The sequence below is a fragment of the Henckelia pumila genome, chromosome 1, assembly GCF_033568475.1.
Source record: "Henckelia pumila isolate YLH828 chromosome 1, ASM3356847v2, whole genome shotgun sequence".
Lineage (NCBI taxonomy): Eukaryota > Viridiplantae > Streptophyta > Magnoliopsida > Lamiales > Gesneriaceae > Henckelia > Henckelia pumila.
The window spans coordinates 27,088,527-27,160,615 of record NC_133120.1 but is presented as its reverse complement, the minus strand read 5'-3'; the positions used below and the strand labels follow the sequence as shown (position 1 = coordinate 27,160,615).

At 41.2% G+C, this 72,089-nt stretch overlaps 1 long non-coding RNA gene across 5 annotated transcripts; it reads right to left on the bottom strand.

Moving 5' to 3' along the window:
* Positions 1 to 32,434: 32,434 nt before the first annotated feature.
* Positions 32,435 to 67,295, bottom strand: LOC140874794 (uncharacterized). 5 transcript variants are annotated; one of them, XR_012148219.1, is made up of 8 exons: positions 67,113 to 67,295; positions 65,435 to 67,013; positions 64,964 to 65,187; positions 64,607 to 64,788; positions 64,099 to 64,160; positions 63,498 to 63,754; positions 54,841 to 55,339; positions 32,435 to 32,492 (listed from the first exon to the last, which is right to left on the bottom strand). It is a non-coding gene; the product is annotated as an uncharacterized lncRNA (long non-coding RNA). The 5 variants fall into 5 exon arrangements; XR_012148220.1 differs by lacking the exon at positions 32,435 to 32,492 and having other exon boundaries at positions 54,624 to 55,339; positions 65,435 to 66,420; positions 66,911 to 67,013; XR_012148221.1 differs by lacking the exon at positions 32,435 to 32,492 and having other exon boundaries at positions 54,624 to 55,339; positions 65,435 to 65,530; positions 66,911 to 67,013.
* Between the last annotated feature and the right edge of the window lie 4,794 nt (positions 67,296 to 72,089).

Sequence of the window (72,089 nt, the reverse complement as noted above, 5' to 3'; positions counted from 1 at the left end):
TAAAAGTATTAAAGCACTTCGATCGGATCGAGGTGGAGAATACTTGAGTACCGAGTTTTTGGACTATCTAAAAGAGAATGGGATTCTCTCTCAGTGGACTCCTCCTATGACACCACAGCTTAATGGTGTATCGGAGCGCCGTAATCGAACTTTGTTGGACATGGTTCGATCCATGATGAGCTTCACTGAGCTTCCACCTTCGTTTTGGGGCTATGCGCTTGAAACGGCGGTATTGTTGTTGAATAACATCCACACTAAAGCAGTGGACAAAACACCATACGAGTTATGGAATGGCAAAGCTCCTAAGTATTCATACTTGAGGATTTGGGGATGTCCTGCTTACGTGAAGCGGACAGTGGGAGATAAGTTGGATAGTCGATCCAGCCTGTGTTATTTTGTGGGGTATCCGAAGAATTCAATCGGATATTATTTCTATTATCCTGCTGAAACAAAGGTGTTTGTTTCGCGGAATGACACCTTCTTGGAGAAGGAGTTCTTATTGGATAAGAAAGGCGAGATGATGGAACTCGAAGAAGTTCGAGAAGAACCCGAAATACAAAATAACGATCCCACACCTCAGGAACCATTGCTGGACACGCCTGCACCTAGAAGATCCGAGAGGACTTCTAGACCTCCAGTTCGATATGGTCTTCTTCTTGAAGAGGGTCAAGATGAACCCGACATTGGATGTGATCCAAGAAGCTTCAAGGAAGCAATTTCTGATGCGGATTCGAATTTATGGCTTGAAGCTATGCAGTCAGAATTGGATTCGATGCATACTAACCAAGTCTGGACTTTAGTGGATCCTCCCGATGGAATTGTTCCAATAGGGTGTAAATGGATCTAAAAAAGAAAGCTTGGGCCTGATGGTAAGGTATTGACCTACAAGGCGCGATTGGTGGCTAAAGGTTATACTCAAAGGCAAGGAGTTGACTATGACGAAACCTTTTCACCAGTTGCAATGTTCAAGTCCATAAGAATCCTTATTGCCATAGCTGCATGGTATGACTATGAGATATGGCAAATGGATGTGAAGACTGCTTTTCTTAATGGAGACATTAAGGAAGAAATCTATATGAAGCAGCCTGAGGGGTACACATCCATGGGAAGCGAGCATAAGGTATGCAAGCTTCAGAGATCAATTTATGGTCTAAAACAAGCATCAAGAAGTTGGAACCAGAAATTTGATGAAACAATTAAAGACTTTGGTTTCATCAAGAACCCGGAGGAACCTTGCGTGTACAAGAAAGTAGTTAAGGATGCGGTGACATTCTTAGTACTTTATGTTGATGACATCCTACTCATTGGGAATGATGTAGGGATGTTGCAGTCAACAAAGATATGGTTATCAGGTAGATTTTCGATGAAGGATTTGGGTGAGGCATCCTACATTCTTGGGATACAGATCTATAGGGATAGATCTAAGAGAATGATAGGACTCACTCAATCAACCTACATCGATACCATATTGAAACGTTTGTCAATGGATGGGTCCAAGAGAGGACATCTACCCATGTGTCATGGAGTTTCTCTATCCAAGTCTATGTGTCCCAAGACTGATGCAGAGATAGAGAATATGACACATGTACCATATGCGTCAGCTATAGGTAGTATCATGTATGGGATGATATCTACCAGACCGATGTAGCATTTGCTCTGAGTGTCACGAGCAGATATCAGTCTAATCCTGGTCAGATGCATTGGAAAGCCGTGAAGGACATTCTTAAGTACTTGCGAAGGACTAAGAATATGTTCATGGTTTATGGAGGACGAGAACTCAAACTGGAAGGCTATACCGACTCTAGCTTCCAAAGTGATGTGGATGACTCGAAGTCAACCTCTGGATTTGTGTTCATGCTCAATGGCGGTGCTGTCTCTTGGAAGAGTTCCAAGCAGGACACCACAGCGGATTCCACCACTGAGGCTGAATACATTGCAGCATCAGCTGCTGCTAAAGAGGCCGTTTGGATGAGGAATTTCGTCCAAGAGTTGGGCGTCATTCCTGAATTTGTTGGTCCAGTCCCGGTGTACTGCGACAACACGGGTGCCGTTGCTCAAGCAAAGGAACCAAGGTCTCATCAAAGATCCAAACACGTACTGAGGAAATACCACATAATCCGGGAGATTGTGGAAAGAGGAGACATCAGTGTCGAACGAGTGGCCTCTGCAGACAATATCGCTGATCCACTTACTAAGCCTTTGCCAGGACCATTGTTTGACAAACATCGCGAAGCAATGGGTCTACGTAGTATGACTAGTTGGCTATAGGGCAAGTGGGAGATTGTAAGAGTGGGTGCCCAGTGAGCCAACTGTGTGGCTATGGGCTTTGTTGACTCTTTGTATAAACAATCTTTTGTTTAATATTATTTACACTTTTATGGCAATGACTTTATATTACTTCATATTGTTATATTGTGATATACTATTGTTGTTTTGATAAAGACCTTGAATATACTATAGTGTATGTAAGATGTGGTAGAACATGGAGATGTCTATCATGAAATACATCTTATAGTCACTGTATATTCTAAAACCGTTCCTAGTCGATTGAGCCGTCCGATAATAAGGATAAGGATCGCTCGAGTTTGAGACTAGCATTTGCGATGCGGAGTACCACGTTTCATTGGTAGGGAACATGGAGATGTTCGAAGCATGCAAATGGATATTCATAGGATGAATAGTCGAACTACCCTATCCGGACTTTCCAAGTGGTTATCACTTATCGAGTGGATAAAGTTCGCGGTTTTGGTTGTACACCATTAGTCCTTACGACTTGAAACATCATGGAGACTCTATATGCTAGTACTGTGCTTTGACTCGTTTACCGACTCTGAGGGGTCATCAGGTGTCGAGATTGGGTACAGTTACGACACATATAGGAGTCAATGCATTGTTGTCAAGGATTCACCACATACTTGCGAGTGTGGATATCCTATGCGATCTGAGGAGATATTAGTGTGACAAATCTCTGGCCAGAGTACTTGATGTGATTTAAGAAATGGTTTCTTAGTAGCACATGCGATGTCACTAATTTGATCTTCAAGATGCATTGCATAGTTATCGAATCTTGAGCGACTCTCGATATACCAATGGTTGTTGATTCGATCGGGATATTTGGATGAAGGGACCGTACTGTACGCTAACCAAAATCTACTGGTTCTTGTAGGCACTATCAGTGATACCTAGGGAATCATGGGGCGATGTTGCTAGGCGCTTTACCATGATTCGTTGGGCAAGTCGGAAAGTGTTGTTCCGAGTCACAAGGAGTTGTGAGCCCACGGCTAGCTGTATCCCTGAACCATTGAGGGTCACACAGTGTAATGGAGTTTTAATCCCCGTTGAGATAGTTAAATTTAAAGAGTTAAATTTAATGAACTAAGGAGTTGGACTTCTTAATTAAGAGTAAGGGAGTAGGATTTCCTAAAATGACATAGGGATGGACATTTTTGGAAACCACTGAATTCGGATTCAGGAAAATTTATTTTGACTTTAAAACGTGCAGAAATGGTTTCTGTGCACATTGGTGAAATCGTTTCATCAATCGGAGTCACGATGAATTTTATATTAATTTCTGAACGAGCGGGCTTTGCTTGTCGGGCCCCAGCTTATGACTAATGGGCCCTAAGGTGTTAGTGGCCTGCATTATAAATAAGTTATTTCAGTACAGAAATTACACACAACAGGTCATAAATTTTGAGAGCAAATTTCGAAAACCCTAGACCCTCTCAAAAACCGATCGGCCGTCCCCTCCCTTTGCTCTGCCCGAGAAAATTCCGGTCTGTGATTTTGAATCGCAGTAAGGAATAACGAATCAAATTCGTGTATTCTCTTCGCAGAAAACTTCTGATAGATTTTCTAGTGCAATCTATCAGAGGGATTAAACCTCTGTTCGTGGACCTGATTGAAGGCGTTCATCGGTTCCAGGGAGAGACAACAAGAGCAGAATTGTTCTGTTGGTGTCCATTAATCTCGTTGCGAGATTTGAGGTAAAATTTATTTAATTGTTATTTAAATTTTACACACACGTAATTCAATCGTTGTATGGTTGATACCCACACCATGGAATCGTTCCATGAGAAAAATTTTAAACTTCCGCTGCACCGGGTATCAATCGTAATTGGTCTGGGAACTCGCCAGTTTTTCCAACAGTGGTATCAGAGCCAGGTTGCTCAGATCAATCGATTGAATAATCAATTGTACAAAATTTTTGAGTCTCGGTTTATGAAACAAAATAAATATTTTTAATAAAAAAAAAAAAAAAAATTTTCGGGGCAAAACCGGGCAGCGATTGGATCGCTGCCCGGTGGGGCAGCAATTGTTGCTGCCCCGGGCGGCGCACGGCGCCGCCCAAAGGGGGCGCACAGCGCCGCCCAAGGCGGCGACCGTCGCCGCCCAGGGCGGCGCACGGCGCCGCCCAGGGCAGCGCTCGGCGCTGCGCAGGGCGGCGCTCGCGCCGCCCAGGGCAGCGCACGGCGCCGCGCAGGGGCGGCGCAGGCGCTGCCCTAAGGGGGCAGCCGGGCTGCCCCCGGCCCGCGCCCCGGGTGCGGGCCAACCCGGAGTGTCCCGGGTGGCCCGCGGAAAAATTAATTTTTAATTTTTTTATTAATTTTAATATTTAAAATTTTATTTTTGGTCCGGTCAAAAATTGTTTTTGATTGGTTCACGAGATTTCGGATCGAATTGTTCGAGTCCGTAAATTTTAAAATTGATTTTGGATAAATTTGAATTTTTTGGAAAATTTTAATATTTTATCCGTAAATTGAATTTTGAAATCAATTATTTTGGTACAATTGATGATAAGATATGATCTTATGATATATTAGATAAAATATGATTTTATTTGTAAAATTGGATTTTATAGATAAAATATGATTTTATTTGATATGGAGATAAAATATGATTTTATATGTGAAATGTGATTTTATATATAAAATATGATTTTATCTTGTTTAAATTTGAATTGCCACAGCATGTTATCCAATAAATTAATTTTGAATTAAATGTTATTGGATAAGGATGATCGATTGCCATGACCAATTTTGTAGGTGTATGTTAGGAATTTACATTTTGTCTTTATTGTTGTTGGTTTTATTAATGGGCCTGGTTTATGGCCCGATATAAATGTCATATGTAATAAAAGTGGGCTTGGTTTATAGCCCGTTCCCACCCCCTAAAAATGTATCCCCTACTTGTCATTGTTATTTAATTGTAAATACATTAGATTTAGTGGGAGATCAAGATTTGAAGATGGTGGGCCCAGCAGACAATGAAGACTGAAGAAATGTAAATTGGAAGCATATGTAATAGGATTGCATTTGCATACTGCATATTACCTAGGATTGGACTAAGACCCGTGATTGGCAACCACGGGTCAATTAGAAATGGAATCGATCATCCTATATAATATGTGATATTATGATTGTATGCATGTTTAGACATAAATTGCGTGAATCCGGCAATGCATGCAATAAATTAAAAATGATGAGACAAATATTTTTTATAAATAAAATCCCTCATTTTAAATATGATTTAAAATTTATATCAAGATAAATAAAGGAAATTTAAATATTGTTTAAATGTTCCTACCTTCCATCAACGGTCAATGTATGTGATGCTACCCGCGGATACGGTCCGGCTCATATTATTGGGGGGGCCCGTTCGTCGGAAAGCTGTACATTGGATCGACAAATGTTGTAAGTTGGGTGGAACTCCCATGGGATCGGCTCATATTATTGGGGGATCCACATGGCGACCGTCCATCACAACTTAATATTGATGGGTCATCTTGACATGTCACTTTAAACGGCGTCATATTATTGGGCCCTTATTGGACATGAGGTAAATACATGGGGTTGCTTTGGAAGCAATTGGGCTCTACCTTTTGAGAATTATGGTTGGCTGATATTATTCGGGACCATAAGTTTGTCAATTGGACTCCATGTTCTCACTAAGGAAAAAGTTTCCCGTTTTCACTAGAGGGTGGTGAAATCGTTAAAATAGTGGGAGTGAGATTCATAAAATTAAATTCGCCTATTTTATGTCTTAGTAAATTGTTAAACAATCATTGATATATGTCTGTTTTTCCTTTTCAGTATTTCACACAATGAATTCGCGAAATCCTTTATTCTCGATCCTCGAACAAAACAAGCTGACTGGCGCCAACTATACGGAATGGTTCCGGAAGTTGAAGATTGTCTTAACTTCGGAGAAAATGCTCTACGTGTTAGAGAAAGCACCTCCGAAGGAAGCACCAGCTGACATAAGTCCGGAGGAATTGGCCAAACTTGATGCATGGTGTGACCATGACATCAAGACCAAATGCTATATGCAAGCCTCGATGTCTGATGAACTCCAGAGGCGATTTGAGGACACGGTGAATGCTGCTGACATTCACACGCAACTCAAGGAACTTTTTGGGGCTCAGTCGAGGGCTGAAAGGTTCTCTACTGTTAAGGAGTTGATGACGTGCCGCATGCGTGAAGGGACTTCGGTCCGTGATCATGGGGTACGAGTGATTTGGCTCATACAGAAGTTAGCGACCCTTGATTTGGTGTTGGAGCATGAACTCAATGTGGACTTGCTGCTTCTATCTCTTCCTTCTTCATTTGATGGATTCGTGATAAATTTTAATATGAACAAGATAGAGGCCACCCTTGAAGAGATGGTCAATATGCTCGTTACATATGAATCCACACTTAAGAAGGATAAGCCAGCTTTCTTGGTGGGCTCCTCATCTTCTGCTAAGAGGGGCCAAGTATGAAGGGCAAGAAACGTTCTGCCCCACCCAAGAAAGTGGAACCCGAGAAGAAGCAAAAGACAAAGGCTTCAAACGATGGAAAATCCAAGGATGTTTGCCATTACTGCAAGAAGCCGGGTCATTGGAAGCGCAACTGCAAGGAGTATCTTGAGCAGTTGGGAACTGCAAAGGGTATGTTCTATATCGAAATAAACATGTCACTTAATACAACTTATTGGGTATTGGATACCGGATGTGGTTCTCACATTTGCAATGATTTGCAGGTGATGACAAGAAGTCGCAGGCTTAGAATGGGTGAGACCCAGCTGAGGCTCGGAATGGTTCCAGAGTTGAAGCTACGGCCATTGGAGATGTTTGTTTGATTTTGCAGAATGGTTTTAAATTATTGTTGAGAGATGTTTTATTTGTGCCAGATTTAATTAAAAACATTATTTCTATTTCTATGCTTGATAGAGATGGTTATTCTTGTAATTTTGTGAATGGGATTTGCAGTATTTACAAGAATGAATGTTTAATTGGAAATGGACAACTTGAAAACGATCTATATAATTTAAAACTAAAAGACGTTCCAGTGAATTGTATTGACAAACCGGCAACAACAAACAAAAGGAAAATCGATAGTCAAAACCCGGCAAACCTTTGGCACGCTAGACTAGGTCATATTTCCTCAAGGAGGATGAACAAGCTAGTGGGAGAGGGCATGTTTGATATGTCTGATATTAACTCTCTACCTACTTGTGAATCCTGCCTAAAAGGGAAAATGACTAAATCTCCTTTTAAGGGGAAGCCTGAACGTAGTCAAAATCTGTTGGATTTGATCCATACAGATGTTTGTGGTCCATTTAGAGTAGGGACTCAACATGGCCACACCTACTTCATTACCTTTACTGATGATTATTCTAGGTATGGGTATTTATATTTAATGAAATATAAGTCTGAAGCATTTGAAAAGTTCAAAGAATTCAAGGCTGAAGTAGAAAACAAGCTAGGTAAAAGTATTAAAGCACTTCGATCGGATCGAGGTGGAGAATACTTGAGTACCGAGTTTTTGGACTATCTAAAAGAGAATGGGATTCTCTCTCAGTGGACTCCTCCTATGACACCACAGCTTAATGGTGTATCGGAGCGCCGTAATCGAACTTTGTTGGACATGGTTCGATCCATGATGAGCTTCACTGAGCTTCCACCTTCGTTTTGGGGCTATGCGCTTGAAACGGCGGTATTGTTGTTGAATAACATCCACACTAAAGCAGTGGACAAAACACCATACGAGTTATGGAATGGCAAAGCTCCTAAGTATTCATACTTGAGGATTTGGGGATGTCCTGCTTACGTGAAGCGGACAGTGGGAGATAAGTTGGATAGTCGATCCAGCCTGTGTTATTTTGTGGGGTATCCGAAGAATTCAATCGGATATTATTTCTATTATCCTGCTGAAACAAAGGTGTTTGTTTCGCGGAATGACACCTTCTTGGAGAAGAGTTCTTATTGGATAAGAAAGGCGAGATGATGGAACTCGAAGAAGTTCGAGAAGAACCCGAAATACAAAATAACGATCCCACACCTCAGGAACCATTGCTGGACACGCCTGCACCTAGAAGATCCGAGAGGACTTCTAGACCTCCAGTTCGATATGGTCTTCTTCTTGAAGAGGGTCAAGATGAACCCGACATTGGATGTGATCCAAGAAGCTTCAAGGAAGCAATTTCTGATGCGGATTCGAATTTATGGCTTGAAGCTATGCAGTCAGAATTGGATTCGATGCATACTAACCAAGTCTGGACTTTAGTGGATCCTCCCGATGGAATTGTTCCAATAGGGTGTAAATGGATCTAAAAAAGAAAGCTTGGGCCTGATGGTAAGGTATTGACCTACAAGGCGCGATTGGTGGCTAAAGGTTATACTCAAAGGCAAGGAGTTGACTATGACGAAACCTTTTCACCAGTTGCAATGTTCAAGTCCATAAGAATCCTTATTGCCATAGCTGCATGGTATGACTATGAGATATGGCAAATGGATGTGAAGACTGCTTTTCTTAATGGAGACATTAAGGAAGAAATCTATATGAAGCAGCCTGAGGGGTACACATCCATGGGAAGCGAGCATAAGGTATGCAAGCTTCAGAGATCAATTTATGGTCTAAAACAAGCATCAAGAAGTTGGAACCAGAAATTTGATGAAACAATTAAAGACTTTGGTTTCATCAAGAACCCGGAGGAACCTTGCGTGTACAAGAAAGTAGTTAAGGATGCGGTGACATTCTTAGTACTTTATGTTGATGACATCCTACTCATTGGGAATGATGTAGGGATGTTGCAGTCAACAAAGATATGGTTATCAGGTAGATTTTCGATGAAGGATTTGGGTGAGGCATCCTACATTCTTGGGATACAGATCTATAGGGATAGATCTAAGAGAATGATAGGACTCACTCAATCAACCTACATCGATACCATATTGAAACGGTTTTCAATGGATGGGTCCAAGAGAGGACATCTACCCATGTGTCATGGAGTTTCTCTATCCAAGTCTATGTGTCCCAAGACTGATGCAGAGATAGAGAATATGACACATGTACCATATGCGTCAGCTATAGGTAGTATCATGTATGGGATGATATCTACCAGACCGGATGTAGCATTTGCTCTGAGTGTCACGAGCAGATATCAGTCTAATCCTGGTCAGATGCATTGGAAAGCCGTGAAGGACATTCTTAAGTACTTGCGAAGGACTAAGAATATGTTCATGGTTTATGGAGGACGAGAACTCAAACTGGAAGGCTATACCGACTCTAGCTTCCAAAGTGATGTGGATGACTCGAAGTCAACCTCTGGATTTGTGTTCATGCTCAATGGCGGTGCTGTCTCTTGGAAGAGTTCCAAGCAGGACACCACAGCGGATTCCACCACTGAGGCTGAATACATTGCAGCATCAGCTGCTGCTAAAGAGGCCGTTTGGATGAGGAATTTCGTCCAAGAGTTGGGCGTCATTCCTGAATTTGTTGGTCCAGTCCCGGTGTACTGCGACAACACGGGTGCCGTTGCTCAAGCAAAGGAACCAAGGTCTCATCAAAGATCCAAACACGTACTGAGGAAATACCACATAATCCGGGAGATTGTGGAAAGAGGAGACATCAGTGTCGAACGAGTGGCCTCTGCAGACAATATCGCTGATCCACTTACTAAGCCTTTGCCAGGACCATTGTTTGACAAACATCGCGAAGCAATGGGTCTACGTAGTATGACTAGTTGGCTATAGGGCAAGTGGGAGATTGTAAGAGTGGGTGCCCAGTGAGCCAACTGTGTGGCTATGGGCTTTGTTGACTCTTTGTATAAACAATCTTTTGTTTAATATTATTTACACTTTTATGGCAATGACTTTATATTACTTCATATTGTTATATTGTGATATACTATTGTTGTTTTGATAAAGACCTTGAATATACTATAGTGTATGTAAGATGTGGTAGAACATGGAGATGTCTATCATGAAATACATCTTATAGTCACTGTATATTCTAAAACCGTTCCTAGTCGATTGAGCCGTCCGATAATAAGGATAAGGATCGCTCGAGTTTGAGACTAGCATTTGCGATGCGGAGTACCACGTTTCATTGGTAGGGAACATGGAGATGTTCGAAGCATGCAAATGGATATTCATAGGATGAATAGTCGAACTACCCTATCCGGACTTTCCAAGTGGTTATCACTTATCGAGTGGATAAAGTTCGCGGTTTTGGTTGTACACCATTAGTCCTTACGACTTGAAACATCATGGAGACTCTATATGCTAGTACTGTGCTTTGACTCGTTTACCGACTCTGAGGGGGTCATCAGGTGTCGAGATTGGGTACAGTTACGACACATATAGGAGTCAATGCATTGTTGTCAAGGATTCACCACATACTTGCGAGTGTGGATATCCTATGCGATCTGAGGAGATATTAGTGTGACAAATCTCTGGCCAGAGTACTTGATGTGATTTAAGAAATGGTTTCTTAGTAGCACATGCGATGTCACTAATTTGATCTTCAAGATGCATTGCATAGTTATCGAATCTTGAGCGACTCTCGATATACCAATGGTTGTTGATTCGATCGGGATATTTGGATGAAGGGACCGTACTGTACGCTAACCAAAATCTACTGGTTCTTGTAGGCACTATCAGTGATACCTAGGGAATCATGGGGCGATGTTGCTAGGCGCTTTACCATGATTCGTTGGGCAAGTCGGAAAGTGTTGTTCCGAGTCACAAGGAGTTGTGAGCCCACGGCTAGCTGTATCCCTGAACCATTGAGGGTCACACAGTGTAATGGAGTTTTAATCCCCGTTGAGATAGTTAAATTTAAAGAGTTAAATTTAATGAACTAAGGAGTTGGACTTCTTAATTAAGAGTAAGGGAGTAGGGTTTCCTAAAATGACATAGGGATGGACATTTTTGGAAACCACTGAATTCGGATTCAGGAAAATTTATTTTGACTTTAAAACGTGCAGAAATGGTTTCTGTGCACATTGGTGAAATCGTTTCATCAATCGGAGTCACGATGAATTTTATATTAATTTCTGAACGAGCGGGCTTTGCTTGTCGGGCCCCAGCTTATGACTAATGGGCCCTAAGGTGTTAGTGGCCTGCATTATAAATAAGTTATTTCAGTACAGAAATTACACACAACAGGTCATAAATTTTGAGAGCAAATTTCGAAAACCCTAGACCCTCTCAAACCGATCGGCCGTCCCCTCCCTTTGCTCTGCCCGAGAAAATTCCGGTCTGTGATTTTGAATCGCAGTAAGGAATAACGAATCAAATTCGTGTATTCTCTTCGCAGAAAACTTCTGATAGATTTTCTAGTGCAATCTATCAGAGGGATTAAACCTCTGTTCGTGGACCTGATTGAAGGCGTTCATCGGTTCCAGGGAGAGACAACAAGAGCAGAATTGTTCTGTTGGTGTCCATTAATCTCGTTGCGAGATTTGAGGTAAAATTTATTTAATTGTTATTTAAATTTTACACACACGTAATTCAATCGTTGTATGGTTGATACCCACACCATGGAATCGTTCCATGAGAAAAATTTTAAACTTCCGCTGCACCGGGTATCAATCGTAATTGGTCTGGGAACTCGCCAGTTTTTTCCAACACGAGTTCGATTGATTCTCGAGCCCCGAAAATCACATACTACATGTTTATTTGCTTGTGTGAACGTGTTTGAGTATCTTGTTACACTTGCATTCATATTGAGCCGATTATTCAATTCGTTTGAATTTAGACGATTTAGAGAGCTATATTGAAGTGGGCTTAGATTTCGAGTTTTTCTAAGTACCAGAATACTTCTTATAGTTGCTCTGAAGTCTAGGGGTTGAGTTGAGCGACATTCACCCCGAATGGGTATGTCGGTGAGTTGTTGTGAATACTTAGCCTCGGGATCCCAACCGAGTATCGATTGACATTTCGATTATCTGATTTGATAGTCCAGAGTTTTAAAGTCATGCATACATCCCTTTTCTTTGAAGTTGTTGATGTTTGTGGATTTTGATACGAGGTGTTTATTTGATATTGCATGTCTGTTTCTTTTACTTAGAAATTATATTTCTAACCGGATTATTCCGGCTGTTGTCTTTGTTTTGTATGTGTAACTTGGCAACAGGAGGATCAGGAGCTGGACCGAGTCGTCTTGGTTAGCTTGGGGTGAGATGGATAGAAGTGAGACTCCGCGTCGTAGGGTCGAGTCTTTTGAAATTGTATTAGTTTTGTTGAGTCGTTGGAACTCTGATTTTAGAACTCTACTTGTTTTGTATTGCGGGAAGGATTTAGAACTTGTGGTATGTTCTCATTTCGTGTTGTATTGTATGTTGGAGCTTGGATTTCATTTGATTCGTGTTTGGCTTGATTTTCTCCAGGTTCCCCTGTTTTCTGTCAGTTTGGCCTGCGCGCGGGCGAGGCTTGTCCTCGCGCGTGCGCGAGCTGCCTGGAGTGGTTCGGGTATTTTTGCCCGCGCGCACGCGAGGAAGGGGCTCGCGCGGGCGCGAGCTTCCCTCGAGGCCACTGGCCCTTTTGCCTGCGCACGCGCGAGGCGATAGCTCGCGCGGGCGCAAGGCTTGTCTTTTAAAAAAAAAAAAATATATTCTGATTTGTTCCCGCGACTTACCGTGTTCGATTATGTTTAATTATTTCGAGTTTAGAATCGGGGTCTCACAATCTGGGTCAACCTGATCGTGAGTCATAGCAAACACTCTTCCCCTAATAGGATCCTTTGACTGCAAGCAATCCTTGGCGAAATGCCCTGGCTTCTTGCAAAGAAAGCAAGTATTGTCTCAAGCATGCATTGACCTGAGTGTGGCTTCCCACACTTTTGACAGATAGGTGCATTCGCCGGCCTTGGAGCATTGGCGTTCGGCTAATTCTGTCCCTGAGGTCGTGCCTGATTGGGGTTTTGGAGCTGCTGCTGCTGCGGTCTCCTCTTAGCTGGGGCTTGGTATGGCCTCTTCTGACTAGACCCTTGTTGTTCTCTCCCTTGGTAACTGGCTCTTTTCGCTTGCGATTCCTTGATAATATCATTCCCATCTTTCTCTGATAAAATAGCCTCATCGACTGCTGCTCGGTACGTTTGTGCCCCACTCAATCTGACATCACGACGAATAGTGGCATCCAGTCCCTCTGTGAAATGCTTCAACTCCTCCGCAGCATTACCCGAAATCATGGGCACAAAATACCTCCCCCTTTCAAACTTTTTCACATACTCAGCAATGGACATACTCCCTTGGCGGAGCTCCAAGAATTCTCTAGCAAGTCTAGTCCTGGTATTGATAGTGAAATATTTTCCATAGAGCACATCTTTGAATCCATTCCAAGTCAACGTAGTCATATCCATAGCAGAACGGGCTCCCTGCCACCAAATTCGCGCATCATCACGAAACATAAAGATGGCACACCTCACACGGTCTGCATCAGTGAGCTGCATGTAGTCAAAAATGGTCTCCACTGACTGTACCCATTCCTCGGCTACAAGGGGATCAGCCCCTCCTCTGAACTCCTGCGGCCCTAGATCCTTAAACTGTTTAAAGATCGGATTAGCCAGTAATGGCTGATTGTTGTTCCGTCCTCCCGCCTGTGCTTGCATTAACTGTTGAATCTGCTCCCCTTAGGCTCTACTCTGCTCTTGCAACAGAGTCGCCAACCCAGCCAAAAACTGGTTATTCTGATTGTCCTCATTGTTCGGATTCCTACGGTTAGCCATAATCCTGCTGTCCATACAGTCCACATGCTTAATTACGTTATTTAAACATAACATCCTAATTAACATGAATAAATATTATTCGCAATAGCTATCATGCATCTTAAACAATCCAAAACATAGAAATTACAGACATGAAGACGAAGCATAGGGTCGTGGTGAGAATGCATGTGTGCGACAAACCCATAGCAAACTGCTCTGATACCATTTGTAACGACCCACTGTATCAAGACGGGTCTTTTCAGCGTACTTATGTCCTCACTCACACGCACCCTGGAAAACTTCCCATGCAATAAACATAACTTTAATATAGCCATATCATAAAAATATTTGGGGAGATGAAGTAAGAGTAGTGTGGTAATCGTCATAACGAGCCATTCATAGTTTCCTGTTGATCAGACAAGCATATGGCATTAAGCCCGCAACTTTCATTCTTTGGATAGCCGCTTCGGAGCTCAACCTGAAGTGCATACCCCGTATAACCATCCCGTGAGCCATGTTTGGATAGCCGCTCCGAAGCTCATCCCGAAGTGCATACCCCATATATTCACCACAAGACGCATAAATCATCAAAATATTTTCCATGCATCATATCATTCATCTTATCATGTCATTTTCATAAATCTCGTACATGCTCATAAAGTTTCTCGTGATGCTACATGCTTAAAATCCATCAAAACATTTCATGAGAAGTTAACTTTCATGAGAAAATCACATATTCATGCAATACATAACCTGACTGATCCACGCGAGGCATTCCATCTGTTTCGGACTTTGAAAACTTTAAAATTCTTCATGAACATTCTTAAAAATAATTAAAATACATTAAAGTATAAAAATCATGATTTTTAGGACTCAAAAACTCATAAAATGGGGTGGGAATTTTGAACCTGGGAGCGGCCGCGCACTCAACCAGCGAGGGCGCGCCGTCCGCTCGCAAAGTAGGCACGGGCGCGCTGCGTAACAGCACGGGTGCGCCTCCTGCTCGCAGATTTACGCGACACAGGAGCGGGCGCACTGCCTAGCAGCGCGGGCGCGCCTCCTGTTCGCTTATGAACGCAACGCAGGAGCGGGCGCACTGCCAGGCAGCGCGGGCGCCCCGTCGCGTCTCCCTTTTCCGAAAACTGATCTTTTCCGCATTTTCTCAAAACCCACAATGCTTTGGGACGATTTTTCCATCAAAATATCATTCTACAACATCATAAACTCAAAATAAATTATACCAATGCATCAAACATTTCAAAGATTTTGAAACAAAACCTTCAAAACTACTTTTACACAAAAATCTGATTTATTGCCTTCAAATCTTTCAAAACTCGATAAACATGAACCGAACACCTCAGGAATGCTTCACGTATCACAATCAAGCAACATACTCATAGAATTTTTCAATAAAACATTTATGGATCATCAATCAAACACCTAGGGTTTTACCTTGAAAATAACTATATTCTTGAATGGGTTTAAAAACAGTAAAAACTTGCCTGGATTGGTTCGATTGAAAATAACATGAGCGATAGGACAATCTAGCCTCGAGCCTCTGAAGAACCCTAGCCTTGATGCAGCGTTTGAGAGGGATTTTGAGGAAGAAAAGTGAGCGTTCAAATGAGAGTTCAGAATAAAATTTCTGAACGCTTTTCTTTTGTGACTAATGGGCTCCAACACGGCCCATTAGTTATATTTAAAAATCCTTTAAAATTTTACTCCCCCACTCAATAAAATACACTGCATCCCTTTAAACTTAATTTAACATATTTTTCTTAACTCGATTCAAGGCTAGACTCGTACCTACGACCCAAAATTAATACCCATCTGAAAACTTTTAAAAAAAATAATATAGCAGTCACATAATTCCAGGCATCCAATAATTCACATAATTCCACATAACAATTAAATATTCTAAATAACATGCATTAAATCATATAATTAAATCAATTAATCGTGATTAAGCTAGTGGACTTTTTGGACCTTACAAGCGCTACAAATGGTATCAAAGCCTGACCTCTCCCAGTACGGTGTGGTTCGGGGACGAACCAAGCGGAAGCTGGTGGGCATGTGACACCCGAAGCCAAAAAGTCCTAGGGCGGTACATGGTCCGCAATATGGGTGGTTAATACCTGAAAGATGAAAACCCCACCAAAGAATGGGCGACGGGTGACATGAATGAACCGATCCCACACCGGAATGAGAGGTACAAAAGATTTGATATGTACAACTCATATCATCAAGGTGCATCTTCTTTTCGGAAGCTCATCACATAAGAACTCCAAAGTTAAGCGTGCTTGACTTTGGGCAATTATAAGATGGGTGATCCCCTGGGAAGTTTTCTAGGGTGCGTGTGAGTGAGGACATAAGCACGCTGAAAAGACCCGTCTTGATACAGTGGGGCGCTACAAATCCTATCGAGAACTATTCAAAGTCCAAAAGATAAGACATCAAATGAATTAAAAAAAATATTATTTTTCTTGTGAACAGTACTGCGCTCGATCCGGAAAAAATCCAGGATCGAGCGCACCATATTCCTGAACTCTCTGCCGAGATCAAAATAAGTTTCGCGCTCGATCTGGCAAAAAGCCAGGATCGAGCGCACCAATTGAACAAAGTCACTGCCTCCTATTTTACAGGGGCTGCACTCGATCCCAGCATGTCATAGGATCGAGCGCACCCTGGGCAACCGAAAAATTAACAGAAACAGGGCAATGCTTCAAACTCCAATCCATAAATCATTCAACATGAGTAGCTCAACTTCATGCATTAATCCATAATCAAATCATACTTCATAATTCTATCCTGCTCGATTCCGAATCTAGTAACATGCAATCAATGAACTATCTTCGATAATCAATAATCATCAATCGAAATAGGTTTTAATATTCAATACTTCAAAATCAAATACAACCCATTCGAATTCTAACATGATTTCAAAACATAAACTAGATTGGCATGCATTTCCAATTCTATTTCGAAGTCTTACTTCTAATCTTCATTCTCGTTCTATCCCTATCGCCTCTGACTCGATCCTGTCCCACCTGTTGCTAAGTACACATACAAACAAAGACAACATCCGGATAATCCGGTGAGAATAATATCCCCAGTAAAAGAGACTATCATGCATATCAAATAAACACATCATTTCATGACATGTATCAACTTCCAAATATCTATCACATCAAGATCAAATCAAGTAATTCATCCAAGTACTGAATTGAAATGATATGCATGTCTTTAAAACTTCTGGATTATCAGACTCAGATAATCAAATGGAATTCTTCTTTCTTTCTTTCTTTCTTCGGTTTGGGATCCCCAGGTTAAAATATCCAACAATCAAACCTAACTCCCCTTTCGAGATGGACGAGGTATATTTTAATCCTCTAGACTCCAGAGCATTATAGTGAGCTACTCGACAAGGTAGTAAATCGCCTACCAAGCCACTCAACTACAATCCCTAGATCATCTAATTCAAACTGAATAAATCATTCGGATCAATATGAATGCATATGTCATCTCATGCATTCAATCATATTTTCAATCATCAATTCAAATAAACATTCAACCATGATTTCAAATAAGCATTCAATCATGATGTCAAATAAGCATTCAATCATGCAAGTATGTGAATTTCTTCGGAACACTCGAATCAAGTCGGATTCGAGTTAATCGTTCCATTCAAGTCTAAGTCATCTTTTACCTTATTCGCTTCGAAGGTACTTCAATCTGAAAATCAATAATAAGGATAATAATCAATATCCTAACAAATTCAATCAAAACTCAATCAAACTTCTTTGATCGATAAATACGAAAATCGATACTGTACCGACTTCAATATTCCAAACTGACCAAAGCTGCTATCTCGCAACTCTGTTGACTTCAATTCAATCTATCAGAAGAAGTCATAAGGATCAATATCGACATCAAAATCTCAATCAAACTCGATACGATCAAAACATCAAAACGATATCCAAAACTCAAACTGACGGCATAACGGCTATAAACTGATCAAACCGAAAACGCAGACAGCAATTCAACAATCCAATATACTCATAATCATCTCAATATCATCAAAACAATTCAAATCCTTCAAATCTAAAAGCTCCATTTTTGAAATTTCACAACAAAAATCATATCAATTCCAATCGTCGTTATTTCTTCGAACCATCTTAAATATACTATCATGGCTATCTCATAATAATCCTCTCCGAATATAAATCAATTCTAAAGACAACCAAAAATTCAAACCTCTCAGAAATAAGATAAACATACTTCCAAACGGAGCACTCGTCGTTGTGATCGCAGATATCAACTTCAGATCAAATTCCAACGGACGGATCAAGCTAAAATGAAAATCCCAAAGCTTGGAATTGAAATGGGGCGTCTTCAATGGTGAGAGGCGATGGAGGAGAAGGGATGGGAGTGAAAAGAAATCCAATTACATGCCTAAATATCTAATAAATCCATTTATTGCGTTTTAGTCCCTGAAGATTCCAAAAATTACATTCTAGTCCATGATCGAAATCAAATCGGCCCTCGACTTCTAAAATCTCTGATTATCTCAAATAACGTCCATTAAGATAATTTTGGGGCGTTACAGTGTCAGCTTACCCTTGCGGCCGAACCTCATCACCTTTTGAAAAGGTGACACACGTAAGAATACATGCTCTCCTACATCAAAGTGTAACGGCCTCCGGTGAGTGTTCGCGTAACTAGCCTGTCAATCCTGGGCCGCCTTAATCCTACAACGGATCAACTCCACTGCATCAGTCATCTGCTGAATCATTTGAGGTCCCTCAACCTAATGCTCGCCAACCTCGTCGCAAAACATAGGTGTATGACAACAAAGTCCATAAAGAGCCTCAAATGGTGTCATGCCAATGCTGCGATGGTAACTATTGTTGTAAGCGAACACTACCAACGGTAAATGATCATGCCACGCTCGACCAAAATCCTTCACCGTTGCGCGAAGCATATCCTCCAGAGTGCAAATAGTACGATCGGAATGTCTGTCTGTCTCTAGATGGCAAGCCGTACTCAAGCTCAAAGTTGTACCAAGGGCTAGCTGAAAACTACCCCAGAATCTCGAGGTGAATCTTGGATCTCTATCGATGACAATGCTCAACGAAATGCGATGCAATCGAACAATCTCCCGCACATACAATTGCTCCATCCTATCAAAGGTATAATCTCGGTTATAGGGAAGAAAATGCGTTGACTTATATAATCGATCCACGACAACCCAAATAGCATCACAATTCCTGGAAGACAAAGGCAAGTGGGTGACAAAATCCAAAGTCACATGATCCCACTTTCACTCAGGAATCTCTAAGCTGTGAAGTAACCCTCTGGGTCGTCTAAACTTTGCCTTGACCTGCTGACACACAAGGAATCGGGATACAAACTGATAGACGCTGCGCTTCATCCCTTTCCACCAAAATCAAGTGCGAAGATCCTTATACATCTTCATGTTTCCTGGATGTACAGAAAATCTACTGCGGTGAGCTCGATAAGATCTCCTCCCTCAAAGCCGAATCATCGGGTACCACTACTCGAACAAAAATACACAACAGACCGTCTCCCTGTAGATGGAAACCAGAATTGTTACCATCCTCAGCCAAACGGTCTAACTTCTGAGTCCTCAGATCAAAATTCTGAGCTTCCCGGATTCGTTGATACAATGCTGGCTCTGCAAGCACAGAAGAAACACGAATCCCTTGCTGTTCTTTCTTATGACGGAACGTGAATCCCAAAGAACAACACTCCTCCACTACCCTTGAAACTGAACTGGTACGAAGGGAACTCACATAGACACTGCGACTAAGCGCTTCAGCAATGGGGTTCGAAGAACCTGGATGGTACTTGATCTCATAATCATAATCCTTCAACAGATTCATATAACGACGTTGCCGCATGTTCAACTCATCCTGAGTGAACAGATACTTCAAACTCTTATGGTCGGTGAAGATCTTGAATCTTTCTCCGTACAGATAGTGACGCCATATTTTCATAGCAAAGACAATGGCTGCAAGCTCTAGATCATATACGGGATATTTCTCCTCGTGAGCCTTCAACTGTCTGGAAGCATAAGGGATCACATGGCCATTCTGAGTCAACACGCACCCCAAACCCTGGAGAGAAGCATCAGTGTAGACTACGAACCCACCTGATCTAGTCGGCAAAGCAAGAACTGGCGCTGTTGTCAGACGGCGTCTCAGCTCATGAAAACTGTCTTCACAAGCATCAGACCACACGAAAGAAGCATATTTCTTTGTCACCTATGTCAAAGGCCTAGCTATCTGAGAGAAGTTCTCCACAAAACGCCGGTAGTACCCTTCCAAACCAAGGAAACTACGGATCTCAGAAGCTGTAGTCGGACGCGACCAATTCAGAATAGCCTATGTCTTGCTAGGGTCAACAGATACGCCCTCCTGAGAACTTACATGACCAAGGGATACAACTCAGTCAATCCAGAAGTCACACTTGCTCAACTTCGCATACAACTCTCTCTCTCTCAAGACTTGGAGTAGAGTGTTTAGATGATTGACATGTTCATCCATGCTGCGAGAATAAACCAAGATATCATCAATGAACATCACCACAAACTTATCCAGAAAGTCGCGGAACACCTTGTTCATCAGATCCATAAAGACAGCTGGAGCATTCTTCAGACCAAACGAAATCACTAGAAACTCATAGTGTCCATACTGCATACAAAATGTTGTCTTAGGAACATCTTGCTGCCGAACTCGCAACTAATGATACTCATACCGAATATCAATCTTCGAGTAAACTGAAGTACCCTGAAGCTGATCAAAGAGATCATCTATCCGCGAAAAAGGATACTTATTCTTCATGGTCACTTGATTCAACTATTAGTAATCGATACACAACTGCATCGACCCGTATTTCTTCTTGACAAAGAGCACTAGGGCTCCCCATGGCAAAACACTAGGTCGAATATAGCCCTTATCAAGAAGATCTTGCAATTGCTCCTGCAGCTCTTTCATCTCTGATGGTGCCAAATGGTAAGGAACTCTGGAAATCGGTGCATTCCCTGGCAGTAGCTCAATGCCAAACTCGATCTCTCGTACTGGCGGCAAACCTGTAATATCCTCCAGAAACACATCTGGAAAATCACGAACCACTGGTATCTCTCGGATATCTGGTTCCCTTAAAGATGTGTCAATGGCATAGATAAGGTAGCATTTCCCGCCAAACTCTAAAGCACGCCGGGCTTTCAGAGCAGAAACCACTGGCATCGAGGATCACGCTCCCTCACCAAAAAAATACCAAGACTCGCCACCCTCCGGATGGAACTGAACAAATCTCTGATGGCTGAAAGAGTGGGTGCCCAGTGAGCCAACTTGTGGCTAAGGGCTTTGATGACTCTTTGTATAAACAATCTTTTGTTTAATATAATTTACACTTTTATTAATGGCAATGACTTTGTCTTTCTTCATATTGTGATATACTATTGTTGCTTTGATAAAGACCTTGAATATACTATAGTGTATGTAAGATGTGGTAGAACATGGAGATGTCTATCATGAAACACATCTTATAGTCACTGTATATTCTAAACTGTTCCTAGTCGATTGAGCCGTCCGATAATAAGGATAAGGATCGCTCGAGTTTGAGACTAGCATTTGCGATGCAGAGTACCACGTTTCATTGGTAAGGAACATAGAGATGTTCGAAGCATACAAATGGATATTCATATGATGAATGATCGAACTACCCTATCCGGAGTTTCCAAGTGGTTATCACTTATCGAGTGGATAAAGTCCGCGGTTTTGGTTGTACACCATTAGTCCTTACTACTTGAGACATCATTGAGACTCTACATGCTAGTACTGTGCTTTGACTCGTTTACCGACTCTATTGGGGTCATCAGGTGTCGGGATTGGGTACAGTTACAACACATATAGGAGTCGATGCTTTGTTTTCAAAGATTCACCACATACTTGCGAGTGTGGATTTCCTATGCGATCTGAGGAGATATTAGTGTGACGAATCTCTGGCCAGAGTACATGATGTGATTTAAGAAATGGTTTCTTAGTAGCACATGCGATGTCACTATTTGATCTTCAAGATGCATTGCATAGTTATCGAATCTCGAGCGACTCTCGATATACCAATAGTTGTTGATTCGATCGGGATATATGGATGAAGGGACCGTACTGTACGCTAACCAAAATCTACTGGTTCTTGTAGGCACTATCAGTGATACCTAGGGAATCATGGGGCGATGTTGCTAGGCGCTCATACCATGATTCGATGGGCAAGTCGGAAATTGTTGTTCCGAGTCACAAGGAGTTGTGAGCCCACGGCTAGCTGTATCCCTAAACCATTGAGGGTCACACAGTGTAATGGATTTTTAATCCCCGTTGAGATAGTTAAATTTAAAGAGTTAAATTTAATGAACGAAGAAGTTGTACTTCTTATTTAAGAGTAGAGGAGTAAGATTTCCTAAAATGACATGGGGATGGCAATTTTTGGAAATCACTGAATTCGGATTCAGAAAAATTTATCTTGACTTTAAAAGGTGCAGAAATGGTTTCTGTGCACATTGGTGAAATCGGTTTATCAATCGGAGTCACGATGAATTTTATATTAATTTCTGAACATGCGGGCTTTGCTTGTCGGGTTTGAACTTATGACTAATGGGCCCTAAGCTGTTAGTGGCCTACATTATAAATAAGTTATTGCAGTACAGAAATTACACACAACAGGTCACAAAATAATTTTCGAAAACCCTAATTTTATTGATTGTGGCCGCCGCCCCCTCTCCCTCTGCTTGAGAAAAATCCAGCCTGTGATTTTGAATTACAGTCTAGTTTAACGGATCAAATTCGTTAATCTCTTCGTAGAAAACTTCTGATAGATTTTCTAGTGCAATCTATCAGAGGGATTAAATATCCGTTCGTGGACCTGATTGAAGAACAGTTCGTCCATCAGTTCCAGGGATATACAACAAGAGCAGAGAAATCTGTTGGTGTCCAAAATCTCGATTCGAGATTAAAGGTAAAAATTTTATAATCGTTATTTAATTTTTACAGACACAATTTAATCGTAAGGTTGATACCCATTATGGAATCGTTCCATACAAAATTTTAAACTTCCGCTGCACCGGGTATCAATCCTAATTGATCTGAACGCCGCGTTTTCCAACAGTGGTATCAAAGCCAGGTTGCTCAGATCAAGCGATTAAATTAATCGATTGTACAAAATTTTTGTAGGCCTCGGTTTTTGAAACAAAATAAATATTTAAAAATAAAAAAAAAATTTCGGGCAAAAACCCGGGCAGCGATTGGATCGCTGCACCGGGCAGCGCACGGCGCTGCCCTGCGCAGCGCTGGGCGCTGCACAGGGCGGCGCACGGCACTGCCCAGGGCAGCGCACGGCAGCGCTCGGCGCTGCCCATGGGCAGCGATGTGATCGCTGCCCAGGGCAGCGATCGTCGCTGGCCTAGGGGCAGCCGGGCTGCCCGGCCCGGGAACGTCCCGGGCGGCCCGCGGGAAAAATTACTTTTAATTTTTTAAATAAAATTTTAATTTGTTAAAATTCTATTTTTGGTCCGATCGAAAATTGTTTTGATTGGTCCACGAGGCGTCGGATCGAATTGTTCGAGTCCGAAAATTTTAAAATTGATTTTTGGATAAATTTGACTTTTTGAAAAATTTAAATATTTTATCCTTTAATTGAATTTTGAAATTAATTAATTTTTGGTACAATTGATGATAAGATATGATCTTATGGATATATTGAGTAAAATATGATTTTATGTATAAAATTGGATTTTATAGATAAAATATGATTTTATTTGATAAAAAGATAAAATATGATTTTATATGTAAAATAAGATTTTATGTATGAGATATGATTTTATCTTTTTAAATTTAAATTGCCATTGCATGTTATCCAATAAATTAGTTTTGAATTAAATGTTATTGGATAAGGATGATCGATTGCCATGACCAATTTTGTAGGTGTATGTTAGGAATTTACATTTGTTTTATTGTTGTTGGTTTTATTAATGGGCCTGGTTTATGGCCCAATATGAATGTCATATGTAATAAAAGTGGGCTTGGTTTATGGCCCGTTCCCACCCCTTAAAAATGTATCCCCTACTTGTCATTGTTATTTATTGTAAATACATTAGATTTAGTGGGAGATCAAGATATGAAGATGGAGGTGGGCCCAGCAGACAATAAAGACAGAAGAAATGTAAATTGGAAGCAAATGTAATAGGATTGCATTGCATACTGCATATTACCTAGGATTGGACTAAGACTCGTGATTGGCAACCACGGGTCGATTAGAAATGGAATCGATCATCCTATATAATATGTGATATTATAGTTGTATGCATGTTTTAGACATAATTGTGTGAATCCGGCAAGCATACAAAATTTTAAAAAATGATGAGACAAATTTTTATAATTAAAAATCCCTCATTTTAAATATGATTTAAAATTGATATCAATATAGATAAAGGAAATTTAAATTTGTTTAAATGTTCCTACCTTCCATCAACGATCAATGTATGAGATGCTACCCGCGGATACGGTCCGGCTCATATTATTGGGGGGGCCCGTTCGTCGGAAAGCTGTACATTGGATCGACACATGTTGTAAGTTGGGTGGAACTCCCATGGGATCGGCTCATATTATTGGGGGATCCACATGGCGACCGTCCATCACAACTTAATATTGATGGGTCATCTTGACATGTCACAATAAACGGCGTCATATTATTGGGCCCTTATTGGACATGAGGTAAAAACATGGAGGTTGCTTTGGAAGCAATTGGGCTCTACCATTTGAAAATTATGGTTGACTGATATTATTCGGGACCATAAATTTGTCAATTGGACTCCATGTTCTCACTAAGAAAAACAGTTTCCCGTTTTCACTAGAGGGTAGTGAAAACGTTAAAATAGTGGGAGTGAGATTCATAGAATAAATTTCGCCTATTTTATGTCTTAGTAAATTACTTAAACAATCACTGATATTTGTCTGTTTCTTTTCAGTATTTCATACGATGAATTCGCGTAATCCACTTTTCTCGATCCTCGAACAAAATAAGTTGACTGGCGCAAACTATACGGAATGGTTCCGTAATTTGAAGATTGTCTTGACTTCGGAGAAGATGCTCTACGTGTTAGAGAAATCTCCTCCGAAGGAAGCACCAGCTGACGTAAGTCCGGAGGAGTTAGCCAAGCTTGATACGTGGTGGGACCATGATATCAAGACCAAATGCTATATGCAAGCCTCGATGTCTGATGAACTCCAGAGGCGATTTGAGGACACCGTGAATGCTGCTGACATTCACGTTCAACTCAAGGAACTTTTTGGGGCTCAATCGAGGGCTGAAAGGTTCGCTACTGTAAAGGAGCTAATGACGTGTCGCATGCGTGAAGGGACTTCGGTCCGTGATCATGGGGTACGAGTGATTTGGCTCATACAGAAGTTGGTAACCCTTGATTTGGTGTTGGAGCATGAACTCAACGTGGACTTACTACTTCTGTCTCTTCCTTCTTCGTTTGACGAATTTGTGGTAAATTTCAATATGAACAAGATAGAGGCCTCCTTGAAGAGATGGTCAATATGCTTGTGACATATGAATCCACATTAAAGAAGGATAAACCGGCTTTCTTGGTGGGCTCCTCTTCTTCTGCTAAGAAGGGGCCAAGTACGAAGGGTAAGAAACGTTCTGCCCCACCCAAGAAAATCGAACCCGAGAAGAAGTACAAGACAAAGGCTTCAAACATGGAAAAATCCAAGGATGTTTGCCATTACTACAAGAAGCTCGGTCATTGGAAGCGTAACTGCAAGGAATATCTAGAGCAGTTGCGAACTGCAAAGGGTATGTTCTATATTGAAATAAATGTTTCACTTAATACTACTTCTTGGGTATTGGATACCGGATGTGGTCTCACATTTGCAATGATTTGCAGGTGATGACAAGAAGTCGCAGGCTTAGGATGGGTGAGACCCAGCTGAGGCTCGGAAATGGTTCCAGAGTTGAAGCAAAAGCCGTGGGAGATGTTTATTTAATTTTGCAGAACGGTTTTAAGTTACTTTTAAGAGATGTTTTATTTGTTTCGGATTTGATTAAAAACATTATTTCTGTTTCTATGCTTGATAGAGATGGTTATTCTTGCAATTTTGTGAATGGGATTTGCAATATTTACAAGAATGAATGTTTGATTGGAAATGGACAACTTGAAAACGATCTATACAACTTAAAGACGTTCCAATAAATTATGTTGATAAACCGGCAACAACAAACAAAAGGAAAATCGATAGCCAAAACCCGGCAAACCTTTGGCACGCTAGGCTAGGTCATATTTCCTCAAGGAGGATGAACAAGCTAGTGGGAGAGGGCATGTTTGATATGTCTGATATTAACTCTCTACCTACTTGTGAATCCTGCCTAAAAGGAAAAATGACTAAATTTCCTATTAAGGGGAAACCTGAGCGTAGTCAAAATCTGTTGGATTTGATCCATACAGATGTTTGTGGTCCATTTAGAGTTGGAACTCAATATGGCCACACCTACTTCATTACCTTTACTGATGATTATTCAAGGTATGGGTATTTATATTTAATGAAATATAAGTCTGAAGCATTTGAAAAGTTCAAAGAATTCAAGGCTGAATTAGAAAACAAGCTAGGTAAAAGTATTAAAGCACTTCGATCGGATCGAGGTGGAGAATACTTGAGTACCGAGTTTTTGGACTATCTAAAAGAGAATGGGATTCTCTCTCAGTGGACTCCTCCTATGACACCACAGCTTAATGGTGTATCGGAGCGTCGTAATCGAACTTTGTTGGACATGGTTCGATCCATGATGAGCTTCACTGAGCTTCCACCTTCGTTTTGGGGCTATGCGCTTGAAACGGCGGTATTGTTGTTGAACAACGTCCACACTAAAGCAGTGGACAAAACACCATACGAGTTATGGAATGGCAAAGCTCCTAAGTATTCGTACTTGAGGATTTGGGGATGTCCTGCTTACGTGAAGCGGACAGTGGGAGATAAGTTGGATAGTCGATCCAGCTTATGTTATTTTGTAGGGTATCCGAAGAATTCAATCGGATATTATTTCTATTATCCTGCTGAAACAAAGGTGTTTGTTTCAAGGAATGCCACCTTCTTGGAGAAAGAGTTCTTATTGGATAAGAAAGGCGAGATGATGGAACTCGAAGAAATTCGAGAAGAACCCGAAATACAAAATAACGATCCTACACCTCAGGAACCATTGCTGGACACGCCTGTACCTAGAAGATCCGAGAGGACTTCTAGACCTCCTATTCGATATGGTCTTCTTCTTGAAGGGGATCAAGATGAACCCGATGTTGGATGTGATCCAAGAAACTTCAAGGAAGCAATTTCTGATGCGGATTCAAATTTATGACTTGAAGCTATGCAGTCGGAAATAGATTCGATGCATACAAACCAAGTTTGGTCTTTAGTAGATCCTCCCGATGGAATTGTTCCAATAGGGTGTAAATGGATCTACAAGAGAAAGCTTGGGCCTGATGGTAAGGTATTGACCTACAAGGCGCGATTGGTGGCGAAAGGTTATACTCAAAGACAAGGAGTTGACTATGATGAAACCTTTTCACCAGTTGCAATGTTCAAGTCCATAAGAATCCTTATTGCCATAGCTGCATGGTATGACTATGAGATATGGCAAATGGATGTGAAGACTGCTTTTCTTAATGGAGACATTAAGGAAGAGATCTATATGAAGCAGCCTGAGGGGTTCACATCCGTGGGAAGCGAGCATAAGGTATGCAAGCTTCAGAGATCAATTTATGGTCTAAAACAAGCATCAAGAAGTTGGAACCAAAAATTTGATGAAACAATAAAAGATTTTGGTTTCATCAAGAATCCGGAGGAACCATGCGTGTACAAGAAAGTAGTTAAGGATGCTGTGACATTCTTAGTACTTTATGTTGATGACATCCTACTCATTGGGAATGATGTAGGGATGTTGCAGTCAACAAAGATATGGTTATCAGGTAGATTCTCGATGAAGGATTTGGGTGAGGCATCCTATATTCTAGGGATACAGATCTATATAGATAGATCTAAGAGAATGATAGGACTCACTCAATCAACCTACATCGACACCATATTGAAACAGTTTTCAATGGATGGGTCCAAGAGAGGACATCTACCCATGTGTCATGGAGTTTCTCTATCCAAGTCTATGTGTCCCAAGACTGATGAAGAGATAGAGAAAATGACACATGTACCATATGCGTCAGCCATAGGTAGTATCATGTATGGGATGATATCTACCAGACCGGATGTAGCATTTGCTCTGAGTGTCACGAGCAGATATCAAGCTAATCCCGGTCAAATGCATTGGAAAGCCGTGAAGGACATTCTTAAGTACTTACGAAGGACTAAGAATATGTTCATGGTATATGGAGGAAGAGAACTAAAATTGGAAGGCTATACCGACTCTAGCTTCCAAAATGACGTGGATGACTCGAAGTCAACCTCTGGATTTGTGTTCATGCTCAATGGAGGTGCTGTCTCTTCGAAGAGTTCCAAGCAGGACACCACAGCGGATTCCACCACTGAAGCAGAATACATTGCAGCATCAGCTGCTGCTAAAGAGGCCGTTTGGATGAGGAATTTCGTCCAAGAGTTGGGCGTCATTCCTGAAGTTGTTGGTCCAGTCCCGGTGTACTGTGACAACACGGGTGCCGTTGCTCAGGCAAAGGAACCAAGGTCTCATCAAAGATCCAAACACGTACTGAGGAAATAACACATCATCCGGGAGATTGTGGAAAGAGGAGACATCACTGTCGAAAGAGTGGCCTCTGCAGACAATATCGCTGATCCACTTACTAAGCCCTTGCCAAGACCATTATTTGACAAACATCGCGAAGCAATGGGTCTACATAGTATGACTAGTTGGCTATAGGGCAAGTGGGAGATTGAAAGAGTGGGTGCCCAGTGAGCCAACTTGTGGCTAAGGGCTTTGATGACTCTTTGTATAAACAATCTTTTGTTTAATATAATTTACACTTTATTAATGGCAATGACTTTGTCTTTCTTCATATTGTGATATTGTGATATACTATTGTTGCTTTGATAAAGACCTTGAATATACTATAGTGTATGTAAGATGTGGTAGAACATGGAGATGTCTATCATGAAACACATCTTATAGTCACTGTATATTCTAAACTGTTCCTAGTCGATTGAGCCGTCCGATAATAAGGATAAGGATCGCTCGAGTTTGAGACTAGCATTTGCGATGCAGAGTACCACGTTTCATTGGTAAGGAACATAGAGATGTTCGAAGCATGCAAATGGATATTCATATGATGAATGATCGAACTACCCTATCCGGACTTTCCAAGTGGTTATCACTTATCGAGTGGATAAAGTCCGCGGTTTTGGTTGTACACCATTAGTCCTTACTACTTGAGACATCATTGAGACTCTACATGCTAGTACTGTGCTTTGACTCGTTTACCGACTCTATTGGAGTCATCAGGTGTCGGGATTGGGTACAGTTACAACACATATAGGAGTCGATGCTTTGTTGTCAAGGATTCACCACATACTTGCGAGTGTGGATATCCTATGCGATCTGAGGAGATATTAGTGTGACGAATCTCTGGCCAGAGTACATGATGTGATATAAGAAATGGTTTCTTAGTAGCACATGCGATGTCACTATTTGATCTTCAAGATGCATTGCATAGTTATCGAATCTCGAGCGACTCTCGATATACCAATGGTTGTTGATTCGATCGGGATATATGGATGAAGGGACCGTACTGTACGCTAACCAAAATCTACTGGTTCTTGTAGGCACTATCAGTGATACCTAGGGAATCGTGGGGCGATGTTGCTAGGCGCTCATACCATAACTCGATGGGCAAGTCGGAAATTGTTGTTCCGAGTCACAAGGACTTGTGAGCCCACGGCTAGCTGTATCCCTGAACCATTGAGGGTCACACAGTGTAATGGATTTTTAATCCCCGTTGAGATAGTTAAATTTAAAGAGTTAAATTTAATGAACGAAGAAGTTGGACTTCTTATTTAAGAGTAGAGGAGTAAGATTTCCTAAAATGACATAGGGATGGCCATTTGTGGAAATCACTGAATTCGGATTCAGAAAAATTTATCTTGACTTTAAAAGGTGCAGAAATGGTTTCTGTGCACATTGGTGAAATCGGTTTATCAATCGGAGTCACGATGAATTTTATATTAATTTCTGAACATGCGGGCTTTGCTTGTCGGGCTTGAACTTATGACTAATGGGCCCTAAGCTGTTAGTGGCCTACATTATAAATAAGTTATTGCAGTACAGAAATTACACACAACAGGTCACAAAATAATTTTCGAAAACCCTAATTTTATTGATTGTGGCCGCCGCCCCCTCTCCCTCTGCTTGAGAAAAATCCAGCCTGTGAATTTGAATTACAGTCTGGTTTAACGGATCAAATTCGTTAATCTCTTCGTAGAAAACTTCTGATAGATTTTCTAGTGCAATCTATCAGAGGGATTAAATATCCGTTCGTGGACCTGATTGAAGAACAGTTCGTCCATCAGTTCCAGGGATATACAACAAGAGCAGAGAAATCTGTTGGTGTCCAAAATCTCGATTCGAGATTAAAGGTAAAAATTTTATAATCGTTATTTAATTTTTACACACACAATTTAATCGTAAGGTTGATACCCATTATGGAATCGTTCCATACAAAATTTTAAACTTCCGCTGCACCGGGTATCAATCCTAATTGATCTGAACGCCGCGTTTTCCAACAATGGCAATCCACTATCTCTCAATAGGTAGTCAGGAGATCTATCCCAATGTTGCAATCAAAATCCTCCATAGCTAGAATCATCAGGTTAGCACTAAGCTGATGCCCCTCGAAGTCCAAGACACAACCCATTACTAGAAGCTTGGCTAAAACCTTGCTACCCATAGGAGTAGAAACCACTATCAACACGTCTAAAGGAATGAATGGAAACTTATACTTCTTAGCAAAATGTGCTGAGACGAAATAATGCAATGCACCAGTATCAATCATCCGATCAATGTCAGCCTCTGCTTGCTCCTGGTTTAGTGCAAAGACCTTTCCCTGAGCACGTGGCCGCAAGGAAGAATGACCCCGGGAAGGATTCTTAGTAGGCTGTCGCTAACACTGCTGCAGCTACTGTTGCTGCTGAGAATACTTCTGATGATAAGGTGGCTGCTGGTACTGAGGTGGATGAACAGATGCCTGAGAACATTCGGAACCACTCGCTTCTCCAATCAGCATCGGACAGTCCCTCTTCAAGTGACCCTCTTGGTCGTGCTGGAAACACGCTCCACTCAAACGGGGACAAGGGCCTGCAGGATGCTTGCGTCTACACTGGCGACATCGGATCAATTTCTGGCCACCAAAATGTTGCACTCCTCCGGATCCAGATGAAGAAGAAAAAGTACCTCCCGACTTCTTGAAAGACTATCCCTTCGAACCCAAAGGACTAGAACTCGCCGGCCTGGAAGAAGAAGAGAAGAGTCCCCTGTTCCTTTGGATACTGTCCTCTGCCTTGCGACAACGGTCCACCAAGCCCTCGTAGGTCATATCACTGCCCACAACAACCATCCGGTGAATCTCAAGGTTCAGGCAATAAAGGAAATGGTCATACTTTGCCATAAAACAATCAGCAATGTGAGGACAATAAGGTAGCAGATCAAAGAACTTCCGCTAGTACTCCTCAATCGTCATCGTACCCTGTCGCAAACTCAGTAACTCACTGGCATTTACCTGTCGCAGAGCTGGAGGAAAATACAGTCTCTGATAAGCAGGACGAAACTCAACCCACGTAGCTGCTCCTCTCGCTGCTATGAATGGTGCGGAAGTAGATCTCCACCACTTCCTCGCTCGCCCCTCCACCATGAAGGAAAAAATCTCCAACTTATCATCGTCCGTGCAACGGAAATCCTGGAAACACTGCTCCATCCTCTCGAGCCAATCTTCAGCCTCCTCAAGTGTCTCACCTCCTGTCAAGGCCTTCAGACTTACCTCTTTAAACTTGTGCATGCTCACTCCTCTGCGCTCCTTATGATGATCTCGATGACGTCTACGATCATTCAGATCGCCCCATCTACCGCCGCCTCCACTATTGTGGCTCTCGTCAAAATTTGCCATCTGTAGCATAATAACAAATAATAACTTAATCCGCTTTACGAAATTCTCAGTGCAATGCGCTCTGATACCAAAAAGTGTAGCGACCCAACCTATATCCACTACCTAATCAGAGTTTTAAATGGTGCATGCAATAAGTAATAACTTAAACGTAAAACAGATAAATAAATACAACAAATATTATCGACAGAATACAACCGACGATAGAAAATATGTATAAATACCATATTTCAACCATATCGAAGGTTCAGAGTAAACAAATTCCTACCCTCTAAACGTCACTCTCTCAGATCCTCAATCCTGCTGAGAGCCGCCCGGACCGTCCAGCCTCAAACCTGGCCCGCCATAAGGTACACCACAATACCCAAACATAGGGGCGTGAGTGACTACTCTCAATACATAAGCAATGATATATATAAACTAATATGCAGCACACAAATGTATTTAAAATCACAGTAATACAGTTTCTCAGGGAGCCATGAATACACAGTACCGTGCTAAGAGAGCGACTCCGCGGGGTACTCGTATATTCTCCTATCCACTATAGCATCTACTCCACCGTCGTAGTCGCTCATAGTGATAGCAAAACTAGGGGCTGAGTGTCCCCAGACACGAATCCATAAGGAGTAACTCATCACCGATGGAAACGGTCTAGACTCACATCTTACTGGATGCAATCTCACGTCAAAGTCATGCATGTGCTAAAGCAGTAAAACATGTAAAACAAAGCACATGCAAATCCAACATATAAGCATACACATATTCCTGCATCGCATTCCATTATATCTAGCCGTTTTGTTAAAAGACATAGATTTCCTTATGTATCATTAGACCTGGATTTAGTTGTATCTACTCCGCTGGAGAAGGAGGTAGTAACTAAGAGTCTAGTGATGGGTTTCCTTTAAGAGTTTGAGGGTCATGTGTTGTATTCTAATCTGATGATTCTAGCGATGACAAATTTTGATTGTATTTTGGGAATAGACTTGCTGACTTTATATCACGATACTTTGGATTGTTCTCAGCCTCTGGTACAGTTTCATCCGGATGAGGTTGATAGCTGGTACTTTTTTGGCGAGGGAGCACAACCTCTGATGCCACTTGTTTCGGCTCTAAAGGCATGTCATGTATTAGAGTCAGGTGGGGAGGGCTACCTCATATATGCAGTTGATATGTCTACGAGTAGTCAAGGTATTGATCAGTTACCAGTAGTCAGTGAATTTTCTGAGGTATTCCCTGATGAGATTCCTGGTTTTCCTCTAGTTAGAGAGGTTGAATTTTGTATTGATCTAGTACCAGGAACAACACCTATATCCCGAGCACCCTATCTTCTGGCACCTTTAGAGATGAGGGAATTGATACAGTAGTTGTAGGATCTTCTTGACAAGGGATATATACGCCCGAGAATTTCTCCGTGGGGAGCACCTGTTTCGTTTGTTAAGAAGAAGGATGGAAGAATGCGGTTGAGTATTGATTACAGAAAGCTAAACTTTGTCACCATACAGAATAAGTATCCTTTTTTGGCACGAATTGATGATCTGTTCGATCAATTATAGGGTACTTCTGTCTATTCGAAGATAGATCTGAGATGAGGATACCATAACATGCGGGTACGAGACTCGTGTATTACTACGACTGCTTTCAGAATCAGATATGGACATTATGAATTTTTGGTGATGCCATTTGATCTGACGAATTCAACGACAGTATTTATGAATCTGATGAATCAAGTATTTCGAGAATATCTGGATAGATTTGTCATCGTCTTCATTGATGATATTCTTGTCCATTCTCATGACAAGGATGAGCATGCACAGCATCTGAGAATTTTTTTACAGATGTTATGGGAAAAGCAGCTGTATGCGAAGTTGAGCAAGTGTGATTTTTGCTTGATCGGTTAGTGTTTCTCGGTCATGTGATTTCTAATGAAGCAATATATGTGGATCTAAGCAAGATCGAGGCAGTGCTGAACTAGTCTCCTCCGACGATGGTTGCAGAGATTCGATGTTTCTTTGGTCTAGCAGGTTATTACCATCGGTTCAACAAGAATTTTGCATAGTTGGCCAGGCCTTCGACACAGCTTACAAGGAAAGATGTTTCCTTCACATGGTCCTCAGATTTTGAGGGATCATTTCACGAGTTGTGTAGACGTCTTACTACTGCACTTGTGCTAGCTGTATCTTGTAGATCAGGAGGTTATATTGTTTATACCGATGTTTATGGTCAGGGGCTAGGATGTGTTTTGAGATAGAATGGACATGTTATTGCATTGTAGTGACCCTTACCCGGATCACCTACTAAACAGAACTTAGGCATGCAATTTGTTGGAAAACTGGCGAGTTCCCAGACCAATTACGATTGATACCCGGTGCAGCGGAAGTTTAAAAATTTTTCATGGAACGTTTCCATGGTATGGGTATCAACCATTCATCGATTGAATTACGTGTGTGTAAAATTTAAATAACAATTTAAATAAATTTTACCTCAAATCTCGCAACGAGATTAATGGACACCAACAGAACAATTCTGCTCTTGTTGTCTCTCCCTGGAACCGATGAACGCCTTCAATCAGGTCCACGAACAGAGGTTTAATCCCTCTGATAGATTGCACTAGAAAATCTATCAGAAGTTTTCTGCGAAGAGAATACACGAATTTGATTCGTTATTCCTTACTGCGATTCAAAATCACAGACCGGAATTTTCTCGGGCAGAGGTAGGGAGGGGTCGGCCGATTGCTTTTTGAGAGAGAGGAGGGTTCGAAATTTCTGTCTCAAAAAATGACCTGTTGTGTGTAATTTCTGTACTGAAATAACTTATTTATAATGCAGGCCACTAACACCTTAGGGCCCATTAGTCATAAGCTGGGGCCCGACAAGCAAAGCCCACTCGTTCAGAAATTAATATAAAATTCATCGTGACTCCGATTGATGAAACGATTTCACCAATGTGCACAGAAACCATTTCTGCACGTTTTAAAGTCAAAATAAATTTTCCTGAATCCGAATTCAGTGGTTTCCAAAAATGTCCATCCCTATGTCATTTTAGGAAATCCTACTCCCTTACTCTTATTTAAGAAGTCCAACTCCTTAGTTCATTAAATTTAACTCTTTAAATTTAACTATCTCAACGGGGATTAAAACTCCATTACACTGTGTGACCCTCAATGGTTCAGGGATACAGCTAGCCGTGGGCTCACAACTCCTTGTGACTCGGAACAACACTTTCCGACTTGCCCAACGAATCATGGTAAAGCGCCTAGCAACATCGCCCCATGATTCCCTAGGTATCACTGATAGTGCCTACAAGAACCAGTAGATTTTGGTTAGCGTACAGTACGGTCCCTTCATCCATATATCCCGATCGAATCAACAACCATTGGTATATCGAAAGTCGCTCAAGATTCGATAACTATGCAATACATCTTGAAGATCAAATTAGTGACATCGCATGTGCTACTAAGAAACCATTTCTTAAATCACATCAAGTACTCTGGCCAGAGATTTGTCACACTAATATCTCCTCAGATCGCATAGGATATCCACACTCGCAAGTATGTGGTGAATCCTTGACAACAATGCATTGACTCCTATATGTGTCGTAACTGTACCCAATCTCGACACCTGATGACCCCCTCAGAGTCGGTAAACGAGTCAAAGCACAGTACTAGCATATAGAGTCTCCATGATGTTTCAAGTCGTAAGGACTAATGGTGTACAACCAAAACCGCGGACTTTTTCCACTCGATAAGTGATAACCACTTGGAAAGTCCGGATAGGGTAGTTCGACTATTCATCCTATGAATATCCATTTGCATGCTTCGAACATCTCCATGTTCCCTACCAATGAAACGTGGTACTCCGCATCGCAAATGCTAGTCTCAAACTCGAGCGATCCTTATCCTTATTATCGGACGGCTCAATCGACTAGGAACGGTTTTAGAATATACAGTGACTATAAGATGTATTTCATGATAGACATCTCCATGTTCTACCACATCTTACATACACTATAGTATATTCAAGGTCTTTATCAAAACAACAATAGTATATCACAATATAACAATATGAAGTAATATAAAGTCATTGCCATAAAAGTGTAAATAATATTAAACAAAAGATTGTTTATACAAAGAGTCAACAAAGCCCATAGCCACACAGTTGGCTCACTGGGCACCCACTCTTACAATCTCCCACTTGCCCTATAGCCAACTAGTCATACTACGTAGACCCATTGCTTCGCGATGTTTGTCAAACAATGGTCCTGGCAAAGGCTTAGTAAGTGGATCAGCGATATTGTCTGCAGAGGCCACTCGTTCGACACTGATGTCTCCTCTTTCCACAATCTCCCGGATTATGTGGTATTTCCTCAGTACGTGTTTGGATCTTTGATGAGACCTTGGTTCCTTTGCTTGAGCAACGGCACCCGTGTTGTCGCAGTACACCGGGACTGGACCAACAAATTCAGGAATGACGCCCAACTCTTGGACGAAATTCCTCATCCAAACTGCCTCTTTAGCAGCAGCTGATGCTGCAATGTATTCAGCCTCAGTGGTGGAATCCGCTGTGGTGTCCTGCTTGGAACTCTTCCAAGAGACAGCACCGCCATTGAGCATGAACACAAATCCAGAGGTTGACTTCGAGTCATCCACATCACTTTGGAAGCTAGAGTCGGTATAGCCTTCCAGTTTGAGTTCTCGTCCTCCATAAACCATGAACATATTCTTAGTCCTTCGCAAGTACTTAAGAATGTCCTTCACGGCTTTCCAATGCATCTGACCAGGATTAGACTGATATCTGCTCGTGACACTCAGAGCAAATGCTACATCCGGTCTGGTAGATATCATCCCATACATGATACTACCTATAGCTGACGCATATGGTACATGTGTCATATTCTCTATCTCTGCATCAGTCTTGGGACACATAGACTTGGATAGAGAAACTCCATGACACATGGGTAGATGTCCTCTCTTGGACCCATCCATTGAAAACTGTTTCAATATGGTATCGATGTAGGTTGATTGAGTGAGTCCTATCATTCTCTTAGATCTATCCCTATAGATCTGTATCCCAAGAATGTAGGATGCCTCACCCAAATCCTTCATCGAAAATCTACCTGATAACCATATCTTTGTTGACTGCAACATCCCTACATCATTCCCAATGAGTAGGATGTCATCAACATAAAGTACTAAGAATGTTACCGCATCCTTAACTACTTTCTTGTACACGCAAGGTTCCTCCGGGTTCTTGATGAAACCAAAATCTTTTATTGTTTCATCAAATTTCTGGTTCCAACTTCTTGATGCTTGTTTTAGACCATAAATTGATCTCTGAAGCTTGCATACCTTATGCTCGCTTCCCATGGATGTGAACCCCTCAGGCTGCTTCATATAGATTTCCTCCTTAATGTCTCCATTAAGAAAAGCAGTCTTCACATCCATTTGCCATATCTCATAGTCATACCATGCAGCTATGGCAATTAGGATTCTTATGGACTTGAACATTGCAACTGGTGAAAAGGTTTCGTCATAGTCAACTCCTTGCCTTTGAGTATAACCTTTAGCCACCAATCGCGCCTTGTAGGTCAATACCTTACCATCAGGCCCAAGCTTTCTTTTGTAGATCCATTTACACCCTATTGGAACAATTCCATCGGGAGGATCCACTAAAGACCAGACTTGGTTAGTATGCATCGAATCCAATTCAGACTGCATAGCTTCAAGCCATAAATTCGAATCCGCATCAGAAATTGCTTCCTTGAAGCTTCTTGGATCACATCCAATGTCGGGTTCATCTTGACCCTCTTCAAGAAGAAGAACATATCGAACTGGAGGTCTAGAAGTCCTCTCGGATCTTCTAGGTGCAGGCGTGTTCAGCAATGGTTCCTGAGGTGTGGGATCGTTATTTTGTATTTCGGGTTCTTCTCGAACTTCTTCGAGTTCCATCATCTCGCCTTTCTTATCCAATAAGAACTCCTTCTCCAAGAAGGTGGCATTCCGTGAAACAAACACCTTTGTTTCAGCAGGATAATAGAAATAATATCCGATTGAATTCTTCGGATACCCCACAAAATAACACAAGCTGGATCGACTATCCAACTTATCTCCCACTGTCCGCTTCACGTAAGCAGGACATCCCCAAATCCTCAAGTACGAATACTTAGGAGCTTTGCCATTCCATAACTCGTATGGTGTTTTGTCCACTGCTTTAGTGTGGACGTTGTTCAACAACAATACCGCCGTTTCAAGCGCATAGCCCCAAAACGAAGGTGGAAGCTCAGTGAAGCTCATCATTGATCGAACCATGTCCAACAAAGTTCGATTACGACGCTCCGATACACCATTAAGCTGTGGTGTCATAGGAGGAGTCCACTGAGAGAGAATCCCATTCTCTTTTAGATAGTCCAAAAACTCGGTACTCAAGTATTCTCCACCTCGATCCGATCGAAGTGCTTTAATACTTTTACCTAGCTTGTTTTCTACTTCAGCCTTGAATTCTTTGAACTTTTCAAATGCTTCAGACTTATATTTCATTAAATATAAATACCCATACCTTGAATAATCATCAGTAAAGGTAATGAAGTAGGTGTGGCCATGTTGAGTCCCTACTCTAAATGGACCACAAACATCTGTATGGATCAAATCCAACAGATTTTGACTACGCTCAGGTTTCCCCTTAAAAGGAGATTTAGTCATTTTTCCTTTTAGGCAGGATTCACAAGTAGGTAGAGAGTTAATATCAGACATATCAAACATGCCCTCTCCCACTAGCTTGTTCATCCTCCTTGAGGAAATATGACCTAGTCTAGCGTGCCATAGGTTTGCCGGGTTTTGACTATCGATTTTCCTTTTGTTTGTTGTTGCCGGTTTGTCAATACAATTCACTGGAACGTCTTTTAGTTTTAAATTATATAGATCGTTTTCAAGTTGTCCATTTCCAATTAAACATTCATTCTTGTAAATACTGCAAATCCCATTCACAAAATTACAAGAATAACCATCTCTATCAAGCATAGAAATAGAAATAATGTTTTTAATTAAATCTGGCACAAATAAAACATCTCTCAACAATAATTTAAAACCATTCTGCAAAATCAAACAAACATCTCCAATGGCCGTAGCTTCAACTCTGGAACCATTCCCGAGCCTTAGCTGGGTCTCACCCATTCTAAGCCTGCGACTTCTTGTCATCACCTGCAAATCATTGCAAATGTGAGATCCACATCCGGTATCCAATACCCAAGAAGTTGTATTAATTGACATGTTTATTTCGATATAGAACATACCCTTTGCAGTTCCCAACTGCTCAAGATACTCCTTGCAGTTGCGCTTCCAATGACCCGCTTCTTGCAGTAATGGCAAACATCCTTGGATTTTCCATCGTTTGAAGCCTTTGTCTTTTGCTTCTTCTCGGGTTCCACTTTCTTGGGTGGGGCAGAACGTTTCTTGCCCTTCATACTTGGCCCCTTCTTAGCAGAAGATGAGGAGCCCACCAAGAAAGCTGGCTTATCCTTCTTAAGTGTGGATTCATATGTAACGAGCATATTGACCATCTCTTCAAGGGTGGCCTCTATCTTGTTCATATTAAAATTTATCACGAATCCATCAAATGAAGAAGGAAGAGATAGAAGCAGCAAGTCCACATTGAGTTCATGCTCCAACACCAAATCAAGGGTCGCTAACTTCTGTATGAGCCAAATCACTCGTACCCCATGATCACGGACCGAAGTCCCTTCACGCATGCGGCACGTCATCAACTCCTTAACAGTAGCGAACCTTTCAGCCCTCGACTGAGCCCCAAAAAGTTCCTTGAGTTGCGTGTGAATGTCAGCAGCATTCACCGTGTCCTCAAATCGCCTCTGGAGTTCATCAGACATCGAGGCTTGCATATAGCATTTGGTCTTGATGTCATGGTCACACCATGCATCAAGTTTGGCCAATTCCTCCGGACTTATGTCAGCTGGTGCTTCCTTCGGAGGTGCTTTCTCTAACACGTAGAGCATTTTTCTCCGAAGTTAAGACAATCTTCAACTTCCGAAACCATTCCGTATAGTTGGCGCCAGTCAGCTTGTTTTGTTCGAGGATCGAGAATAAAGGATTTCGCGAATTCATTGTATGAAATACTGAAAAGGAAAAACAGACATATATCAATGATTGTTTAACAATTTACTAAGACATAAAATAGGCGAATTTAATTTTATGAATCTCACTCCCACTATTTTAACGATTTCACCACCCTCTAGTGAAAACGGGAAACTTTTTCCTTAGTGAGAACATGGAGTCCAATTGACAAACTTATGGTCCCGAATAATATCAGCCAACCATAATTCTCAAAAGGTAGAGCCCAATTGCTTCCAAAGCAACCCCCATGTATTTACCTCATGTCCAATAAGGGCCCAATAATATGACGCCGTTTAAAGTGACATGTCAAGATGACCCATCAATATTAAGTTGTGATGGACGGTCGCCATGTGGATCCCCAATAATATGAGCCGATCCCATGGGAGTTCCACCCAACTTACAACATTTGTCGATCCAATGTACAGCTTTCCGACGGACGGGCCCCCCCAATAATATGAGCCGGACCGTATCCGCGGGTAGCATCACATACATTGACCGTTGATGGAAGGTAGGAACATTTAAACAATATTTAAATTTCCTTTATTTATCTTGATATAAATTTTAAATCATATTTAAAATGAGGGATTTTATTTATAAAAATATTTGTCTCATCATATTTAATTTATTGCATGCATTGCCGGATTCACGCAATTTATGTCTAAACATGCATACAATCATAATATCACATATTATATAGGATGATCGATTCCATTTCTAATTGACCCGTGGTTGCCAATCACGGGTCTTAGTCCAATCCTAGGTAATATGCAGTATGCAAATGCAATCCTATTACATATGCTTCCAATTTACATTTCTTCAGTCTTCATTGTCTGCTGGCCCACCATCTTCAAATCTTGATCTCCCACTAAATCTAATGTATTTACAATAAATAACAATGACAAGTAGGGGATACATTTTTAGGGGTGGGAACGGGCTATAAACCAAGCCCACTTTTATTACATATGACATTCATATCGGGCCATAAACCAGGCCCATTAATAAAACCAACAACAATAAAGACAAAATGTAAATTCCTAACATACACCTACAAAATTGGTCATGGCAATCGATCATCCTTATCCAATAACATTTAATTCAAAATTAATTTATTGGATAACATGCTGTGGCAATTCAAATTTAAACAAGATAAAATCATATTTTATATATAAAATCACATTTCACATATAAAATCATATTTTATCTCCATATCAAATAAAATCATATTTTATCTATAAAATCCAATTTTACAAATAAAATCATATTTTACTCAATATATCATAAGATCATATCTTATCATCAATTGTACCAAAATAATTGATTTCAAAATTCAATTTACGGATAAAATATTAAAATTTTCCAAAAATTCAAATTTATCCAAAATCAATTTTAAAATTTACGGACTCGAACAATTCGATCCGAAATCTCGTGAACCAATCAAAAACAATTTTTGACCGGACCAAAAATAAAATTTTAACATATTAAAATTAATTTTTAATAAAATATTAATTTTTCCCGCGGCCACCCGGGACACTCCCGGGTTGGCCCGCACCCGGGCGCGGGCCGGGGCAGCCCGGCTGCCCCCTTAGGGCAGCAACGCTTGCTGCCCTGGCGGCGCCTGGCGCCGCCGCTGGGCGGCGCCCGGGCGCTGCGCAGGGCCGCGCTCGGCGCTGCCCTGGGCGGCGCCGTGCGCCCCCTTTGGGCGGCGCCGTGCGCCGCCCCTGGGGGCAGCGACCATCGCTGCCCCCTCCGGGCAGCGATCCAATCGCTGCCCGGGTTTCGCCCCCGGAAAAAAAAAAATTTTTTATTAAAAAAATTTATTTTGTTTCAAAAACCGAGACTCAAAAATTTTGTACAATTGATTAATTCAATCGATTGATCTGAGCAACCTGGCTCTGATACCACTGTTGGTGAACTGGCGAGTTCCCAGACCAATTACGATTGATACCCGGTGCAGCGGAAGTTTAAAAATTTTTCATGGAACGTTTCCATGGTATGGGTATCAACCATTCATCGATTGAATTACGTGTGTGTAAAATTTAAATAACAATTTAAATAAATTTTACCTCAAATCTCGCAACGAGATTAATGGACACCAACAGAACAATTCTGCTCTTGTTGTCTCTCCCTGGAACCGATGAACGCCTTCAATCAGGTCCACGAACAGAGGTTTAATCCCTCTGATAGATTGCACTAGAAAATCTATCAGAAGTTTTCTGCGAAGAGAATACACGAATTTGATTCGTTATTCCTTACTGCGATTCAAAATCACAGACCGGAATTTTCTCGGGCAGAGGTAGGGAGGGGTCGGCCGATTGCTTTTTGAGAGAGAGGAGGGTTCGAAATTTCTGTCTCAAAAAATGACCTGTTGTGTGTAATTTCTGTACTGAAATAACTTATTTATAATGCAGGCCACTAACACCTTAGGGCCCATTAGTCATAAGCTGGGGCCCGACAAGCAAAGCCCACTCGTTCAGAAATTAATATAAAATTCATCGTGACTCCGATTGATGAAACGATTTCACCAATGTGCACAGAAACCATTTCTGCACGTTTTAAAGTCAAAATAAATTTTCCTGAATCCGAATTCAGTGGTTTCCAAAAATGTCCATCCCTATGTCATTTTAGGAAATCCTACTCCCTTACTCTTATTTAAGAAGTCCAACTCCTTAGTTCATTAAATTTAACTCTTTAAATTTAACTATCTCAACGGGATTAAAACTCCATTACACTGTGTGACCCTCAATGGTTCAGGGATACAGCTAGCCGTGGGCTCACAACTCCTTGTGACTCGGAACAACACTTTCCGACTTTCCCAACGAATCATGGTAAAGCGCCTAGCAACATCGCCCCATGATTCCCTAGGTATCACTCATAGTGCCTACAAGAACCAGTAGATTTTGGTTAGCGTACAGTACGGTCCCTTCATCCATATATCCCGATCGAATCAACAACCATTGGTATATCGAGAGTCGCTCAAGATTCGATAACTATGCAATACATCTTGAAGATCAAATTAGTGACATCGCATGTGCTACTAAGAAACCATTTCTTAAATCACATCAAGTACTCTGGCCAGAGATTTGTCACACTAATATCTCCTCAGATCGCATAGGATATCCACACTCGCAAGTATGTGGTGAATCCTTGACAACAATGCATTGACTCCTATATGTGTCGTAACTGTACCCAATCTCGACACCTGATGACCCCCTCAGAGTCGGTAAACGAGTCAAAGCACAGTACTAGCATATAGAGTCTCCATGATGTTTCAAGTCGTAAGGACTAATGGTGTACAACCAAAACCGCGGACTTTTTCCACTCGATAAGTGATAACCACTTGGAAAGTCCGGATAGGGTAGTTCGACTATTCATCCTATGAATATCCATTTGCATACTTCGAACATCTCCATGTTCCCTACCAATGAAACGTGGTACTCTGCATCGCAAATGCTAGTCTCAAACTCGAGCGATCCTTATCCTTATTATCGGACGGCTCAATCGACTAGGAACGGTTTTAGAATATACAGTGACTATAAGATGTATTTCATGATAGACATCTCCATGTTCTACCACATCTTACATACACTATAGTATATTCAAGGTCTTTATCAAAACAACAATAGTATATCACAATATAACAATATGAAGTAATATAAAGTCATTGCCATAAAAGTGTAAATAATATTAAACAAAAGATTGTTTATACAAAGAGTCAACAAAGCCCATAGCCACACAGTTGGCTCACTGGGCACCCACTCTTACACAATTAACTTAATAAAACAGATATCAGAATAAGACTGCGGAAACCATAAACATTATACAATCCCAAGTAAAGGAATCTGTAATTTATCCAATAATATACAACCAAATCGAATAGCTGTATAAACCCAAGCAACAGTAATAAAACCTAGGCGAAGCTCCAGCTGGCCAACCACTGACTAGCCCCTCCTGGATCCACCCTCCTCGTCCAATCGCAAACCTGCCCCATGGAATAGGGTGTCCAGAAAATACAGAGTACGAGACGTGAGCATAAAACGCTCAGTGCGAGAGTATGAGTATACATGCATGCAAAGTGAACTCCCTATAGACTCGAGGTCAAGGATCAGATAACAGAGACAGACCGGGCCCTGGTATGTAGCACGCTGTGCCGTCGCTTCAGGAGGTGGCTCCCATACCGAGATAACCGTGGAAACGCCGGACCCAAATCGATGGAAGTCCATCCACTAACAGGATAGGGTACAACCCTACTAACAGACATCTCGAAGGAGATACAGCAAGATGCAAATGAATGCAGCATAATATCATGGCATATAAATCATGCGGTCACATAATACATGCATACTCAGTCAGGATATCTCGAACAGTACTTTCGTACCTCAAAACAGTGAAAGCTCTACCAACTCTAGGTCCACGCCTATAGTCTGCTCTACACTGCCAAATGATACTACTATCATTAAAGTGCTCTAAAAGCCTTAACTAAGCTATTTCATACTCCTAAATATTTATAGGGAGCAAAAGCTATACCTTCGTCCGTCGTTAGCCCTTTGATGTCGATGCCTCCAGAACTTGGGCACGACTCCGCTACGACTACCGAACGCCTCTCCGACCTCCGGACCAAGCCTAAGAAGACTAGAACAGCTCCAAAAGGACTAGAAAGGAAAGGAGAACTCGGAATTGGCAAATGAAAGTGAAGTCTCGGCCTTCTATTAATAGATAACGATCGGAACTTCCGATCCTTGATCGGAACGTCCGAACCTCGATCGGAACGTCCGATCCTGTCATCGGAGCTTCCGAAGATCCTGATCTGCCACGTGTCAAAATATCACTTGACGACTCCGGATAGGGGTGATCGGAGCCTCCGGTCCTGATCGGAGCTTCCGATCCAACCACACGTCATGCCTGACGTAATATCGATCGGTGCCTCCGATCGCTCATCGGAGCTTCCGATCCTGTTCGGAGCTTCCGATCGTGCCTTCGGAGCTTCCGATCCGTCCAATACCCAATTCAATTAATTAGCATTAATCCTTTGATTACTCAATTAGGGCACGGGCTACTACATTCTCCCCCACTTAAGATATTTCGTCCTCGAAATCAGATCTTAAGTACCGAATGCAAATACAGAAATCAGAAACATTCTTTATTCAAATCAAACGCTTACAGAGTTTGCAACTGAATACAACTTAAAGAATGAAATCAAAACAACTCAGGATTGTCTTTACGCATCCTGTCCTCAAGCTCCCAAGTAGCTTCCTCAGTGCCTCGGCGCTGCCACTGAACTAAAACCAAAGGAATGACTTTGTTCCGTAAAACCTTATCCTTATAATCAAGGATGCGAAGAGGTTTCTCAACATAAGTCAAATCCTTGTCTACCTGAACCTCAGATCGCTGCAGAATATGAGATTCATCCGCCACATACCGTCGCAACAGAGATACGTGGAACACGTCGTGAATACTGGACAGATGCGGTGGCAAAGCTAGTCGATAAGCCAAATCGCCAATGCTTTCCAAGATCTCAAACGGACCGATAAATCTGGGAGACAACTTGCCCTTAAGGCCAAATCTGAGAATCTTGCGGAAAGGTGACACTCTCAGAAACACTTTCTCCCCGACCTCGAACTGCAAAGGCCTACGCTTAATATTAGCATAGCTGGCCTGACGATCCTGTGCAGTCTTAATCCGTTTCTTGATCTGATCAACAATGTCTATCGCCTGCTGGATAAACTCCGGTCCCTCAGCCTGTCTCTCCCCCACTTCTTTCCAGAAGAGTGGAGTACGACAACGTCGCCCATACAACGCTTCAAAAGGTGCCATACCAATACTAGTGTGATAGCTGTTGTTGTAAGCGAACTCGATCAACGGCAAATGATCCTGCCAGGCTGAACCAAAATCCATGACGCACGCTCTAAGAATATCTTTTAACGTACGGATAGTGCGCTCTGACTGACCATCAGTCTCCGGATGATAGGCTGTACTCAAACTGAGAGTAGTACCCATCGCACGCTGAACACTCCCCCAGAATCTAGAAGTAAACCTGGGGTCCCGATCGCTGACAATGCTCACAGGCACTCCATGAATTCGAACGATCTCCTGAATGTATATCCGTGTCATGCGATCCACAGAGTACTCTCGGCTATAGGCAATGAAATGCGCTGACTTGGTGAGTCGGTCCACCACAACCCAGATAGCATCACAGTTCCTCGGGGATACCGGCAAATGGGTCACAAAGTCCATAGTGATAAACTCCCATTTCCATTCAGGAATAGGCAGACTGTGAAGCAATCCTCCAGGTCGTCGGTGCTCTGCCTTGACCTGTTGACACACCAAACATCTCGAAACAAACTGATAAACACTGCGTTTCATTCCCTTCCACCAGAAACGAGTACGTAGATCCTTGTACATCTTGTTGCTCCCAGGATGAATACTCAACTTAGTGCGATGTGCCTGAGATAAAATCTCCTCTCGCAACTCTTCATCCTGTGGAATCACAAGCCTACCAGACAAACACATAAAGCCGTTTGACTGATAATGAAATCCAGACGAGCTACCCTCGTTAGCTAGACGAGCTAAACGCTGGGTCTTCGAATCAGACATCTGAGCATCTCGGATCCGCGAGTACAAGGCTGGCTCAGATAATATCGCAAACATCTGGATACTCTGCATACCTTTCTTATGCTTGAAGGTAAAACCTGAAGTACAACAGTCACTGATCGCACTAGACATCGAACAAGTCTGAAGTGCGGATAGTCGCACCTTGCGACTCAAGGCATCAGCGGTGAGATTAGCAGCTCCCGGATGGTACTTAATCTCGCAATCATAGTCCTTAAGCAAGTCCATCCAACGTCTCTGTCTCATGTTCAATTCTGCCTGAGTGAACAAATACTTGAGACTCTTATGGTCGGTGAAGATCTCAAATTTCTCGCCATACAGATAATGACGCCAGATCTTCAAAGCGAACACAATGGCTGCTAACTCCAAATCATGGATTGGGTAGTTGTCCTCGTGAAGCTTCAGCTGTCTAGAAGCATATGTGATTACATGCCCATTCTGAGTCAGGACACAACCTAACCCCTGAAGAGAAGCATCCGTGTAAACTACATACCCTCCAGATCCAGACGGTAATTCTAACACCGGCGCAAAAGTCAACCGCCGTCGAAGCTCACGGAAATTCTCCTCACACTCGGAGGACCACTCAAAATCCACACCCTTGCGGGTAAGCTGCGTCAACGGTCGAGCTAACTGAGAGAAGTTCAGAATGAAGCGACGATAATACCCTGCTAGACCCAGAAAACTACGGATCTCAGCAACTGTCGTCGGACGCGACCAATTAAGTACCGCTTCAATCTTGCTTGGATCAACAGAAATCCCCTCCCTGGATATGATATGGCCAAGAAAGACCACTCTATCCATCCAGAACTCACACTTGCTCAGCTTGGCGTACAATTGCTCATCTCGAAGAGTCTGCAGTACCAACCGCAGGTGAGAAACATGCTCTTCCGTATTACGCGAATAAACCAGGATGTCGTCAATGAAGACCACGACAAACTTGTCCAAATACTCCCTGAAGACACGGTTCATCAGATCCATGAATATAGCCGGCGCATTAGTCAAACTAAATGGCATCACTAGGAACTCGTAATGCCCATAGCGTGTACGGAATGCAGTCTTGGCTACGTCCTGATCACGGACTCTCAACTGATGATACCCAGATCTCAAGTCAATCTTGGAGTAAATTGATGTGCCCTGCAGCTGATCAAACAAGTCATCAATACGAGGCAACGGATACTTGTTCTTCACAGTGGCTCGATTCAGCTGCCGATAATCAATGCACAGCCGCATCGACCCATCCTTCTTCTTCACGAAGAGAACAGGAGCTCCCCAAGGAGATACACTAGGACGAATGTACCCCTTGTCCAAAAGATCCTGTAGTTGATTCTTCAACTCACGCATCTCTGACGGAGCCAGACGATACGGTGCTCTAGAAATAGGCGAAGTACCCGGCATCAACTCTATGCCAAACTCGACTTCCCTAGCAGGAGGAAAACCCGGAATCTCATCAGGAAACACATCTGGAAATTCATCCACAACAGGAATGCTCTCTATCCCAATACTCTCAGCGGACAAATCAACTGCATAGATAAGGTAGCCTTCCCCGCCAGACTCTAGAGCTCGACAGGCTCTCAAAGCTGATACCAAAGGCATCGGGGTCGCGCTCCCTCACCATAGAAAAACCAACTCTCACTCCCTTCCGGATGAAAGCGTACTAATCTCTGATAGCAGTCCACTGAAGCTCGATAGGTAGTCAGCACATCTATTCCCAGAATGCAATCAAAGTCGTCCATCGCCAGGACCATGAGATTCGCCAACAGAACGTTCCCTTCGAACTCTAAAGGGCAACCCATCACTAGACGCTTAGCCAAAGCAGATTGGCCCGTCGGATTAGAAACAGACATCACTACGTCTAGTGCAATGCATGGTAACTTATGCCTCTTAACAAAACGTGCAGAAATGAAGGAATGAGATGCACCAGTGTCAATAAGTACAAGAGCAGGTATACCATAAAGCATAAATGTACCTGCGATGACTTTCTCATTCTCCTCCACAGCCTGATCATGTCTCAGGGCAAACACCTGGCCAGAAGCTCGTGGCCTCAAATGAGAACTCCCAGCAGACTGTCCCTGCGACCTCTGCTGTACGGTGGCCTGAGAACCCGATCCTGAACCAGAACCAGAACCACCTCCCCAGACATTGGACAATCTCTCCGGATATGACCAGTCTCTCCACAACGGAAACAAGCTCCAGAAGCTCTACGGCACTTGTCGGATGGATGGTTCTTCCCACAGTGATCACACTTGTCCTTCTTACCATAACGGACAATACCTCCAGAACCAGAGGAAGAAGAAGATCCAGACTTCTTGAAAGTTTGGGCACGGGGACCCAAAGAACTAGCAGGCCTCGACTGAGGGAAAGACCTGTTCCGCCGAATGCTGTCCTCTGCTTGATGACAACGGCTCACCAAACCCTCGTTGGACATGTCGTCACCAACCGCCACACGGTCATGGATCTCAGGGTTAAGGCCCTGAAGGAACAGATTATACTTCATCTCTGAGCTATCAGCAATCTCGGGGCAATAAGATAGCAGATCAAAGAACCTCTGCTGATACTCATCGATAGACATGGCTCCCTGTCGCAGACTCAGTAGCTCGCCTGCCTTTGACTGTCGGAGTGCAGGAGGAAAATACCGCTTTTGGAAAGCTGTGCGAAACTCGGCCCAGGTGGCCACTCCTCTCGCCGCAACAAAAGGTGTAGAAGTAAACCTCCACCACCTGTGCGCACGCCCATCCAGAAGATAGCCAAGGGTCTCCACCTTCTGCTCATCGGTGCATTGGAAAGTCTGAAAAGTCATCTCCATGCGGTCTAACCAGTTCTCCGCATCCTCTGGAGACTCACCTCAAACTAAGGGCTTAGGACCCATAGCTAAGAATCGACGCACAGTGAAACGCTCGTCGTCATGGTGATGATGACGCCGTTCTCGACGAGGCTCCCGGTCGGCATCACCCCAACGCCCACCAACACTGCCATGAGAACTCTGGTCGTCACGATTTGACATCTACAAAAATACCTCAAGATGAGACTAAATCCCAAGAAATCTTTTGCATGCTCTGATACCATAAATGTAGTGACCCTTACCCGGATCACCTACTAAACAGAACTTAGGCATGCAATTAACTTAATAAAACAGATATCAGAATAAGACTGCGGAAACCATAAACATTATACAATCCCAAGTAAAGGAATCTGTAATTTATCCAATAATATACAACCAAATCGAATAGCTGTATAAACCCAAGCAACAGTAATAAAACCTAGACGAAGCTCCAGCTGGCCCACCACTGACTAGCCCCTCCTGGATCCACCCTCCTCGTCCAATCGCAAACATGCCCCATGGAATAGGGTGTCCAGAAAATACAGAGTACGAGACGTGAGCATAAAACGCTCAGTGCGAGAGTATGAGTATACATGCATGCAAAGTGAACTCCCTATAGACTCGAGGTCAAGGATCAGATAACAGAGACAGACCGGGCCCTGTTATGTAGCACGCTGTGCCGTCGCTTCAGGAGGTGGCTCCCATACCGAGATAACCGTGGAAACGCCGGACCCAAATCGATGGAAGTCCATCCACTAACAGGATAGGGTACAACCCTACTAACAGACATCTCGAAGGAGATACAGCAAGATGCAAATGAATGCAGCATAATATCATGGCATATAAATCATGCGGTCACATAATACATGCATACTCAGTCAGGATATCTCGAACAGTACTTTCGTACCTCAAAACAGTGAAAGCTCTACCAACTCTAGGTCCACGCCTATAGTCTGCTCTACACTGCCAAATGATACTACTATCATTAAAGTGCTCTAAAAGCCTTAACTAAGCTATTTCATACTCCTAAATATTTATAGGGAGCAAAAGCTATACCTTCGTCCGTCGTTAGCCCTTTGATGTCGATGCCTCCAGAACTTGGGCACGACTCCGCTACGACTACCGAACGCCTCTCCGACCTCCGGACCAAGCCTAAGAAGACTAGAACAGCTCCAAAAGGACTAGAAAGGAAAGGAGAACTCGGAATTGGCAAATGAAAGTGAAGTCTCGGCCTTCTATTTATAGATAACGATCGGAACTTCCGATCCTTGATCGGAACGTCCGAACCTCGATCGGAACGTCCGATCCTGTCATCGGAGCTTCCGAAGATCCTGATCTGCCACGTGTCAAAATATCACTTGACGACTCCGGATAGGGGTGATCGGAGCCTCCGGTCCTGATCGGAGCTTCCGATCCAACCACACGTCATGCCTGACGTAATATCGATCGGTGCCTCCGATCGCTCATCGGAGCATCCGATCCTGTTCGGAGCTTCCGATCGTGCCTTCGGAGCTTCCGATCCGTCCAATACCCAATTCAATTAATTAGCATTAATCCTTTGATTACTCAATTAGGGCACGGGCTACTACATTCTCCCCCACTTAAGATATTTCGTCCTCGAAATCAGATCTTAAGTACCGAATGCAAATACAGAAATCAGAAACATTCTTTATTCAAATCAAACGCTTACAGAGTTTGCAACTGAATACAACTTAAAGAATGAAATCAAAACAACTCAGGATTGTTTTTACGCATCCTGTCCTCAAGCTCCCAAGTAGCTTCCTCAGTGCCTCGGCGCTGCCACTGAACTAAAACCAAAGGAATGACTTTGTTCCGTAAAACCTTATCCTTATAATCAAGGATGCGAAGAGGTTTCTCAACATAAGTCAAATCCTTGTCTACCTGAACCTCAGATCGCTGCAGAATATGAGATTCATCCACCACATACCGTCGCAACAGAGATACGTGGAACACGTCGTGAATACTGGACATATGCGGTGGCAAAGCTAGTCGATAAGCCAAATCGCCAATGCTTTCCAAGATCTCAAACGGACCGATAAATCTGGGAGACAACTTGCCCTTAAGGCCAAATCTAAGAATCTTGCGGAAAGGTGACACTCTCAGAAACACTTTCTCCCCGACCTCGAACTGCAAAGGCCTACGCTTAATATTAGCATAGCTGGCCTGACGATCCTGTGCAGTCTTAATCCGTTTCTTGATCTGATCAACAATGTCTATCGCCTGCTGGATAAACTCCGGTCCCTCAGCCTGTCTCTCCCCCACTTCTTCCCAGAAGAGTGGAGTACGACAACAGAGAGTATTCTTACGATCGCATGGCATGCTTATACATCCAAGAGATAGTACTATTAGATGGGATTCCAGTGAACATAGTCAGTGACAGATATCCGCGGTTTACCTCACATTTTTGGGGTAGTTTTCAGCAGGCATTGGGTACCACTCTGATTTTGAGCACTGCATATCATCCGGAGACTGATGGCCAGTCGGAATGGACGATTCGGATGCTTGAGGATATGCTGCGTGCTTCTACGATGGATTTTAGCTTGACTTGGCAGGATCAGTTACCTTTGATCAACTTTTCCTACAATAACAATTATCATCGCAGTATTGATATGGCACCCTTTGAGGCATTGTATGGTCTACGATGTCGTACTCCACTATTCTCGGATTAGGTGGGAGAACGAAAGGTGGAGGGTCCTGAGTTAGTACAACAGATTGTGGACAAGGTAGATTTGATCAAACGGAGAATCAAAGCTGCTCACGACAGACAAGCTAGTTATGCTAATATTCACCGCAGGCCACTTTAATTTGAGCCTGATGAATGTGTATTTCTTCGAGTATCACCTTTCATAAAGGTGAAGAGGTTTGGTTTGAAAGGCAAGTTATCACCTCGTTATATTGGGCCTTTCCAGATACTGGAAAATATCGGTGATGTTGCTTATCGTTTGGCATTACCGCCATATATTTCCATTATACATGATGTTTTTCACGTGTATTTACTTCGACAGTATATAGCTGATGAGTCACATATTATCCAGCCTACTGACGTTCAGCTAGAACCAGATCTGTCTTATGTTGAACGGCCACTCCGTATCCTTGAAAAGAAGGAGAAAGTTCTTTGGAACAAGACTATACCACTTGTGATGGTACAGTGGCAGCGCCGAGGCGTCGAGGAAGCAACTTCGGAAATGAAAAGTCGTATGCGAGCAGAATATCTTGAGTTGTTTGCATTATATTATTGATTACCATGTATCAGTGTAATTACAGTTTGTTGTAATAAAAAATGTCTTGATCATTACATTAGAGTTTATTTCGCGGACGAAATATCTAAAGGTGGGGAGAATGTAGTAACACAGTTCCATTTTACAAGATTAAATTATTTTAAACATGTTAGAAAGCAACATATAATTTTAAAAGTGTCAAAACATGTTTAAGGAGTAATTATTTGGTAAAAATAAGTGGAAAATCAGATCCGAAACGTCCAAAAATGGTTAGAAGGGTCCAGGGCGTCTCAGACAGTCCAAAAACAGCCAAACAATTTCGGACGGAACGAAGCTTATCGGAGCGTCTGAACTAGAACGGACACAACAATCCGAGAATGGACGCAACTATCTCTTAGGGACAGCCAGGCATGAAGTGTCATGGTGACTAAGCCACGAGTGTTGACAAGTGTCAAACATGCATAGAACGGATGCAACGAATCCAGAACGGACGCAACGTTCTTGGCCGAGTTTTGGCCTATAAATAGAGAATTTTCGATTCAGATTTTCATATAAAATTTTTGAGTTTCCTTCTTCAGTTAAAAATAGTGTGAGTTATATACTTTAGGGCCCTATAGGTTAATAGTGAGGTTCTGGAATAACAAAGGTGTGGTTATAGTCCTCCAGAACGAGCGACTCCAAAGGACTTACTATTGATGAAGGTATGGTTCGGGAATATTATTATGTTTTTGGAGTATCTAATAGCTTAGTTAAGACTTATAGAACTTGTGTAGTCATATGGTGAACTTTTGATTATAGTCTTGGAACCTAGGTACTACAAGACTCGAACTAGCTTAGAGGTATGTACACATTGACTGAGATTGCCAACGAGTATACATGTTTATATGTTGCATTTCTTTGGCATTATTATGTGGCATGATTTATGATTTACTGATTTTCATATTCATATGTCATGTGCGCATACACATTGAGTCTATTCCTTTGTTATACCTGTATTTAGTCTAGAGTTGGATGTACCGCTATAGCGGGGGGTTCTAGGAGATATTCTAGAACCGGATGTACCGTTATAGTGGGAGGTTCTAGGCGAGTGTGGTTGTACCTAGAGGTTTGACCCGAGCGGTCACTGCACTCATTGGCGCCGGTTATTAGCATGACTTTCAAATGACTTATTACCCGTCATCACGATTGCATGCATCATATACATATGTTTACTCATGTTTATGTACTGGGCGTTAATCGCTCACGTCCTAATTATTATCTTGGACACCCCTTTCCATGGGGCAGGTCGCAGAATGGATGGAGCTGGTAGTTTGAGGCAGAACTAGGAGCAGGAGCTTTCAGTGGGCATTATATACAGCAGGATTCGTTATAGCTATATAATGTTTTAGAAAGTTTTATTTATAAGTCTCTTCGATATGGTTGTATCACTACTGAATTAAGCCTTGAACTTTTGTACTAAACTGATATGTAAATTATGGGTTATGTTTCCGCAAGTTTTACTCTGTTAATTACTTCTGATATTAATTAAGATTAATGCATGTCATAGTTTACAGTTAGTAGGTGATTCAATGCAGGATCACTACATGGAAAATTAAAAGTAGTTTTATGTTGATCCTTAGGTGCTATGGGAATTTGCATATAACCAGAATAACCATCTAAAAAACAGTAAAATGCATGCACAGAAAGCCTCTCAACCATTTGATCAATAAAAGGGAGGGGAAAGTGATCTTTACGAGTGACATCATTCAATTTCCTATAATCAATGCATATCCGCCAACCCGTAACATTTCTCGTAGGGATTAATTCATTATTCTCATTTTCAATAACAGCTATCCCTCCCTTTTTAGGCACCACCTGAATTGGACTCACCCATTCACTATCAATAATAGGATAGGTAATACCTGCATCGAGAAGCTTGATAACTTCCTTTTTCACTACCTCTTGCATAGCTGGGTTTAGACGCCTTTGTGGTTGAGTGGATGTCTTGTGCTATGATTCCATAAGTATCTTGTGCATGCACATGGATGGACTAATTCCCTTTATATCAGCAAGGCTCCATCTTATTGCTCTGATATGCTCTCTAATCACTCTCAGCAACTTTTCTTCCTCGCTCCCTGTCAAAGAAGAAGAACAAATTACAAGAAGTTTATCGTTTTTCAACAAATATAAATATTTTAAGTGCGAAGGGAGTGGTTTGAGTTCAAGAGTAGGGGGCTCCTCGTCTGATGACTTTAATGGTTTTGGTATATGCCCAAGCTCCCCTATCTTGGAATTAATTTATCTTTCAAGAGGCTTCATTCCATCCAAATATCTCACGACCTCTTGAACCTCCTGGCTACCATGTTCCTCATGTATTGTTCATCTGAAATAGATTTCTAATGGATCCGCTGATAACTGTTCCTACAAAGAGCACTCAACCAATTCATCAGTAATATCAATTTTGAAGCAATAAGAATTGTCCACAAGATAGCAAAGATCGTGAAAAACATTAAAAACTACACTCTCATCATTCATGCGCAAAATTAACTCCCCCTTATGCACATCAATTAAAGCTTTTCCAGTGGCCAAAAATGATCTACCTAAATTAAGAGGTATCTCACGATCCTCTTCCATATCAAGCACACAACAAAATCCACTAGGAAAATAAACTTATCAACTTTCACTAGTACATCTTCCACAATCCCCCTAGGATATTTTATATATTTATCAGCCAATTGTATGGAGATGGTGGTTGGCCTATGTAATGCCCCGATTTTATTATAATTGAGTTTAATCGAGATAATCAGAGTTTTCAGTATTTAAGAATCGTATTGATATTCGTTGGGGATCATTTTGCAAACTTGGAGAAATAAAGGACTGAAATGCAAAAATTGGATTTTGTATAATATCTTAAGGCAACTTGCCTCACCATCACATCAAATCATTTCCCTCCTCCCCCTTCTCCTCTCCATTCAACGTACCGAACCAGTGAATCCATGGGAGATCTTTCGAGCTTTTCATCCGTCCAATTTGCTCGATCCGACCGTTAGATTTTCATTCCGAGTTGAGATTCACAATCACCGCAACGAGGGCTCCATTTGGACGTAAGTTTTGTTGGGTTGTCAGAATTTGATAATCTTGGAGTATGTCGTTCTTGAGCTAGTATAGATCGTGTATTCGAAGTCGGTTTGGAAAAAGAACAAAGTTTGGGTTTTATATGATTTTTGAGGCATATTTTCGAAAATGATGATTTTGATTGAGGTTGGATTTGAGTTTTTTTGATGGGTTGGGATGATGATTGAGTTATTGTGATTGTTGTTTGATGGTTTGTATTTTCGGATAGTCAGTTTATAGTCGTTATGCCGTCGAAATCGAGTTTGAGTTATCGGTTTTGGTTCGGTTTGAGTTGTATATCGAATTTGATTGAGTTTGAATTTCGAGTTGATATTGAGTCCGTATTCGATGTTTTGACAGCTGATTGAGGATTCGGGAGTTGATCGAACTTGGAGACTTGTTTATCGATTGAAGAATTGAAGACGGTATATTGTTATTGTTGTTGTTGTATCGACTTTGAGTTTGTTAGCCGAATAGACTATGATATCTAGTTATCTCTTGTTGGCAGGAATCACTTGAAGTTTCGAGAAAAGGTAAAAGCCGACAATGAAACGAATGGGAACGAATACTCGAGATCGACTTATTCTCGAGTTCCCGAAAATCACATACTACATGTTTATTTGCTTGAGTGAATTTGATTATTATTCTATTTTTACATGCATTCCATATTGAGCCGATTTCTCGATTCGTTTTGAAATTAGACGATTTAGGGAGCTATATTGAAGTGGCTTTGGATTTCGAGTTTTTCCAACTGCCAGAATACTTCTTATAGTTTCTTTGAAGTCTAGGGGTTGAGTTGAACGACATCCACCCCGAATGGGTGTGTCGGTGAGTTGTTGTGAAGACTTGACCCCAGAATCCCAACCGAATACCGATTGATATTTCGATTATCTTATTTTATAGTCCTGATTTTTGAAGTCATGCATTCATTCATTCTCATTTTGATTTGTTATTGATTATTACATTTCAATCTGAGGTGTTTATTTGATATTGCATGTATGTCTCTTTTACATAGAAATTGTATTTCTAACCGGTTTATCCGACTGTTGTCTTTGTTTGTATGTGTACTTGGCAACAGGAGGATTAGGAGCTGGACCGAGTCGTCTTGGTTAGCTTGGGGTGAGATCGATAGAAGTGAGACTCCACGTTGTAGGGTTGAGTCAATTGTATCTGTATTAGTTTTGTTGAGTCGTTGGAACTCTATTCGTCGAACTCGTTTTATTAATTGTGTTTTGTTGGTGTTTCGAAAACCCCTTGATGCACGTTTGAACTATGAATTGAACCTGGGTTGCTTGGATTATGGATTCGAGTTTGTAAAGATGCATTTTTATGCTTTGGATTTTCTGCAGCCGAGTTGACGGCGCGGGCGCGCTGGGGTGGGCGCGGGCGTGCCTTTGTTTTGCGAGGTCACGGCGCGGGCGCCCTGACTATTGGCGCAGGCACGCTGTTTCTTGCGAGGTCGCGGCGCGGGCGCTCTGTCCTTTGCAAGACTCCGGCGCGGGCGCGCTGTTGTTAAAAAAAATAATAATAAAAATAAAAATAAATATTTGATTCGTTTTTACGCGGCTCTTCGTGTTTAATTTTATTTAATTATTCGAGAATAGAAGATTAGAAACGGGGTCTCACATTAAGTGGTATCAGAGCGATAAAATTCTTGGATTTGAACTAGAGTGAGCGGGGTAGATCGAGTCCGCATGAATTGAATTCTCGCATGTGATTGATTTATTTAAATTATTACTTTAAATACGTGCGAGCATGCTTTATCGATTCTTGAATTAATTGAATTACATGAGTTGTGATTTAATTTATAAAGCATGAATTATGTGCTATTATTTGTTTCCGAATATCATTGAGATTCATGGGTTCTCAGAGCAGAGTTTTGGACACCGAGGTTTTGAGGTTGAGATTGAGTTTGAGTTGAGATATTGTGTCCTAACCTTTGTTATCAGATGGCACCTCGACGATCTTTGAGAAGGAATCCACCACCTTTGACTCCTCCTTCTACTGAGAATCCGCCGCCAGTTATAACTCCTCCGAATGATCAGGATAGTACCGGAGTGGATCAGTTTGATGCAACTGCGACCCCGATGGAGACTCTATTGAAGAGATTTCGATCCTTCCGACCGCCTACCTTGACTGGTATCGAGAACTCCGTTGACTGTGAGAGTTGGCTAGAGGATATTGATCAGCTCTTTGATTCTCTCGACTATACCGATGACCACAGGATCAAGTTAGTCATTCACCAGCTTCAGGGTGTTGCCAAGAATTGGTGGACCATGACCAAGAGGGCCAATGAGAATTGAGGCACCGTTATCACTTGGAGTTTGTTCAAGGCCGAGTTCTACAAGCGGTTCTTTCCGGTATCTTATCGAAAGGAAAAAGGTACCAAATTTGCGAATCTGAAACAAGGGAACTTGAGCATTGAGGACTATGTGAGCAAATATGACAGTCTCTTGAGGTTTGCACCTCACGTTGCAGAAAACGAGGAAGCCAAGGCCGATCACTTTACCAATGGCTTGAATCCTGAGATTTTTACCTTGATCAACACCGGGAGACCCAACAATTTCGCAGATGCCATGGATCAGGCAAAGGGAGCCGAAGCTGGGATTTTGATGCAACGAGGAAATCAGGTAGCTCCTCAGCAGTAGCAGAGATCTATCCGAATCAGCCTGTTCAGTTTCAGCCTCAGCAGTCTCAGTATCAGTACCAACCTTCTCAGCAGTCGAATCAGTCTCAGAGGGTTGAGGGAGGCAACAGTGGCAGAAACAGGAGAGATCAGTATAGACCAAAGGGGAAGCAATTTAAAAAGTATGGGAGCAATTCATCGAGTTCCAATGGCTCTAGACAGTTCAGTTTTGGGCAAAGTTCAGGGTTTTTTGGAGCTTCGTGCAGCAAGTGTGGAGGACGTCATCCCAGTGATCAGTGTCGAGGCGTGTTTGGTAGTTGCAATATCTGCCAGCAGCCGGGTCACTTTGCTAGAATTTGTCCTCAGCGAGAATCCGATAGAGCTCAGAGCGGCAATTCTTCTCGACCGCCAGCTCAGCCCAAGAGATCATCTTCTGCAGTTCATTCCTTTCAACCTCAACAGCAGACTCGTCAGGGAGGTAATCAGAATCAGAACCAACCTCCTCGACACCAGGCGAGGGTTTTTGCCTTGACAGAGGATCAAGCCAATGCAGCCCCGAATGACGTGATAGCAGGTAACTGTTCGATTTTTGGTTATCCTGCGTTTGTGTTGATTGATACAGGTGCTTCTCACTGTTTTATTTCTGAAAAATTTGTCATGATGCATGATTTATTTGCTGAGCCATTATCTGATGTTGTTTCTATTACTTCACCTTTGGGTGGAGGAATTGTTTCGGTGAGAATGGTCCGAAATTGTGTAATAGAATCCGAAGGGAATTCAATTGAGATTGACTGCATCGTACTTGGATTATCTGATTTTGACTGTATTGTCGGGATTGATGCTCTGACCAAGTATAGGGTGACAGTAGATTGCTTTCAGAAAGTGGTTCGATTCAGACCTAAGATGGCAGACGATTGGAAGTTTTTCGGTAAGGGTTCTCGATCCAAAATTCCGTTGATTTCTGTGTTATCCATGTCTCGTTTTATACAAAAAGGATGATGTTTTGTTTGTGAATAGCCGTATATTTGTGCCCGACATTTTTGAGTTAAGACAGCGTATTCTACGAGAGGCACATTGCAGTCAGTTCAGTGTTCACCCCGAAGGCCGAAATATGTATAATGACTTGAAGACTCAGTTTTTGTGGAAGCAATTAAAAGGAGATGTCACGAGGTTTGTGTCCCGTTGTCTGAATTGTCAACAAGTGAAAGCCGAAAGGAAGAAACCAGGTGGATTATTGCATAGTTTACCTATCCCGGAATGGAAGTGGGATCATATCTCTATGGATTTTGTCACAAATCTACCGCGTTCAGTCAGAGGTTGTGATGCGATTTGGGTAGTGATTGACAGGTTGACGAAATCTGCTTGTTTCATTCCGTACCGTATGACATACCGTCACGATCAGATGGCCGAGTTGTATGTCAGAGAGGTTGTGAGATTGCACGGCGTGCCAAAGTCGATAGTATCAGACAGAGATCCGAGATTCACTTCTCACTTTTGGCACAGTTTGCAGGAGGCATTGGGTACTCATTTGCACTTGAGCACAGCGTATCACCCTCAGACCGACAGTCAGTCCGAGCATACGATCCAGACATTGGAGGATATGCTTCGCGCAGTAGTGCTTGATTTTGGCTCAGGTTTGCAGGATTCCTTGCCTCTAGTGGAGTTTTCGTACAATAATAGCTTCCAGGCGAGTATTGGAATGGCACCTTTCGAAGCTTTGTACGGGAAGAAGTGCAGATCTTCATTATTTTGGGATGAGATTTCAGAATCACCTGAGTTGGGTCCAGATATGATTCACGATATGGTAGAGCAGGTGAAGTTGATCCGAGTCAGAATGAAGACAGCCCAAGATCGACAGGCCAAGTATGCGAATGTCAGACGCAGACCACTGTGTTTTGATCAGGGAGACCGTGTGTTTCTGAAGATTTCTCCGTTCCGAGATACTGTCAGATTTGGAAAGAGAGGGAAGTTGTCGCCAAGGTTCATTGGCCCGTATGAGATTCTGGAGAAGATAGTCGATTTGCCTATAGGATTGCTCTTCATCCGTCTCTTTCAGGCATCCACGATGTGTTTCACGTTTCGATGCTACGGAAATATCATCCGGATCCATCTCACGTTCTTCAGCCTGACGAGACCGAACTTGATGAGACTCTGAGTTACTTCGAGCGACCGATCCAGATTCTCGATAGGAAAGAGAAGCAGCTCAGAAACAAGTCGATTCCCTTGGTGAAGATACAATAGAGTCATCACGGAGTTGAAGAAGCGACTTGGGAGACCGAATCCGATATGAGGCAGCGATTTCTAGAGTTATTTGATTGAGGTGAGTTCGTCTTCAGTATGATTCATTCTTGTTCAGTCTGTGATCTATCATATTTTGATGACGAAATTGGATCTTAGAGGGGGAGAATTATAATGCCCCGATTTTATTATAATTGAGTTTAATTGAGATAATCAAAATTTTCAGTATTTAATAATCGTATTGATATTCGCAGGGGATCATTTTGCAAACTTGGAGAAATAAAGGACTGAAATGCAAAAATTGGATTTTGTATAATATCTTAAGGCAACTTGCCTCACCATCACATCAAATCATTTCCCTCCTCCCCCTTCTCCTCTCCATTCAACGTACCGAACCAGAGAAGCCATGGGAGATCTTTCGAGCTTTTCATCCATCCGATTCGCTCGATCCAACCATTAGATTTTCATTCCAAGTTGAGATTCACGATCACCGCAACGAGAGCTCCGTTTGGACGTAAGTTCTGCTTCGATCCTCGAACTTTGAATTTTTTTGGGTTGTCAGAATTTGATAATCTTGGAGTATGTCGTTCTTGAGCTAGTATAGATCGTGTATTCGAAGTCGGTTTGGAAAAAGAACGAAGTTTGGGTTTTATATGATTTTTGAGGCATATTTTCGAAAATGATGATTTTGATTGAGGTTGGATTTGAGTTTTTTTGATGGGTTGGGATGATGATTGAGTTATTGTGATTGTTGTTTGATGGTTTGTATTTCCGGATAGTCAGTTTATAGCCGTTATGCCGTCGAAATTGAGTTTGAGTTATCGGTTTTGGTTCGGTTTGAGTTGTATATCGAATTTGATTGAGTTTGAATTTCGAGTTGATATTGAGTCCGTATTCGATGTTTTGACATATGATTGAGGATTCGGGAGTTGATCAAACTTGGAGACTTGTTTATCGATTGAAGAATTGAAAACGGTATATTATTGTTGTTGTTGTTGTTGTATCGACTTTGAGTTTTTTAGCCGAATAGACTATGATATCGAGTTATCTATTGTTGACAGGAATCACTTGAAGTTTCGAGAAAAGGTAAAAGTCGACAATGAAACGAATGGGAACGAATACTCGAGATCGACTTATTCTCGAGTTCCCGAAAATCACATACTACAAGTTTATTTGCTTGAGTGAATTTGATTGTTATTCTATTTTCACTTGCATTCCATATTGAGCCGATTTCTCGATTCGTTTTGAAATTAGACGATTTAGGGAGCTATATTGAAGTGGATTTGGATTTCGAGTTTTTCCAATTGCCAGAAATAATTCTTATAGTTGCTCTGAAATCTAGGGGTTGAGTTGAACGACATCCACCCCAAATGGGTATGTCGGTGAGTTGTTGTGAAGACTTGACCCCGGGATCCCAACCGAATACCGATTGATATTTCGATTATCTGATTTGATAGTCCTGAGTTTTGAAGTCATGCATTCATTCATTCTCATTTTGATTTGTTATTGATTATTACATTTCAATCTGAGGTGTTTATTTGATATTGCATACCTGTCTCATTTACTTAGAAATTGTATTTCTAACCGGTTTATCCGGCTGTTGTCTTTGTTTGTATGTGTACTTGGCAACAGGAGGATTAGGAGCTGGACCTAGTCGTCTGGGTTAGCTTGGGGTGAGATTGATAGAAGTGAGACTCCGCGTTGTAGGGTTGAGTCGATTGTATCTGTATTAGTTTTGTTGAGTCGTTGGAACTCTATTCGTCGAACTCATTTTATTAATTGTGTTTTGTTGGTGTTTCGAAAACCCCTAAATGCACATTTGAACTATGAATTGAACCTGGGTTGCTTGGATTATGGATTCGAGTTTGTAAAGATGTATTTTTATGCTTTGGATTTTCTGCAGCCTAGTTTAGGGTGGGCGCGGGCGCGCCTTTGTTTTGCGATGTCACAGCGCGGGCGCCCTGAATATTGGCGCGGGCGCGTTGTTTCTTGAGAGGTCGCGGCACGGGCGCTCTGATTATTGGCGCGGGCGCTCTGTCCTTTGTGAGAATCCGGCGCGGGCGCGCTGTTGTTAAAAAAAAAATTAAAAAAAAAATCTTTGATTCGTTTTTACGCGGCTCTTCGTGTTTAATTTTATTTAATTATTCGAGAATAGGAGATTAGAAACGGGGTCTCACAGCCTAACTTCTCCAATACCATGTTTTTCAAAACATGAATAAGGTATAATATTTATACTTGCACCAAGATCACACAAAGCCTTACTAAAGAATGATTTTCCTATAGTGCAAGGAATTGAAAAACTATTGGGATCCTTAAGTTTTGGAGGGAGTTTATTTTGCAAAAGAGCAGAACACTCCTCCGAAAACTTCACAGATTCAAAATCAAATAACTTCCTCTTGTTTAACAGAATCTCCTTCAAAAATTTTGCATAACTAGGAATTTGAGGCAAAGCATCCACAGATGGAATATTAATATGGAGCTTTTTGAAAATTTCTAAAAATTTTGCAAATTGATTATCCAATTGCAGTTGCTTTGCATGCTGGGGGAAGGGAAGTTTACTAAAATGAATATTATCATTATTTATTGGGTTAGGAGACTTACTTTTCTTGCTCGTAGGCGCCAATTCCACATGTTTTGGAACGTCCTCCACCTCTTTTTCAATGATTGGCTCCATTGTTTCCTCATCATCAACAATTTTCTCCTTTGCCTCCAATTGCGATCTAGTAACCGCTTGAGTAGCATTTACATCTCTTGGATTCTTCTCAGTATTTCTAGGCAATGACCATGTTGTCCTAGCTGACAGTTGTGTGGCTATCTGGCTCATCTGAGTTTATTCGCTGGCTAATGTGTTTAAACCTCTATACTCAAACACAAGAGGAAAACCTGATATTAATTACTATTGCATTTGAAAAGAGAATCAAAACAAACCTTTACAAATATAACTCAAAACAAATTATCAAAAATGGTGTCATCAAGAAAGAACTATGATATACGAAAAAAATGGGAAAAATCCATGGTCAAGTAGTTCGCTATCCTTTGTCTGGCATGGGATGCTGCATCTGCTGCTTCCTCGGCCATCCAAATTATAGCATAAGTCAGCCAAGAATTTATGGAAAATTTTATCATTTAAACAAGAAAAAAAAACTGCCCACAGAATATGAAATAGATATAAATCCAGCTATCAAATAAATTGTTATTTTACCTCGACTTTCTCTCTGGGATCAGCATTTTTCGGAATATATTTAAGAGCTTCAATTTTCTCACCTACATTAGTACATGTGGATAAATGGTCGGTAACCTATAGATGACAATATGGAAAAAGAAAAAAACAATGAAATCTCTCCATGAACTATCAAAATTTAGCAAGGCGAGAATAACGAGTTTCATGCCTGTATAACACGATAAGTTAATAAGGTTTCATGCAAGTCCAATGTTTGCGTTTAAAAAAATAGGAATTTTTGCTTATAGTTTGTTCACCGGTCTAAACTAGAATTTCATGATAAAATGAGTGCACTTGAATTCAAAATTGGAAATCTGGCATGACAAAAAATGATGCTTGATCTAAAGCAGAATTGATACAAAAGTATTAAGGAAAACAACAAGATAGGACAAAGAGAATAGGTAAGATGACAATCATGCTTCAGTTGAGCAACAATAAATGAGGAACCAAGGCAAGGGATGAGCTAGAAAATAAATGAGACATTTGTTACCTGAAACATCAAAGGTACCACCTCCAAGATCAAAAACCAGATTAGTTTCATTGCTTCTTTTTTCTCAAAACCATAGGCCAATGATGCTGCAGTGGGTTCATTTATAATACGGAGAACTTCTAAGACAACAATACGACCAGCAATTAAGCTTACAACATTTGTGCGGCTCAAATCTTTAACTCCTACAAATCCAAGAACCATCATAGAACCAAAAGAATGATGATATCGAAAAAACTAGAAAAAATAGCATCTATATAATTTGAATATTTGAATATTCATTTTTTGTACATCAATGTTATCGATGCCAATTTCTATCTAAGATGCAATTTCACCGGTTCGAATTAGATATGTTCGTACCTCACCGAGAAGATCTTTGGCGATGATCCACTTATCGAGCAACTCATTGTTGTACCTTTTTTTCTTGCAAGAAACTGGACGAGAGTGTCCTAGCTCTTGCAAGTATGTTTTCTTCCGGGAATGTCACCTAAGATGCTTTGTACAAGTTGTACCTTCCTGTCATGGCTTGGGTCGACTGTCCCATGAAGCAGAACTTCCCACTTCTTCAAAAAGATTGAATACGTCTAACCAAATAACACAAAATTAATGTGATATTATTTGTACTTGGTTCTAACTTCTATGTCACGCTAAATAAATCTTATATACATCAATTGGAGTAAGTATGTAGGGGATATTATATTGGTCTTACAAAAAGAAATACTGATATTGATTTCCGAACATGTTAAACTTCTATGTCATGATTTTTTGTCTTGTTTTTCAATTTATATTATTATTTTCTCCAATATATATATGAGTGAAGAGTACTTATACCTGAAGAAACCTCGTACCCGTACAACCTTAGCAATCTAAATCCCATAGCAGTGTCATCGATGTCCTGAACCACAGTGTTTCTTTCCCAGCAAATCCCTTTATATGTCCATTGTTTGGAAATTTCAAAACATAATACATAATTAACTATGAGAGCCAATTTTATATTATGATTAAATAGATGATGATGATTTAAAATACCATTATGATTTAAGCTCATAAAACCATAATGTTACCAAATATCAAATTAATATTCGACGAACATTGAATACAGGAAAATTAGAGTGAGAAGAACAACACAATATTAACATTCGTGTTAGAGACCGAAAAAAATGACTTCTAATATTCCTGGTTTGGGTGTCAAGTGACTAAATAAAATTATAATTAAAAAACATTATAAAATTTCTTGATTAAGAGTAAAAATTAACAGTATAAATTCGAAATAGATCGATTTTACTATATAGAGATTTGTTTTTGTATTTGAATAAATGACCAAAATTTATTATCCCACATTCTTAAAGTGAAACCACCAAGAAATTAAAAAACGGTTTAAAAAAAATATCAAGATTAAATGAGGCACACATGAGACCATTATGAACAAAAGAACCGAAGGAAAACTACTAAAACATCCACACAACAATATAATCATGCTAAAAAGTAGTAGCTCAAGTTGGTGTAATTAAAATTCTCTCCAAAGTCTAGTAATAGAACATGGAGCAACTCCAGCTAATTAATAGTAAGCATTGAAACGATTTACCCCGACTCGCCTTTCATCTCAAAAACAGGACCATGGCATGCTCAAAACATAGCGAAAGAGACAGTAAAAACCATAGTGGTGAACACAGAGATCACAGTAGAGGGAAAATATGAAGAGGACGAGCCCGAGTTTTTAGGAGCTGGTGCACGAGATATTGCATTAACTCTGATTTGGGATGTAGGTGTCCCTGCAACCGAACTCGGAGATATGGCAAAAGGTGAAAGAGATATAACTGAACAATGCAGTGACATGTTATGAGAATCGGGACGGTATATAAACCTTGTGACACATAGCAAAACATATTCTGGAACCACGTAGCAATCTTTCGGGTTAGCAATATATTAAGCACAAAATACATGAAAATGTTAAACACAAGAGAAATTTGATCGATTTTGAACAAGCATCCAAAATCAGAAGAAAAGAGAAATCACGGATATTGATCTTAAACATAAAATAAGAACCGGATATAGAAAAGGAAGATAAACTAGCTAAAACATATAAAGCCGAAAATGGCTTCATGGGTTGGTTTTTCTTATAGAGCAAGACCCAGAAAATCAAAAGTAAAGATTCAAATGTTTCACAAGAAATCGAACCATTTCTTTGAAATAAACTAATCATTCTCTAATAAAAACTTCAAAATGCGAATTAAACAAGATAAAAACAAAGCAGGCGCAACTCAAGTATTTCATCGGATGCAGTAAGTATACACACATATGAGTTACCTACGATCCATTTGCATTCACTTCATTACTGTAATTTTTCACCACAAAAAAATTCCAACTCTCTGGTATACGTTTTTTCCTTTTGCGCTTTGAATGTCTTCAGCTTCTCTCCCACAAAAGGAAAAGTCAACAACGCACCAAACAATGATGGTAGCATCCACTAAAAGACCACAAGGTAAGAGAAGGAAGCAACAAAACTTACACAGTGATGGGCGACAAGGAAGCTTCGATTCAAGCTATAAACTCGAGATTCAAATCACAATTTGAGTTGTTAAGGCTGGCGATCGATCGGCGGCTAAGGCGCCGGAGCTGAGCAGGGTCAAACGGGGCGACCGATTGGGGATAGGTTTTGGGTTTCCTTCTCTTTCCTTTTTTTTTTTTTCATTTTCACTTGAGCGTGTTTATTTTGTGAATGTGTTGTAGGTTATTTTATGAATGTGTACCTATATTTCAAAAAAAATAATAAAATAATAATAATAATAATAATAATAAACAAAAAGTGTTATCTTAGATTACATAAACAATGCAAAAATACAACGGTTAAAAAAAATCGTTGTCGTAGACCTCCAAAAAGCACGCACATAGACACCGGTATTAAAATATATTGTCGTAAACCTCAAAAAACATGCACATAGACAACGGTTAATTAAAAACCGTTGTCTTTGAAACATATAAGACAATGATTTTTTAAAAAATGTTGTCTTTTTTCATTAAAATAAGGCCAAAGACAACGGTTTTTGTAAACATCGTTGTCAAAGGGAAAAAGACAACAGTTTGTGTATAAAACCGTTGTCTTCTTAGTGTGGTTAATTAACTTATATCTTGTAGTTTGTGGATAAAAAATCAAGCATATTTGAAAAATGGAAGCACATGTTAAGAAATCCGAGCATATGTAAAAATCCAAACACATATAAGAAGTTTTAACACAGGTAAGAATCCGAACATACGTAAGAAGTCCCAACACAGGTAAGAATACAAAAACATTTAGAATTCCAAACACAGGTGTATTATGGCCTAATTATAACCAAGTAAAATCTAAAAATTCCCAAGCTTTTGGTTCCGCGCATTTTTACGGCTTAAAAACCGTGAAATGGTTAAGTAAATTTTGGGAATGCCACATTGATGCGGTCTTATATAGTGCCGAGATGGTCGGGCTTATGATTTTTTTTCAAGTTAATGGACTTGTATTCGTTTCCAAGTTAATGGAATGTAGTCAGGCTTATGGTTTTTTCCAAGTCAATAGACTTGTCTTTGTTGCTAAGTTAATGGGCTAATATTTTCGAGCTGGTCAGGCTTATGATTATTTCCAAGTTAATGGACTTTTCTACGTTGCAAAGTTAATGAGATTATATTGCTGAGCTGGTCGGGGTTATGATTTATTCGTACGAAAAAAAAAAGAAAAAGAAACTTCTTTATATTATGATATCTAGAAATTGACAATTAATAGCAGATATTTACGAACCGTCCTTCGACTAAAAAGGATGAAAATTTAAATAGTGGACTCTGACTGAAAAAATAGAAATTTATGGACTGACTCTAACTGAAACAAAGGAAATTTAAAGGGTCAAACTGAAAACTAACTCAAGATCATGTTGATAACTCCTCGCGAGGAAGAGGTGATCCTCAGTAATTTCTCAATGAATTTTTTTTGGGTGTGGGGGTTGTTCCCTGGGTGGCTCGTACCTTCTCTTCTATCCCGAATGTTTGAGTCCGTCCCGAACCCTCTTCAGGGGTCGGTTTCCTCCACTTTGTCATGCCAATATCTCCTTCATTCCTGAGTCTTGTTGATTATTCTTGCAATCTGATGGTATATTTTTTTACATTCTTCAGTAGTATGCCCATATTCCTCTTGAAAATCACAGTATTTTTTGAACCTCGGTTTTCAAGGTCTTCGGTCGCTTCCTCATGGACACTATAGAAGACGTCGGTTTTCAAAAATTTGGAGGGCTTGAAATTTACTCACTTCGAGTGGTGTGTAGGCGGCGAATTGCCATAGTAATTCTGGTCGAGACGGATGCTCAAACCAAGGGCTCGGGCCGGATGGTTGTGTGCTCTTAGGGCTTTTGGGAGGGTCTTTATTTTGATATGTGCAGATTGCACCTCTTCCAAATTAAGGTATTTTGCAGCTCGGGCTAGTAATTTTTCGTAAGTGCTGGGTGATTTTTTTATCAGCGATTTATGGAAATCCTCGGTAGCAAGCCCATGAATGATAGTGCTAATGAATGGGTCGATTGTGGCTTCTTGTAACTCAATGGATTGGGCAATGAAACTCCGAATGTATGCTTTCAAGCCCTCTTGTTCTTTTTATTTAACGGCAAAGTGACTAAAGGTATTGGTGGGGTGTTGTTTTCTACTGGAGAAGTGGCGTACGAAAGCATTGCTGAAATCTTTGAATGCTTGGATGTCGCCCAGATGGAGTAGGTTGAACCACTGTTGGGCTGACCCTGTCAGGCTAGTGAAGAAGACTCGATACATGATCGGGTCGGAATATCGATGTAGCAGGGTGGTAGTCTCGAAATGGGACAGGTGCTCTTATCGGTCTCCCTTTCCTTCATATTCCGCTATGTGTGGGAATTTGAAGTTTTTTGGGGAGTTCCGCCGCTATTATCTCAGGAGAGAAAGGGATGTTCCGGTCTGGTAGACCCTCCCTGCCAATACTCGTTCCACAGTGATGGTGATTAATTGAGTGATTTCTGCAGGGTTGATGGCCTGATTTCTCTGTTCTAATTATTAGGGTCTTCGAATCCTACCATCTTGACTCTTTTTTTAAAATTTCCACAGACGACGTCAATTGATGTAACCAAAATTTTATCTCGGGTTCGGTCTGGTAGAACGGATATTCCAATCTTTCAACACACGGGTCGGGTCGAACAAATAGAACTCTATCAAAGACAAAAACGGGTTTAGGGGCATTAACCGTGTGAAGGATATTCCATTGAATAATTTCCAAGAAATAATAACAACATACAAGAGAAAACAAGATATTCTAAATCCGGCACACTTGTGGCATGCTCGATTAGGTCATATTTCTCTAAGAAGGATGAACAAGCTATTGGGAGAAGGCATGTTTGATATGTCTAATACTAATTCTCTCACTACTTGTGAATCTTGTCTAAAGAAAAGATGACCAAAATTCCATTTAAGGGACATGTGGAGCGATCAAAAGGACTATTGGATTTGATCCATACAGATGTGTGAGGTCCACTTAGCATCACCACTAAGCATGGACATGCCTAGTTCATCACCTTTACCGATTACTTGTCAAGGTATGTGATGAGTGCATTTTGTATGCATTATTTCATGATATTTTTATGTCTATTTTGTGTGCATTAATATTGTTTTTATGCATTTTTATCTGTTTTAGTGCATGTGTGCGAATTTCACTCTCCGGGTTAATTTTGTAGGAAAATGGATTTTTGAATAATGAATTACGGAGCAGCCTAGGTAAAAAATTCAATTTTAATTTTATAATAATCCAAATCCAATCTCCACCTTCCAGCATATATATCAAGATGTTTTAAAGTTGTTGTCCAAATTTTAACTCGATCCGACAGCTAGAACTCCGGATATGAATTTTTAAAAAACATTGCGCGGAGCAGAAAAATTCACTCGCTCGAGCGAGAATTGCACTCGCTCGAGCAAGCGAGACGTGCCACAAATCCTCCGATATATAAAGTTGCTCGCTCGAGTGAGAGTCATATAAATACGAACTTAATCATCAGAATAAGGGTTCCAGAACATAGACAACACAAAGGAGACGGCTTCAAGACTTGGGAGAGAAGATTTATCTTTTCTTTTCTTATTCTTTCTATTTTTGAATTATAATTTCAATTATTGAGTAGTTTTTATTCAACCAAGACGACGTGATTGGACCAAACCAATTAATGTAGAAAACTTGGATTTTTGTTTGGGATTTTTCAGACTTATTTTATTTTATTAATTCTTAGATTCATATTTGTCTTGTGAATAGTTTGATCAACCGTTTGCTTGCATGTTAATCGGTCCTAAGTCGACAGAGGAGGGATTGATTTTGATCACTTTAACAATCAACACATGGTAAAATCGACTAGAAATAAAATTCGATTTCAGTGTGAGGTTTTAGGTGAAAACTGAATTTTCACTAATATTTAATGCACTCAAATTTGATTAAAATTACGAAAGATTAATCCGTCAATATTTTAGTAGGTTTGATTGTTCTAGAAATAGACCTTTGAACAAGTTAGGAGAATTCACGTAATCAAAGATTAAATCTGAGTCCTGAATCGGCTACATGTTACATGATTTGTTCGATACCTGCGTGTGTCTTGGTTGTCTCAATTTAATTATATTTATCTTTCAGTTATTTTTATTCTTATTATTTTTAGTAATTAAATTTTTAGTAATTCGTTGCATCCATCTTTATTATTTTTGTCTAGATTAAGTAAAATAATTAATTCTTGAGAATTGACAGCAGTCTCTGTGGGATCGATACTTGGAATCTTTGTCCACTTTACTATTACTTGACCTAGTGCACCTGCTAGTAGACACCGAATTAAGCGGTCAAGTTTTTGGCGTCGTTGCTGGGGACTGTTTAGTTAATATTAGGATAGATTATTTGTTTGAGACTAGACATTTTTTTTCCTGCATTTGTTTTAATTTTTAATTTTATTTTCTTCTTCTTGTGAGGTACTTGGAGATGGATCATCGACAGGTGTTCAGAAGGTTTGGCCAACAATACTTAGAGTCATTCTATGCTGCTTGGGGGAGATTCAATGATTTGGCGAACAACTTTCGATGCCATAATTTTTCGAATTACACTCTAGTGCAGATTTTTTATGGTGGATTGGACGAGATAACAAGAAGTTGGGTAGATTATGGAGCTTTGGCAACTGGCAGTCACTTGTTCAGAAGAGACTATAACAGTGCGATGCACTTGTTAAATTATATGGTGGATTTCTACTACCATTGTCATTGTGATCCTTCATTGCAAGGTTGGAGTCACAAATATTCTCCATAATTCAATTCCAAAAATTTTGCGAACCAACCATCGGAGTGTCAAGAAAAGTGTGTAGGATATTATGAGGATCATGTGGCTCAGTTGGAGAATATTGTGAAAAGGCAGACATAGATAAATCAGTTCTTAGAAAGCCACATCAAGTCTTTGAGTCTTTTGGATGAACATATTGCACTTCTTAGAGAA